Here is a 72089-nt window from a genome sequence, read left to right as displayed (position 1 = left end):
AATCTTAATTATGTCAGATAACACTTAAGCAAAACATGGTCAAGTCAAAGTGTCTGAATAATTTTTGGTTCCAAATTTCTATCAATTTTACTGGTAGTCCACTGTATGAAGAATTTTTGGGTATAATATTTCGCAGTTTACTTTATTTTGCTATCCTCACTTACATAAATGAACTATAGTGTCCTGCACCCACTAGTAAAAATATATCAAAAATATAAAAAATGTCTGAATAAATTTTGGTTTGACTGTATGGGCAACAAACTGCTGTACAGTGGAGGGCTTATCATGGTTTGCTGCCTTAAAGGGATACTTCTGTCATTAATTAAAAACATTAACCCCAATATTATAAATGCATAATTATTAGGTATGTTGTCTTTTACAGATAAAATGAGCCAAAAAAGAGATTTAACTCAAAAATTATTACATGCCCATGAGAAGGATGCAGCACTAGAAATTGCAGTTAAGGCATGACCATCGGACAGAGAAATGCTCATTGGGTCAGCAGGGTCAGACAAAAACAGGTGGAAAAGAAAAGACACATGTTAACTGCAAAAGAATTAAGTGTGAAACCATCAGGAACCCTTTAGTCTCTAGCGCCACCATTTTCCAGAACTGCAACCTACCTGGAGTCTCCAGAAGTGCAAGGTGTCAGAGACTTAGGTTTATGTAAAGAATCCTAAAAAATGACCCCAACTTAATAAGAATCACAAGCTGAAGTGTTGTAAAATACATGAAGACTGTTTTTTATAGGCTTTATAGACAGACAGATTGAGCATGACTCTTGAAGGACCAGCACATCCTTTTGTACCACTGTTTGAAGAATTTATATTTTCTGGAAGGTTTACCAATATTCTCCAAAATATACATATGTATTTATGTATGTGCATGCAACTATACAATGAAGGGAAATTGATTAATATCAATCACAAAAAGTACTGTGTACAGGTCATTGTATCACATAATACCACAGTACATAAAGCATGAGACTGGAATTCATGTATCATGACATTTACATTGATCACTGGTTCATGTGGAAAAAACACAATGGTAAAACCATGGTAGGCCTACTTTGTTGTATGTGACAATGTAAAGTGTGAAGAGTGTAGAGTTAGGGTTGGTTACGATCTAGGGCGCCCCCTGCTGCCCACCAAACAACCATACAGGCGTCAGGCGGTGCCCTACTTCCAGCTTCACGTGGTCACTTCTTGCACTAAGCCTCCCAGTACTGATCTAAATTTAAGTATATGGTCCCTCTATATAACTCCAGGATGTGCACGTAAAGCCAGGCATCCATGTAACCGGCGATCATGAAGAGACGCTCGGTATTTATAGCTAATCCAGTGACGTTATTCGTAACATAAGCTGTTGTAGTCCTTAGCGGTGGAATTCACTCTCGATCTCTGAATGCCTCTTCACTCCAGTGTTCCTCAGGTACAGGGCCGTATCCGCCATTGAGATAACCGAGGTCCGGACCTCAGTATTTTCCCGAGGTGTGTAGCCTATATAATAAAAGTTGTAAAATAATTGCCTAATATTAATATAGATATGAAAAATTGGAATGGTCATAAACACCAAAACTGTCAAATTACACCATCTGTGATTGAAACACAAGACCAGAGTAAAACTTTAAGATTGAAAATCACTTTCTCTTCGAGCTGCAGTACTTCCTTATCTTTCTTCTGTTTCCAAAAACTGTTTCTGACACAGTTTCTCATAGTCTTCCTTTATCTGACTCATGAGCTGCACCAGCTGTAACAGCCTGCAATTATGTTCAGTGTTAAAGTCTTGTAGGCTCTTTAATTAGCCAAAGTATACTTATTTGGATAGTTTTAAGTAAGCTCTGTTTTTAAAGGCCTATTAAAATGTTCAATGTAAAATCAATATTTGATTCTCAGTTAAAACAATAATTACAACATTACTGTAAATAATATAACCAAGGCAACATCTGTGGTATTACTTTATCTAAAAGTTAACAGTGACAGCCAACAGAGAGCTTGAATGATCGAGGTCGGGACTGGTATCGGCCATTCATGATGACAAGAAATCTAAAGTCGTATCGGCTGCACAAATTCTGATCGGAACATCCCTAGTAATTGTTGTTATAGTTTACTGACAAGGTTTGTAGAACTTTGAACTGTAAATATGCTCAACTATTAAAGGTGGGATTTTTTTTCTGTTGAAAGAGTGCATTTATCTTTGTGATTTTAAAATATTTGAAGAAAACTGTTTTATGGTTATTTATTGAATATTTCAAACAATTGAAATCAAACCACACATTGCTAGAAATGAAAACATCTTATGGAAAAAAGTCTCATTTCAGTTTTAATGTAAAAACACAATTTTCTTAAAAAAAAAAAATTTTTTTGAATTTTGTTCCAAAAATAAATGACAAATGAGCTGGACGTCAAACCAAACAGTTTTTTCCTAAGTTAAGTACCTTGACTCTGCTGGCGACACCCTCCGCTCCACAGTTCTGAACGTCTTTACGCTTCTCTGGAACTTCTCTTCTAATGTGCTCCTTTCAGATGCTTGTTATCTGCAGAAGCAGCCTGTGGATGAACATTACTTTTTTTTTTTTACTATACTGTATAGGGGATAGGGCTGTACAATATTAGAAAAAACTGACATTGCGATATTTTGTTTTTCTGCGATGTATATTGCAGTATGAAAACAATTTCACCAGATTATTTGAATAATTCTATTTGTAAAGAATTAATCAATCTATGATGATTGAGGTGATTTTGTAGGGGAGTGAATTTGCTTAGAAATAATAAACAAATTACAAGCTTAGATAAATACAACAGAACAAAGATAAATACAATAGAATAAACATTGGTGAAACAAACAGCTGCGGAAATATTAGGCTGCTGTCACTTTAAGACAAATGCACATTATAATGATACTCATCTGTTTTCTTTCTCAATTGTTTACAACACATAACAGAGGATGCTCTTCGAGACAGGCATTTTGACTTAATTTTGCGTGCACATGTCTGTTCAAGCTCAAAAAGAAGAGAAAGAGAAACTTTGAATTTGGTGTTCATGTGCATGCACAGAAAACACGATTTATGTTTAAACTGACAGGACTTAGGATTAGTTCACTTTCAAATGAAAATCACCCCAAGCTTTACTCACCCTCAAGCCATCCTAGGTGTATATGACTTTCTTCTTTCTGATGAACACAATCTGAGAAATATTAATACATATCCTGACGCATCTGAGCTTTATAATGGCAGTAAGTGTTACCAAACGAGTATGAGCTGAAGAAAGTGTCTCCATCCACATCCATCCATCATAAATATATTCCACACGGCTCCAGGGGGATTAATAAAGGCCTTCTGAAGCGAAGCAATGCGTTTGTGTAAAAAAAAAAGAGAAAAAAAAGCCATATTTAACAAGTTATGAAGTAAAATATCTAGCTTCCTCCAGACCGCCTTCCATATTCTACTTATGAAGAAAGTGTAAAACTCTTGCAGTTCAAAAAGCTTACGCTACGTCCTACACCTTTCCTATTCAACTTACAGAAAAAGTGTAACTGACACAACACCAGTTTACACTTTCTTCATAACTTGAATACGGAAGGCATTCTGGTGGAAGCTAGATATTTTACTTGATATCTTGTTAAATATGGATATTTTTTTTAAACAAACGCATTGCTTCGCTTCGGAAGGCCTTTATTAAGTAGTTTCCTTCCCAGGTCCACCCCCATCTCCCACAATTGTGCCGCCTGCAGGAGGCTCTTCTTGGAGGAGGGTGGCTTCTCCCCCTCCCTGATGAATTGGAAGGATGGGGCTGGTCCCACGTGGGTCTGATGCTTTTTCTGTCTCTCTTGCTCCAAGATGTAAGCCAGTGCTTTGAGGACCTTGTCATGATGCCATCTGTATATGGATGAGATCTTCCTTCTCTTTCTGCAGAGACCCAACCGTAGCCTGCAGACTTTGAACATTCTCCTGGAGAGGTGAAACAAACATCAACATGTCAGTGACCTGCTCAAGCAGATTAAGATTTCTCAAGCTTCTAAAACTCAGGCTTAAGCATCTCTGGCAGGTTCTTGTTTAGGAAAGCAAGTATTTCTGCTCTCTTGGTTGTCAGTCTGTTTCGCTTCTCATCCAGGATGAAGGAGACTGTACTGAACAGCCTTTCACTTTCTACACTAGTGCAGGGGGTGCAGAGGTATTTCAAGGCAGTGCCAGAAAGGCCAGGAAACCCTGGTGCTTGACTCCACAGTATTTGTATGGTTGTGTGGCAGGAATTGTTTCCTCTGTAAAAAATCCATGCAATTAGATAGCAGTGCTCGAGCTGCTTGTTGCACCAGGATCTTCCTCACGCTCCTCCCGAATTTTGTCAAATTCTTTCATGATGCTGCTGCTCTTGCTTCTGCTTGGTGCTGCTGCTGCTTCCATCTGGGGGGCCTTATCTGGTGGCTCTAAAGTCTCTGATGTTCCATCAGCTTTTGGTGGTCCTTAAGTCTTCCTCCAGTTCCTTGGCCAGTGCATCTTTCCCACGCTTGGCAGAGTCTACACTGGTAAAGAATCTGGGAAAAAAAGAAAGAAAAAAAATATATGTTCAATTATAGACTCGTCAGAGTAGTACATATTACGTTAACCAGGTGGTTGCACATTTATCCTTACTTTAAATCTCAAATACTAGTTAGTAATGTATGTAAGATCTATAATGTGTATGTTATTTAATATTTATCTTTTCTAAGTTCTGTTAAATGTAAATTTACATCATGGCATCTTATCACATTTAAATTTGCAGTGTACTACTGTTTCAGAGCAAGAGAGACAGATTACACTGCAACCAGGATATAAGGAACGTCCCATTCCGAATCAGCAAATTAAACATATGAGGTTTTGTAAACACAAACCTGAATCTCTTGGTTGCGTTTAGCTACATTGCACTCAGATGACTCTTGCACTCAGATGAAGCTTGGATTGATCTTTCTTCTGATTTGTCTTTTCTGCTCCTGAAATCTATTTCTGCTCTGTTCATTCAGTCTAGAGTAAAACAAGACATGCAAATAATAAACTATCAAAGTGTCATGTTGCAGCATAAGAACTGGCAGTTTAAGTTTGGAGAGAAACTAGCACAGATATTAAGTTACGTCTTAGCAGACTGCAGACAGAGATGGGCATAAATACATCAATAACTCAATAACTCGCTCATCAAATGTATTTAAATAAAATACAAAATACTGCTGTGAAAAAAAATGTATTTAATTAAAATACAAGTAATTTGTAATTTGAAGATACAAAAATACAAACAAAATTTACACGCAATCATTTGAAGTGTAAGAGTACAGTGGAGTTAGACACAGAGAGTTAAAAGAGAGTTGTTTTCAGTTGTTATGTAATATCCAAAGCATTTTGAAAAGCACTAACAACTATTTAACAGTAGCATTCAAGTAAGAAATAATACAGAAATTGAATAATCAAATGTAAAAACACCGCACGGTCCTCACCGTACAAATTAAATACAGATTGATGATAATTATAAAGATACTATAAGATAGAAGTTATTCTGTCAGGAGCAGTGAGGGATTTTCTCTTTTTCTTTTGTTGCTTGATTAACATTACTGACAGACAGCAGCAGGTTTATTAGGCTGCTGTCACTTTAAGAATGAATGCATGGACCGAATGTACTGAAAACATGTCCAGTTTTCACCCAAACGGTTACATTAATTTAAGACAGGACTGACTGTGTTTTCAATTAATCTGAATGTTATTTTTTATTACTTGACCCACCCGTCCGCAAATATAACCACGATCCACACATCACTAGACAGCACACTTAGGGCAACTCAGGGGTTTCCACCACGAGCAATGCCCCCAAACAGTTCAGGGGCATAACTGAGCCATTTTTGCAGTAACAGCAAATACAAACTTTGAGGCCTCCTTTTTCTCAGCCTTCACTTGTTGTTGTAAGGCATCTAAAGAATAAAAAACCAGACAGGAAGTTAGAAAAGCACAATGTTTTAAAACATTTGATCGGTAGTAGTATATGACTGCCAGAAGGTGGGTCATAAATATTTGGAAATGTGACTGTTACAATTGTACTACAAAAATAAGTGCAACTTGAAATATGATTTAAAAAAATATATTAAAATTTAAGTTAAAACATGCAGAATTCAAATTTCCTATTTAATGATTTTTAATACAAACCTTTATAGGTTGATGATGTATATCATACCCAGAAGCAGGGCACAAGTTGATGTAACTGAAGTCTGTTGATTCAAAACTTTAACTCCCTCGATCACAAAGCCCATGTCAGCAGGTGGTTCATGAAATTCGCCCTCTCCTTTCGAATAATGAATACCGCCATGGTGAGCTGCTCAAGGTCACCCTCACTGTCTGGATATCTTAAAGTAGTGTACATAAAACAAACAAATAAGTTGCCTTTTGCCATCATAACTAGGGTTGGGCCATCGTCCATCGCCGATGGATGACAGACATAACGCATTGTGATTCATGTTCACAAACAACGTCAATTAACTCTAAAACACACATTCAAAAGTTGCATTATCGAGTTATATTAATTAAAACAAATTTCCAAGTTCAACATACCTTTCATCCTTGTCCGGGAAGAATATGGTGGTCGAGCAGAAAGTTCAAAACGCTTGTGCGTCGTGACGTCAGAAAAACGCTGGGTCCTTAAAGGGAAATTATACGTTGCTGCAAATGAGATATTTGAGTAGTAACGTTAGTGAATTTCTACGTGTTTAAGTTGAAAGAGTGTACAGTAGTGAGTTACAAACAAGTCGGAAAGCAGAGACACAAAGTAAATAGACTCAAATAGTTATAGTAATCGAACATACACTGTAGAAGGTTGGAGATGTTTTCACTGATGGGGGAGTTTTGAAAACATTAATTAAAACATTACTACTACTACTACTACTACTACTACTAATAATAATAGTAGTAACGTCCACACGCTCAGTTGGCAGGGTTTTTCTTTTTGGGTGGTATTAGTGGGAAGGGTCATGTGGAGCATGAAAGTGAATGTGAATAAAGTGTTCAGATGGATTGACATAGCCTAGCCCTAGTGAGGAAATGCTGACCAAAAATCAACATTGATTCAATGTTTGTCTTTTTCAACACTAAAAAGCATTAAAATATCAACATTGATCCAATATTATATAGCATTGAATTTTCATCCTCAATCAAAATGGTCATTCTGATGGAATTTTAACATTGAATCAATGTCACCTTGCTATCTGGGAAGGTACTTACAGTCCAGTATATCCCATAGTCAATGCTTCTGTCCAAAATGCGTGCAAAAAGTAAAGTCTAGATTAATTAAATTTGCCCTTTTCCACATATGCTACCATCAAGCCAATCAGCTTTCAGAATCACTAATGTGTCACCGAACAGGTTAGTATTAGAGCTGTGAGGAAATCCAAATTAATAAAGCCCATTCATGATTTTACTAATGAAGGAGTGGAGGATGACATTCATCATGTATTTTACAATCATCATAAGCACTATCTTTCTCAAACAACGTTTAAACGGATTATTTAAGTTATTAAAGGGTTAGTTCACCCAAAAATGAAAATAATGTCATTTATTACTCACCCTCATGTCGTTCCACACCCGTAAGACCTTCTTTAATCTTCGGAACACAAATTAAGATATTTTTGTTGAAATCCGATGGCTCAGTGAGGCCTCCATAGCCAGCAATGACATTTCCTCTCTCAAGATCCATTAATGTACTAAAAACATATTTAAATCAGTTCATGTGAGTACAGTGGTTCAATATTATTATTATAAAGCGACGAGAATATTTTTGGTGTGCCAAAAAAAACAAAATAACGACTTATATAGTGATGGCCGATTTCAAAATACTGCTTCGGAGCATTATGAAAGTCACGTGATTTCAGCAGTTTGGCGGTTTGACACACGATCCGAATCATGATTCGGTATGCTGATTCATAACACTCTGAAGCAGTGTTTTGAAATCGGCCATCACTATGTAAGTCGTTATTTTGTTTTTTGTTTTGGCACACCAAAAATATTCTCGTCACTTTTAATATTAATATTGAACCACTATACTCACATGAACTGATTTAAATATGTTTTTAGTACATTATTGGATCTTGAGAGAGGAAATGTCATTGCTGGCTATGAAGGCCTCACTGAGCCATCGGATTTCAACAAAAATATCTTAATTTGCGTTCCGAAGATTAACAAAGGTCTTACGGTTGTGGAACGCCATGAGGGTGAGTAATTAATGACAGAATTTTCATTTTTGGGTGAACTAACCCTTTAACAACAGTTTAAAAAAACTTAGGAAGGGAAGCACACAAAATCACTGGTTAAATCTGGCCCCATTCAGGTGTACCGTGACAACACTGGTGTACTGAAGAGGCGGCGAGTGATCAAATCAGACAGCATGTGGTTTTACCCACCAGAGCCTCCAGGCTACATCAGTGGTACTGTGCCATCGCCACATCACTTTTTTCGGAGTCGCATCTTCGTGTGGTGGCTCACTGAAGTGTCCTCGAGATGAAGAATGTGTGGGTCAAGGAAAGGATGTGTACTTCTACAAATCAGGCTACCACAACAGGGTTAACATTACAGCTGGAACGCAACAATCAAATAATTTGTTATTATGTAAATACACCTACAGATCAAATAAAACAATGAACTGATGTTTTTTTGATATTACAGGCTCATCACATTTTGGCCATATCCAGCTGGTATTGTATGCTGACAGAGGTCTTGTGCTGTGGACTGTGCACCAAAGTAGGCAGGGGTGGCGGCAGTGGAAGGTGGGCCGCTGGTTGGCATGAGATTCTGCCATCCTGTGTCAACTCAGTGAGGCTCATCAAGTCATGTTCCCCACTATCCTCACATACAACATGTATTGAATTAGTTGCACTAGCCACTGTTGACATATTAATTATTACACTTTACAAATGTGGTGCAGCTTCTGCGTGACTGGACTGAGGGGAACACCATGGTGAAGGTGTGGCGACAAATTCCACCGTAAAGACCTGTACATCACACTCCTCATGACTCTTATGAAGCCTGGGGGGATTGTGCCAGCGTTAGAACACAAGTTTGATTAACTGAGGTATTGTTAATTACCTGTAACATGAACACTGAAAAAAGAGTGACCAGAAAGTCAAGTTTAAAGTAATATTAGGTTTAGTAAATAATGACAGAACTTAAACTATACCTTTAAACCTGTTGCATACTATTTTGAATATTCATTTATTGACATGGCCATCCACAGTCTCAGTCTGGAAATATCTGAGTCTCTCACATCTCACAGATTTGTTGCATTTTGCAGGTGGAGAGGAAGTTGTCTGGTGAGGGTAAAGCCACAGAAAAGTCATTTGCCAGTATAGGCAATAAGCATTCCCAGATTGTCTCATTTGTTCTTATGTGTGAGGGGTTCACTGAGTGTCTGGAGCCCATGGACCGATTCCAGCAGGCCAGTCAGTCTGTGCTGAAGATCTTCTATCTCGACTGCGGGTGTTGCCGAGCTGCCGTAGAGACATTGTTCCAGGGATGGGTAGATAATGGTATGGTCGTGCACCTGGACATATTTCATTGGATCCATCGTTTTGATGCGGCCATTCGCACTGACAGTATGCTGTGTTCAAGTCTGTCCTATCAGGAGCGGTGCTAGCATACAATCACGTAGACTTGAAGCTGCTTATCAAAGCTATCAGAGCAAAGCATCCAGGAATTTTAACTCTGTCACCAATGAAGACATGGCCAGCTCCTGCGTCAACATCACACGCATGCATCATGGTGCTCACGTGAACAGCATCAGCCAATACTGAGCTGGCGTTCTGACTTAGACCCGGAAGCGCTGCACTGTGTTTACTACGTGAACAGCATAGGAGACTGACATGGAAGAGAAGAAATTGTTGAATAAAGTCGTTATTTTTGTTTGTTTTTTGCGCACAAAAAGTATTCTTGACTATTTTAACGCTGTCTTTACTACCTTTCTGGGCCTTGAAAGTGGAAATTACGTTGCAGTCTATCGGAGGCCAGAAAGCTCACGGATTTCATCAAAAATATCTTAATTTGTTTTCCAAAGACGAACGAAGATCTTATGGGTTTGGAACGACATGAGGGTGAGTACTATTTTTGGGTGAACTAACCCTTGAACTATACAGTATTCCTCAGGTACAAGGCCGTACCCACCACTGAGATCTCTGAGGTCCGGACCTCTGTAATTCTCTGTCGAGCTCTACGTGCAAGTGTTGGGTTGGTTATACGACCAAAAAAAAAAAAAAAAAACCCTTTGTTTAGAAAACACGAAACTGTTCCTTTCACACGTGGAAATAAAATCTGAAGTCAGTAATATTCCAACATCTGTCTTATTTGAAATATTTTAAATAATCATATCATTATCCTACTCAAATGCATCAATCACCATCTTAGCTTTATTATAACTGAACTATGTTTAAAACAGAATGTCATTAAAGCCTTTGTTTCGTTCACAGTATAGGGCAAGGTTTACTAAATTCATATTTGAGTAACAAAGGCATCAACATGTGATATTATTGTTTCCGTTTATTTTATTTACTTAGAATGTTAATATTACGAAACAAAAATTTAATATTTGCTTGGACTTGGGCTGTTTAATAAAGCACATTTAAGTTTTATTGGAAAAAATAATTTGCACTGAAAGTGAAAAAACAGTATGTTGTATTATTGAAGAAACTGTATTATTTCTTTTTTTATTATAAGCACTGTCCATTTATTGTTTGTTTAATACAGTGTCTGTCTAAAGATTGGCATCATTTAAAAGCAAACTAAAATCATTTTGACGGAGTAAATATGGAGCAAGGTTGTTTTTTTTAGTGTCCCTAGAAAAAAAAATCATCTGTGTACATAAGTTGGTGAATAATTGCTTATTAAGAGAAAAAGGTATCAAATCAGAAGCGTTGCTATTGAAGTTTTCAGTGTTTAAGTTGGGATCTCACCTGTGGGTGACCTGTTGTGATATAGGGGGTTTTGTTTGTCATTGCCAAAAAGGGAACGTTTTAAATGTGTTATTGACTCGTAAATGAGTTATATCTTCACATGGTAATGCATTATAACATATTTCTCAGTAGCTCTAAAGTAAAAAGTGAGATAACATTAATATTTAACTTGTTGGTGGGGTAAAATACATACACAATGTCACATTTCAGTCTGAAAGCCCTGCAGTTGTCCATGTCAGTTAAACAACATTTTGCTGTCCTCCACCAAAAGAAAACAGCATTTTCAAGTGATTTTTTTTTTTTTTACTTATTTGCCAAAAAATAAGCTGCAACCCCATAGTCCATAGTCATAAATCACCTCAGGTTCAGTAGATATCGGGTCACATGAACATTCTGTTTGGCTCATCTGCACAGTTTCCTCTCTGACCCTGCAGTCAAACCTTTCAGCTCGTTCTTGTTCTTTAGTAGAGGAAGTCTTCTCCAGTGGCTGAGGGTTCCTCTTGTTTCTTAGTCTGTATTTTAGGCAGATGTATTTTACTGGCGGCTACTACAAGAATGTTAGCTCCATGTGTCACAGCGCTGGCAACGCACAACCAGAAGGAGAAACCAAGATTCTCCTCAAGGATCACAAGGGTAAAGAGGCTCTCACGGTAGTTAGCCACATGTTCCGTGAGCCGATGGCACTGAATTGCTGCAAGGAAACATGCAAAGCCCATTGCACTGAACAGAGCTGAGAGAAGAGATTAAAAAAGAAAGTATATGATTAGAAATTTAAAAAAAAAGTAGTGAATCACAATTTTTTGATATTGTTGATTTAGGGTTGATTATCTAGAGGTGTAGACAGAACATTGTACTTTAGATTTTGTGTAATGTTGACTTACCTGCAATGAAATTCCAGATGTAGAGGCCAAAAGGTCCTTTGATAGATTGATAAGGAACTTTTCTGGCATTATATATACAGAAAGCTAAACTGACCACTGCAAAGCCAATAGCAATGAAAAGAAAGAAGATAATGATCATGTGAAGACCACTGTTGATTTTTTTGATGAGCTTTGGGAAAACTGCAGAATTTGTGAGAAAGAGAGAGACAAAGATCAGGATTCACAAAATTATATTTATACTTGAAGTTATACTTGATCTATATATCTATTATCTAATTATCTATCTGTCTGTCTATCAATCTTTAGATGAGATAGATAAATATTATATATATATATCATGCTTGAACAGACTGCATTTATTCAATCAAAAGAACAATAAAAACTGTAATATTGTGAAATATTATTACAATTTTAAATAACTTTTCATTTTCAGCAGCCATTACAGTGTTCAGTGTCACACGATCCTTAAGAAATCATCCTAATATGCTGATTTCCTATTATTATCAATGTTGACAACAGTTGTGTGGCTTAATATTTTTGTGGAAATTGTAATATATATATTTTCCCAAGATCCTTACAAAGTTCAAAAGAACAGCATTTGTTTGAAATAAAAATAGTTTGTATAAATGTCTTTACTATTTTTTCTTTTATCAATTTAATGTGTCCTTGCAGGCTATTAAAAGTTTAATACCTAAATAACTTGTAATAAAAGCTTGTAATAAATAGTAATAATTTCTTCTGGCAAACCAATGAACTTCACACATTGGCTTCTTTCCCACATACATAAATGAATTCATACAAGTACTTTATAAAGAAATTAAAGGTTAAATGTATAACGACAAGGCAATAACATCAACAAAACAACTAGAGATAAAAACAAAATTCAAAGATCTGTTCTATTAATAAGCTATACAACAAATAAATGTGATTCATTATAATATGGGCACAGAACTTGTATGTTTTATTAGAAAGGAATATAACGTTAATCAATCAACGCGTTAGTGCTCTTACTGTATATTTTTGATCGGCGGAGGCCGAGCCCGCATCTCCGTGTTTTCCCGCCCTGAAAGAGGCCGTAGTAAATGTGTCCCGTGAACTGCTCGAGCTCTGGACTAGACGCGTTCACCAGATCTACTCCTGTCTGACACAGTGTGGTTCCGGTGACCCAGCGCTCGGTGGACAGTGCCACAACCAGAAGTACCACAGAACCGATGCTGAGTATAGAAGCGAAGGAGAACACGATCTGTTTCCAGAGAGTTGGCATTTCACTAACCCCATTCCTCCAATAAAAAGCAAGACGCAAGGTAACACGACTCCGCGAGGCGTCCGCCTCTCTCCGCTGCTGCGCGAGCCAACTCTGCTGTAACGTACGAAGTTTAAAACTTCACGCAAATAGCCTACCGATTTGCAGCATGTTTGCTGTAAGTTTGCACCTGTAAAAACTAAAACACCATGGTACTAAACTGAAGGAACGCGAGATAGATAGCGATAGGGAAAGAGCAGGAAACCAGATATAAAGCGGTCAGCTGGATCTCCTTTACCACCTAACGAAACCTTATACAGTTTACTTGCCTTCGCTTGGCTTGGTTGCCAGAGGTGCTCGCGCACGCGCGCGCGCACACAGAGTGTGGGAATTATTACGGGTTATAATTTTAGCGGCGAAATTTGGTGAAGTTCAACTAATGCAAGCGAACTGTCAAATCTTGTGCTCACACATGTTAATCAACCTGCTGTAACAAGGATTTTTATTGGATGTCCTTTTCTATAGGCTAACAATTAATCAAATTGCGATGGCTCCCTTATATTAAAATCTAATAGGTCATAGAAATACTCGGTCACTGAGCATTGCAATGAATAAAGAAAGGGGAGGGTTTCATAGGAAAGTCACTGCAATTGGACAGCAATAAATGGGCTAATGACTTGACATATTAACCTCCGTCGATATTTCTTTTATTTAGTGCAGAATTCGGGATCCCATAAAAGAACCAAGCCTTTACTTTGTCAGTTGCAACAGTTTTAAACAGATTTCAGCACCATGGACAGCAGTCTTGCCAGCCGTCTTTGGTTCAGAACCATGGACAGCTCAACTCGTTCAAGCGTTCTATGGTGCCCTGTAAACAGTGCTGATCTCCGCCACTAGATGGAGATCTCTTACCGTTTCACTGAGCTGAGCTCTGTGCCATTCAGGCCTATACTGGTGACAATTACACAAAACATAAATAAAACACAAACAGCACTTCTTAAAATTTGATATAAATGCACTGTAACTATTACTACATATAAAACACAATATTTACAACTAGTATGATATAAAGTTGATTATACACCATTTAGTTCTGGTCCTCAAATTTGACTGGCCAAGTGGCATTTAAAGATGATTGATAGTTACTTTAACCCTTGTGTGACCTTATGAACATTTTTGTCTTTTTTCAGTTACGTTTTTTTTATCATTTTGCCTGTGTTAATGGATGGCACAGGTGTGTATTTTTTATTGGAATTTTACTATTTCACCCCCATTTCCTTTAACAAAAATCTTTCGCACTAGGTACACAAAATAGTTCCTCTCAGGACCTTTTGGACAAAAATGTCCCCATTGAAAACCATTGAAACTGCAATTTTTAATCCCAGGGCCATTTAACTATAAAATTATGCAGTTTTTGTCATTAGGCTTTCATTTTGTTGGCAAAGCTTACTATATTTTACCAGATGGTGCCATTTTCTCAGGTTTGGCCTATAAAGCAAATAATCGCTTTATTCCTGTATTCTGCTTCTGCGTATTATAGAGCCGATTGGATAAATTACGCAGCTACAATTGTGTGGTTTGTATGTATGTAATAAAAAATTGTGTGTGTGTGTGTGTGCTTGTAATATTTGAGATTGGTACAACTTCACTGTGTGTACCAGTGAAGTTTTGCTGGCATCTAATGGGGAAAATTTGGTACTGCGCCCAAACAAAATCTTACTGAAAGCTCATTTTTTGAGATATTAACCACAAATTTGTAACACAACTTGTTTAGATTTATGGCTTTGATTTTCTAGCAGTTTTAGAGTTCAACATGTTTCATAAAATATATATTTTATATAAAATTATGTTCATAAATAATTTTTATAAACTAATAATTTTTTTTGGTTTCACTTTTTAAACTTTTTTTACTTAAACAATAATCTGCCAAGGGTCTTCTTCAAAATGAGACCAAACTTAAGTCTGTGCTCCCAAGCTTCAAATCTTTATGACAGTTTTTTTGACACAGACATTTTTGTCCTCTATAGACCTACAGTATGTGTAACTTTTTTAATTGACACACATGGGTTAAAAGCACAGGGATGTTTCACTGTTTTGATCACTCCACTTGTCAGTGTTCATGTCACAACAATACACCCAAGTAATCCTAAATATGAGAAATAAAGTTGCAAATTTGCAAAAGACACAATATACTGTGAACTAGTATGCATATCCATCTTCCAATTAAATCTTGTGTGACTATTGATTTCAGTATTTCTAATATTCATGCAATTTTATCTGCTCATCCATCTTTTTTTTTTGATCTTTTACATGAATTAAAAAAAAAATACTCGCTTAAAAAAACCTGAGTGAACATGCTTGATTTGTTTTGTTGATAAGTCTCTCACATTTTAAAGATGTTAACATTTATATGATGTTATTACTTGTATTTCTATTCAATATGACTGATGCTGAGAGAAAGAAAGGTTACAGGGTTCTTGAGGCATGTTTCAAAACATATCTTCAATCCATACTGAAATGTATTGATGAAAACTGCTTGTGAAGAACACCAATTGGCAATAAACAAAACAAAATGTTAGCTTTAGTGTCAGGCGCATATACAATATATGTTCCCTGTGGTCAAAGAGTCTTGTCATATTGATTGAAAAATGGAAGCATATTGACCAGCTAAACTGCAGCGATGCTCATTGAGGCAACTGTGAATATCAAATGACTACTGTTGTGGTTTTGGACAGGCTTATAGACTTAATGCATTCTGGAATGTTTTAAATGTTTATAATGCAGTTATGACTGGACATGAGTTATGACAGCTGCCATAGTGTAAACATCTTTTTCTGTGTAATCTTGATCACTCTTTCTACTCTTAATATATAATGTTCCACCCATTTTTATTTATCATTTTCTGCTCAGTCTAACTTCATTAATATCAATCTAACTCTGCTTACTGTTTTACTAAATCTACTCTTTCTTACCAGTTCTCAACTTCAAAATTATGCTCTTTCTTCTTTCTCCTTTTATTTTTGCCTTCTTTCCAACACCAATAAGCTTAATAAGATTCAAAGTGCTCTGTAACCCAGTTAATCAGATTCATTGTTTTGATTGCACCCTTAGTTTAGCATCTTAACTTTTCTTAATCTCTTTGTTTTTCTGCAAAACAGTCAGACGTATTGCATACATTTCAGATTGACTCTGTTGCTGTCCACATCAGAATTCTCACAGATCAATTAAAAATGCATTTCCTGTCATGTCTGACTATAGCATGAAATTGCCCTCTAAAAGATACCATGAGAGTTTACTATGCATCACAAGACATTAAGATGTTCAACTGATTAACAGATTTTGAACATAGTGTTTTGGAAGAGATGCTGTGAATCTGTGAACACTACAGTATACATCAGGGATGGGCAAGTTTTAAGGATGGAGCTGAATTCTAATGTTTCCTCCAGGACTGGAGTTGCCCATCCCTGGTGTACATTGACAGTATCTGTAACTTACATTGGGCTTTTCACACTTGAAATAGTTAACCCTGGGTCATTCTAAACCTCGGGTAAACGGAATCCTCGGTTATCTTGCTTCACATTTAACACTGCTCATAATTTACCCGGGGTTAACAATTAATCCTGGGTATTCATAAACTGTCGTTTCACATTGTACATTCCTAAACCCCGGGTTAACGTTCTTATTTGCATATTTGCGGTGTCAGTGTCATTAGTTGGATAAACGCAACACGCGACCTGTTTACATAGCATTGCCATCCTCGTATTGCTGACTGTAGCCTACTATCGAGTTTATACTGAATAGACATTTCGGAATATAAAGGTAAGAATGAAACGGTCTCTTCTTCACTCAAACTGTCGCGTTTTCTGTCAGCATTTGACATTTTTCCTCTCAAACGCTGAATTTACTGTTTATACAGTGCGCAGTGTTTCCGTGACTGTCCAAAGCGCGCAAATATGAGTACGCGATTGGTTGTTTGTTGCTAGCGTATGCTGTAACATTCACACTGTACAAGTTTAGCAGCGCAATGCGGGGTTAACACCGCAAAAGCGGTGCTAACTCTGCTTCGAAACTCTGTTTCGTAACCCCAGGTAAAAAGCGGTGCTAACTCCGCTTCTAAATTACATGTGTGAAACGTTCCTTTACCCAGGGTTAGAACGACGATAACCAGGGGTTAAGCGCAGTATGTAAAGGTCATTAGATTTTCTATTGGAAAAGAAATAAAGAGAAATTAGATTTTTTTTCTTTGTTTAATAAACATAAATACAAGTTTCCTGGGTATAAATTGCACATGAACGCCCTCCCCTCCCGAAACTTGAATGTGATAAGCTTGTAATCACGACTTCAGAAGTGGGAATTACCAAATTTCCGATAGCACGTGAAGGCAGCATAATTCAAACCATACATAATTCAAACCAACATAATTCATAATGCTTCTCAAACCTGTGGGGACCCCCCACCCCTGCACATTTTGTATGTCTCCATCATTTAACACACCTGATTCAACTCATTAGCCCATTAGTAGAGACTGCAAGACTTGAACTAGGTGTGTCTGATGAAGGACACATTCAAAATGTGCAGTTCTGGGGGGTTGACAGTTTTGAGAAGCACTTGCTCTAATAAACCTACTGCATTTGGATCCAACCCTTGTATCTGAGTTCGCCTGCATGACAGCTTTAATATTTGTTTCGCATATGAGGGCTTCTCTGAAACACTCCTTTAGTCTGATTAGTTAACCCTTCCCTTCCTCTGTACTGCAACACACAGACAAAACAAAAGCAAAACAAATCCACTACTCTGTGGACAAAACATCAAAACAAAACAAACAAATCCACTAATCTGTGGACAAACAACAAAACAAAACAAACAAATCCACTACTCTGTGGACAAAACAACAAAACAAACAAATCCACTATTCTGTGGACAAAACAACAAAACAAAACTAACAAATCCACTACTCTGTGGACAAAACAACAAAACAAAACAAAACAAACAAATCCACTACTCTGTGGGCAAAACAAAACAAACAAATCTACTACTCTGTGGACAAAACATCAAAACAAAACAAACAAATCCACTAATCTGTGGACAAACAACAAAACAAAACAAACAAATCCACTACTCTGTGGACAAAACAACAAAACAAACAAATCCACTATTCTGTGGACAAAACAACAAAACAAAACTAACAAATCCACTACTCTGTGGACAAAACAACAAAACAAAACAAACAAATCCACTACTCTGTGAACAAAACAAAACAAACAAATCCACTACTCTGTGGACAAAACAAAACAAACAAATCTACTACTCTGTGGACAAAACAACAAAACAAAACTAACAAATCCACTAATCTGTGGACAAACAACAAAACAAAACAAACAAATCCACTACTCTGTGGACAAAACAACAAAACAAACAAATCCACTATTCTGTGGACAAAACAACAAAACAAAACTAACAAATCCACTACTCTGTGGACAAAACAACAAAACAAAACAAACAAATCCACTACTCTGTGGACAAAACAAAACAAACAAATCCACTACTCTGTGGACAAAACAAAACAAACAAATCTACTACTCTGTGGACAAAACAACAAAACAAAACAAACAAATCCACTACTCTGTGGACAAAACAAAACAAACAAATCCACTACTCTGTGGACAAAACAAAACAAACAAATCCACTACTCTGTGGACAAAACAACAAAACAAAACTAACAAATCCACTACTCTGTGGATAAAACAAAACCAAAAAATGCACTGTACTCTGTAAAAAAAAAAAAAAAAAAAAAAAAAAAAAAAATCCAGTAGAGCAGCTAAAAAATTTAAACTTGTTTGCTTAGTTCACCTTTCATACACAAAAGAAAGTCATATATGGGCTTAGAACAACATGAGGGTGGGTAAATTATGACAGAACTTTAATTTTTGACTGACCTATTCCTTTATGTCAGGCTCATATCGGTTTAGGGTATGCACTTATACAATATTAAAATGGACAAAGTTAAAATGGTCCACAAAAGCAAAGTACTCTCAATGTGTAGGCATACAGAAACACTTAAAAAGCACCACAAAACCCACCCCACCACACAACGATCATACTATTATGGATTGAAGACCCTAATGGTCACTTGGTTGAGTAGATGAGGTTGTCTGCATGGTCAGCAAAAATCCAGTGGACAAACTTCATTAGGTTGGCATCTTAGTCCATTAGACTACTCTCGATTTCAGTCTGCGTTGTTCTAAAAGGCGTTTTTAATACTGATAAATCTTATTCTAGAATGGTGCAGTAAAGCAGTTGAGCTTAAAACTATGTCTGTCTATCTATAGATAGATAAATAGATAGACAGTTCTATCTATCTATCTATCTATCTATCTATCTATCTAGCTAGCTAGCTAGCTAGCTAGCTATCTGTCTATCAAAAGGACACTGTTTCTCTTTAAAATGGCAAAGTGATCATATGTCCATAAAAGAAGGAATGACTCACTTCTGAAAAGAAAGACCAGTGAGTCAGCATCTCTATCTCTCACAAACAGCCTGCAGATGATGAGTAAGGACCTATCGGTATCAAAAACCTGCTCTGATTCATGAATAATTAATCAAACACTCACACAACATACATACCCACTGCATAACAAACATCAGGTGTCGTATGGAAGTTTCTCACAATAAAATGAGAAAGCAAAAGTACTTGAAGGTTTGAAAAACCAACATATCCACCAGGTTGTCATAATCGTGTTAGAAGAAAAACATTATCAGAAACAGAGTATGTGTGTGTCTGTCTATGATGAAGACACATGCGCACATACACTCCTGTCCTGTTAAGATTTCTGATGCAGCAGACAGCACGTCATCATTGAAGAGCTGCAATATTTTAAACTCTATTGATTAGCATGTGCATGAGAGGGCAGGCAGAGCAATAAGTTTTAAATTCATGTCAGTGATCTTTGGCAACATAGAGATGACTGAGCTGCTGAACTGCTGCAAGAGACGTGATATCGTCCAAAATCCTCCACTTAGGATAATGAATATTGCAATTTGTCCTCTTAACAAGGACAGTTCTAATTCAAAGTCTATTTGGATTTCCTGTAAGCACACGTCAGCTAGACTGGGTTATGTCCAGCACCAGTATACCAAAAACCTTTGGACAAAACAACCTTCATATTTGCAGCTGGAAAACATAGACAGAGAGACACATAGTATGGCAAGCCACTTTAATGTTATCTTTTTTTTTTTTGCCTTTAACTTCTATGGGTTCTGATCAGATATAATTTATTCACTTCTGAAAAGTGTGTATTACAACTGTTACTGGCACCTATTCCAGGTTTACTAAGTATTCAGTCATTATTATTATTAGGATTTTAATTTAACTATGAAGTAGCAAATCTGACTAATCATTATGACAAATAAAAAGTGTTTGCAACTGGTGATATAAGAAGTACTACTTGTAAGAATGATAGATGTATAATAAGGAATGGATTAGCACTTAATGAATAGTTAAGAGTAAAATTGGAATAAATAACAACAACAATTTGAATAAAGTTTTAAGGCCATGTACACACTTAAGTTAAATTCATTTGTCATGTTATAAGCCCTGTTAGCACAGTTATTAACAGCAATATTTTGGCTAAGTCCTTCATTGCACAGACTCGCCCCATGTAAATAGCACAATCTGATGTCAAAGCAGATAACGGTGCGCACTCCGATGTCACTGGCCAAAATCTCCAGTTTCACAGACTACACAACAACGCTGTAATCGGAGTTTCTAAAAAGCTTCACCCTGGCCGGAGTTTTCAAAAAAGTTTGGTTTCAGTTACCGGATACTGCGTTTGTGCGTGGACGAACGGCCAAACTGTAGAGAATAAGCTGCGGTTTTGAAAACACCTGTGTTTGTGTAGACATGGCCTTAATATCCCCATAAACTTGATCGCTTTATGAACCAAACCCAAACAACAAGCCCAAAAGCGCTTATAATAAGTGGACATGGCAACACTTCATGAGCGCGCTCTGCGAAGCAGCCTTACAAAGGGAACCAGAACATGATGCCTTTGTAAATAGCGGTTTAGTTAAAATTGCAGAAAATAACGAGTCTTTAGTCACTGTAATATTACTTTAGTCAAAAATAGCTACCAAACACACGAGATGCCAGAACTTTGCTATCCTTACCATGCTGTCAATTATGCAATTTCGGGAGTGAGTCCCGTATACACACGGAATAATAATTTAGGTTTCACTCCAGTATTTAAATTGTGGTTGGCACTCCTGAAACTTTAAAGTGTGTACGTGGCCTAAGTGAAGTTAGAACATTCCTGATTACTACCTTTGACAGCAGTAAATAGTTAATAGTGAAACTAAATAATAAACTAATCCCTATTGGATTAAGTACAAGTAATTAAAAATAAGTAGCTACTAGTAACAAAAATAGATACTAGTAATTTAAAGGATTAAATGTTAAAATGGCTTGCCATACAGAGTGAGGAGAGAGAGACAGACACAGAGAGAGAGAGAGAGGCACTTGAAGACGCACAGTCAGTTGTGGATCAGTCATACTAATGTACGGACAGTATGGGTCACGCTTGGTTTCTACGTACAGTTCTACTTTTATTCGCCTTACCTGGAGGTAAGAACTTACATTTTCAGTTAAGATAAAAAAAATGTATTATTATTACTATTACTCAAAATATGTTGCATTTTTCCCAATGCCTATTTGTATGAGTTAATTATGAGCTGATGATTAGGCTAACATCCAAGGAATTATCCAATTGTTTCGACAACAGATGCAGATGATGACCGTTAAGAGTTATGTTTTTGTCCATCTGTTAATGTACTCTCGACAGTAGTTATAGTTGCGCGCTATCAATTAAATTATTGATTTAGACTGTTTATAGGCCTACACTTATTGAGCTAAATATCTATTGATTAATTTGAGTTATTAAGGCAAGTTAACTCGCACACCGTGTGAATCTCATGTGTTGTGCACAGTGTCAATAATTAATTAGCGTGTAATTAGAGTCGCGTATACGTCAAATAAATACAGCTCAAAACTAGCAATCGGCTACTAATAATAGGCTACTTTCAACATAATGACCAAAACAACTACTGAAATCCATCAATAAGTTACAGGCCTCGTCACAAACTCTTCTCAACTAACGGTCGGTTTGCTTTCTTTTCCGGTCGAGCTTATCGGATAGATTGTAGCTGCAAGCAACAGATGCCGTCCGAGAAGAAGGTTCACGTAGGCTACAGGTGTCTTGTGTTTTTACAAAGGTTATTGAGTCCGCGAGTTGTTTCAACGTCTGTAACTGTATTTTTCATTTTAATTACTTTTAACTCAACCCCTATTTCAGTAATAGCCTAATTTTCTCAGGCTGACAATCTAATAGCCTAACCCATGTGAACAGTAACATAATTGTCATTAGAACACTTTGTAAACCAAGTCATTGTGTTTTAAAGTGTTATAGGCCTATTACTCAGAAAACATCCCAGACAGTTAAAGAATCCTCAAATCCTGCCGTGTATGCTACGTTGCTTTGATAAATTATGCGCTCTTTGTCTGCTGGTTTGTTTATTGTCGCGCCTGTATGTGTGTGTGTGTGTGCGTGCGCGGCAGTCGCGCGAGTGATTGAATGTTCTAATCTAGCGGGAAAGCTCCGTACGGGACGGTTAGGCAAATTAGATCCAATCTTCGGCTATCCTGAGAAAATTGCCTGCCCTACTCACTAATGCACCCCGTACTTATTTCGTAACGTTTGATTCATTTGGATGGATCATGGTGAAGTAACAGATTAGTCATCATGGTGCGGATAATGGGGAGAAAGGCAGCACTTAGTGATTGTTTAAATGTGAGGGCATCAAAAAATGTGATGGACTATATAGGCTATAAAATTGAATAAGATTTAATTAATTAAATCGATGAAATATTTTAAATATTTTTTTAAGGTTTCAGTTATTGCTTGCGTAAAGAAAACTGTGCCTATTTTTAAACCCATAATGATTTAAGCAAAAATCATTCTCACTGAAATTCAAAATATTACTTACAATGTAGGTTTAAGTATTTAAAGATCATATTAGTTTGCTTTTAATTAATGTTGTTGACATACATTACCATTTAAAGTTTGGGGTCAGTAAGATTGTTTTTGAAGGAAATTAATACTTTCATTATTTTTTCAACAAGGATGCAATAAATTGTTCAGAAGTGTCAGTAAATACATTTGTAATTTTTCAAAAAAAAAAAAAAAAAAAATACTGTTTTTTTTTTTTTCTCCCCAGAATTTTGCACTTTGCACTTTTTTGGTAACTTTGCACAAACTTAGTTTTGGAATAAAGGAATAAGTTAAAATATATTTAAAATATATTAAAATAGAAAACAGTTATTTCACAATATTACTGTTACTATATTTTGATCCAATAAATGCAGCCATTGTAAGCATGAGGCTCTTTCATTACAAAAATGTTACCATTCCCAAACTTTTGAACCGTATATAGTAAAAACAATGAATTATAATGTGATAAAGTTATTGCACAGTAAAAATGTATGTTCATAATTGACATACAAACATGTATTTAAATGTTAATCATCCAAACATTTACTTAATGCTAAATATAATTTATTCTTTCTTTGTTTCATGACACTTGTTGAAATCCAGCAGTTAATTTTTTATTCTGTTTGTCATAATTAAAATGTTCAGAGCAGATACTCTGATAACATCAGCTGAGGGTTTAAGCTTTTAAAGAATTATCACAGTCACCGTGTCTACCATAAAGACCTTCTCACCTTCCTAACATTTGTTGACTGTCAACAGAGTGATGCATTAACTGATTGCAGGAGGTTGCCGTTGATTAAACCTGACTTTGTATGCACAGTGAACAGATTGGTGTGTGTTTGTATTCCAGGATGGTTTAAACCTGCTATCACTCCCGATGCCCCTCATCTGGTGATACTTAAAGGTGGACAACTGGAACTGCGTTGTCATGACGATGCAGAGGCGAGCATGGGCAGTGTGCAATGGCTGCGGGAAAAAGGTCGGAAAATCGATGGCGAGCTAAAGGAAGACGGAGCCGTTGTCATTCTCCTCACCTCCACACAGAACCAGCATATGGGCCGTTACACCTGTGAGAACACAAAAACGGGAGAGAGGAGCTCTATCTATGTCTATGTGAAAGGTTTGTATGTTTACACAGCTCTTTTTGAGGAGTTTATTTGTTCTTTTGGCCTCAATTCCCACACTTCACTCCTGAAGGAGTATTAAACTTGAATAGGTCTTTTGTAAAAGCACAAATGCATGTCCATAAACTGTGTACTCAAACCACACCTTAGTGTGGATGTGGTTTAATTTCTTTTAATGGTGTTATTGTTAACTGTCATTGAATAATGTTGGTATTTGAACAGCTGAATTGTGTGATAAACCTCTTGCACACACTTTTTTTTTTTTTACTACTTCCTTATAGACAAGTCCTTCCAGTGTTTAATGTAACAGCCCTTTTTTTGCATTCACATTTTTTCCTCCTTTTCTTTCTTATGTTCTCTTTTGATTTGCATGTCTTTTGTTCCCTTTCTCATCACTCATATGTTTTCGCTTTTTCTGGCAGATTTGGAGAACGCTTTTGTGCGCTCCATGGTGAATGGCCTTCTGGTGAGGGAAGGAGAGAATTGCACTATTCCTTGTTTAGTAACAGACCCAGCTGTCAATCACCTGTCCCTGTTGACCTGTACTGGCACTGCCTTACCAGCTGGCCTCACCTACATCACGAACACTGAAAGAGGGATCACTATCAGAAACGTCTCCAAAGCCTTTGATGGCTGCTACGTTTGTGCAGGGCAGATGGATGAAAAACCTGTGAAATCAAATCAGTATACCTTGGATGTGCGGCTAGGTGTGTGTGTGTGTGTGTGTTAGAATAGTGGTTCTTAAAGGGATAGTTCATTATTTAATCTGCCAAGTCATTTTAAATCTGTATTCATTCTCTTTTTTTCTTGTGGAACACTAAAGAATATATAATTTTGAAGAAGTCTATCTTTTTTTTGTCCATACAATGAAAGTAAATGGAGACCAGTGTTATTGTAGACCCCATCAGACAAAAACATTCATCAAAATATCTTCTTTTGTGTTCCACAGATGAAGGAAAGTCAAACATGTTTGAAATGATGTGGGGGTGAGCAAATGATGATAGAATTTTTATTTTTGGGTGAACTATCCCTTTAACTAGTTTTGTTCTTAGATTTTACATTGGACATCAAAAAACGATCATCAAAGTCCTAAAATTGTTTAAACAAGAATTTATTGTACAAAAGTGAACAAAAATGTGGGAAATATGGGAAGTGTCTCTTCTATATTATGCTAATCTAATTAGGCGTGATAATATGATTATGTGGCTTTTTTCTTTTGCATTACAACTCAGTATTTAAGAACCACTTTGTTAGATGGAAATAGTTTGAGAGAGTTGATAAAGAGATACCATAAGCAAATTTACTTTCGGTAGTGGACACACATAAATGTGAATGTTGGAATAATGAAGATATTTTAATGTTTTTGAAAGAAGCAGGCTACATTTGTTTGATCAAAAATAAATAATATTATTAAATATTGAAACAGTTTTAAAAAAAATATATATATTTTATATATATATACATATATATATATATATATATATACATATATACACTCCTGTGAGTTTTCAGATGCCATTATTTCAGTTTTCAGTGTCACATGATCCTTCATAAATCATGCAGATTTGTGACCCTGGACTACAAAACCAGTCAAAATTGAGATTGAGATTTATACATCATACAAAGCTGAATAAATAAGCTTTCCATTGATGTATGGTTTGTTAGGATAGGACAATATTTGGCCGAGATACAACAATTTGAAAATCTGGAATCTGAGGGTGCAAAAAAATCTAAATAAATATACTCACAAAAATACATTTTTTATATATTTACGGTAGGAAATTTACAAAATATCTTTATGGAACATGATCTTTACTTAATATCCTAATGATTTTTGGCATAAAAGAAAAATCGATAATTTTGTCCCCATACAATGTATTGTTGGCTATTGCTACAAATATACCCGTGCGACTTATGAGTGGTTTTGTGGTCCAGGGTCACATTTGGTGTTAAAGAAAGATTTGTTTTTTCATCAATGATTTTTCAAGATTTCTGAAAAAAGAAATAAATGCTTTTATTCAGCAAGGACACATAAAATGGATCAAAAGTGACAGTAAAGACATTTATAATATTACAAAAGGTTTCTATTTAAAATAAATGCTGTTTATTGAACTTTCTATCCATCAAAGAATCCTGAAAAATGTATTAAAATATAACTAAATATACTAAAATAAAAACAGTTATTTTAAATTGTAATAATATTTCACAGTATTAGTTTTACTGTATTTTTGATCAAATACATGTAGCCTTAGTAAGCATAAAAGATGTCTTTCAAAAACATAAAACGTCTGACAGTAGTGTATCATTGTCATATCATTACATATATCTCAATATATCTTAGACTATATGCTTTATTGCATGTTTATTGTTTTTCCGATACAGTCCCAGAGACAGTGCCAGCGATCAGCCTATCCATAATGGAAAATGTGATTCTGATCCAGGATCAGGACTTTGAGCTCACCTGTAGCGCCATCAACATCAACCATGATTTCCTCCTGAGCTGGAGTATCCCATCAGAAGCGGTTAGATCCACACACCTGTTGAATAATCTGAGATTGCTTTCTGTAAGTACAGTACCTAACCTGAACTAATGTTGTCAATAATGATTTAGATAGCAACGGAAGTACCTAACTCTAACATCGTGCCTGGTTCTCGAGGATATCAGCGCTCAGTAACACTGAAGTTCAGTTCTGTGAAGATGAGTGACTCAGGAGTCTATCAATGTAGTGCAAAGAATGAGAAGGGTGTCTCCATGGCAAGTGTCAATCTGGAGGTTTACGGTAAGAAATGTGAGATTAAGTTGTACCTTCTAAATACTATTGACTTTAACCAGAGAGCAAGAAGAGCAAGACTTGTAGGAAAATTAATGGGCTAAATTGTAACACTGAATATGACAATTGTTGAAATGTTGAAATAGAAGTCTCGCCTTTAAGCTGGTAGATAGATACATGGGTTTCACTTTAACCTTGCATCTTTAAACTTTGGTGTTTTCAGCAAAAGACACATCCCTGGCTAAACACCAGGACATCTGTTTATATGTGTTTATATTTGTGGCAGAGCAAGGTTTCATTAACCTTACGGAGGGAGAGGACAGTGTGGTGCAGGTGCGAGAGGGAGAGAGTCTGACCCTCAGTGTGAAGATGATTTCATACCCCAAACCCTCTCAAATCTACTGGACCTATAACAACAAACAGCTTCAAAACACATCCGAGCACGTCATTACACTACACGACCAGCAGTACAGGTACACACACCTGCACATACACACACAAACAGTCAATTCTGGGGCAACTCCACCAGTGTTTTTATATCCAAAACTTTGATGTTATCTTATTGCTATACTGTTTCTTTAAAGCTGGTGTATTAAAAGCCAAAACCAGTAAATAAGAAGTTCACAAGACATGTATTTTTAACTAATGTTTAACTAATGAACCTTATTGTAAAGTGTTACCATAAATATACACAGTACACACACATATATTATGTAAACACAAACTTTCATTTTGGATGCAATTAATCGCGATTAATCGTTTGACTGCACTAATTTTTATTTTTCCTTAAAGAAAACACAAATAAATTTTTCTCTAATATTTTGATAATTTGGATAAACAGCAAAGAACACAGATTTTGTCAATAAACATAAAATTATCTATTCATTGTAATTATATAGTGGTATTTAGGGGTGTAACAGTACACGTATATACACGTATTTTGGTTCGATACACGTGTACCGACGAATACAGACTTGTAGCCCATTAATCACTTTTAACCACCATTAACCACCAATAATAGCAATAAGCTCTGTGTTTTGTTACTTTCGATAAGTCTCATCCCTCAAATTCTGCCCGTTTTATCACGAAATTCAAACAATAAATGCTGTGGCGTAACAGACGCTGTAAAGGCGCCTCAGTTCAAACTGCAGCAGGAGGCGGAGCGCAAGTGAACGCGATCATCTCTTCCTTTTTAATACCAGTTACAGAATAAACATGAATGAACATCTGAAGGTATGTTGAAATATACAGTACAACTTACTGAAACGTATCTTGTGTAATTGCTCAATCAGTGTTTCAACCGCGGAAAGACATCAATGAAACAGCTTTAGCTAATATGTCATGTAGCATTTACCTCAGAAATGCCATTCAGTGTCCACAGCTTGTTAGTTCGCTAGAGAACTCTTTCGCGTCATATATGCACTATATTAGCCTATATATTCATTATATTTTACTTAACCTGTCTTGATTATTTAATGTATATGTTTAATGTATGTTTAAATAAATCTATCATGAAGTTATGACGGCCACTGTGTAAATGAATAGCCTATATTTTAACATCGAATTGGAGTAGAAACAGATTTTTAATGCAAAAACTGACTTATATGCAATTTACATGTTTGCATACAATTTTTATGTGAGTGTTGATTATTATATTAATTTAAGAATTTGGGCTCTGTTGTTAATTGTAACCTTTAATATTATAGTAATGTGCAAGAAAGTGCTTCCTGTATCGTTTACAGCATTAGCAGAGATAAATTTTTTTATCCTTAAGAAAATTTTAATTATAATTGAATTTATTTTAAGATGGAGACACAATTTGTTTAGTAAACCACTGTTTAATAAAAAAGAAAAGAAAAAAAAGCAATTTTATGTTTAGTTTTCTCCCTCCTGCTGTACCAAATCCGTACCGAACCGTGACTTCAATACTGAGGTACGTACTGAACCGTCAGTTTTGTGTACCGTTACACCCCTAGTGGTATTATGTTATTATTACTATATATATTTTTTTTTTTATCAAATTCAAGTAAAATGTAGAAATTGTCCTACTAATTGTCCTACCTTAACATAAACTGTGAAATGATTGATACAAAAAATTATCAAAATGAATGCTGAAATTAGATCTTTTATGTTTGTAAGTTGAATGTTACCTCCAAATATTAATAAAATTAGTGTTATTTGTACTGTTGTAACTGTTTGTATTAACTATTAAATAAAACATTTTGTTTGAACTACTTCCATCTTTATTTATACAGCACCTAAAATATACACTTTCCCTTATACTAACTAACCACAATGTTAAAAAAGTTAATGCCTATTTGTTAACTACGCATGTCTATTAGTTTTACAATTAGCATTAGTGACCTAATTTCTAACATTTATATGTGAATCTTTAACAGACACTGAGAGTCATTTGTCTGAATGTTGCAGGTACACCAGTGAACTGAGGCTGGTTCGAATTCATGAATCAGAGGGCGGGATCTACACTTTCTCAGCCAATCACACATATGCGTCTGTCAATCAGTCATTCACTGTCCACGTTATATGTGAGTTCAGAGGACTGACAGGATTTTAGTTTTCAAATTTGCCAGATACTTACCTCAATTTCTCTATTACAGTCTTTATATAAATACAGTAAATCTCTCATTCAGGTAAACCAGTGATAGTTTCCCAGGAGGGGCCAGTTGATGGACAGGTGCGGTGTGTTGCTTCAGGATATCCTGTCCCCAAAATATCTTGGTATTACTGCGAGCCGCCACATACACGGTATGACTCACATACAGACTAATATAAGCCACTCACACTCAACAATCATACATATAATAGCACACATGCTAACACTTTATTTTGATGGTCCACTTTAAATATTCTACTAACTAGAAGTAATTTTGCAACTACGTGTCAACTTATTCTACTAAAACGAACCCTAACCTAACAGTCTGCCAGTACTATAATGAGAATTAGTTGACATGTAGTTGCAAATTTACTCATAGTTAGTAGAATGTCTACCGTTAAAATAAAGTGTAACCGCACACATCTCTAACTTATGTTATGTAAGTAGAAAACAAACTATTGAGTTTGCAGTGTCACAAAGCCATTTAGAATGGGAAGGTGTTTCTTAGATGATAAAATGTGGTAAAAAAATGTTATATGGTTTATAATTATAGCTGTTTGTCATTCTTTTGGCTCTTTACATTCTCTGACAGGTGCTCCCTCTTGTTGAATGCGACGCAGGCAGATGAGGATGTTGCCGTGGTAACAGTGTCAGGGTCAGAGTTTGGACGAAGTGAGGTGGAGAGTCGACTTAATATCAGCAAAGGAAAATTTCACACTCTTGAGTGTGTGGCAAAAACCCAGGACGAGCATGCCTACACCCTCTTTTCCATCAGCGGTGAGATTTATTTATGTTTATCTAAATGAGGACATACCTTAGACTTCTATTGTTTTTATAAAGCTTAATATAGCAGTTAACACCAGTTATCAGGGTCCAAAAAGAAAATACATGTTGTATAATGCAATACAGTTGTTACAGCAGTGTCAGTGTGGCATAGTTGTTCAATCTCAAGGCCAGAAAGAAGAAGCTTTCTACAGACTGTCTTTTAATGCTGCTTTCAGCTGCTCCCGGGAATCTGCTGTTTACAAGTTCAGAAGTCATAATTACTATGTGATGTGTGTTCAAGGGATTTTAGTAGGAAAAAATGGAGGCAATTTCATATTTATTTTCCTTTTTTTCACTTACTGATAAGACAGGAAGCTTTTTTCGCACTAATGCAACAAAATGAAAAGCAAAGAATGCACATTAGGTCTGTAATAGATGCTTTGTCTTGGTGTTTTATTATGAGAATGATGGGAAATGCAGTTTTGTCACACAACCCTGTGACCTCAAAACAAACAAACAAACAAACAAAAAACTAAAGAAATTGATACTTTTATTCAGCAAGGATGCATTAATTTAATCAAAAGTGGCTAATAATCATCTATAAGGTTACAAATGGTTTTAGTTTAAAATACATACTGTTTTTTTTTTTTTTTTTTACTTTTTATTCATCAAAGAATCCTGAAAATAATAGGAAATATTTTTTAAAGGGTTAGTTCATCCAAAAATGAAATTTCTGTCATTAATTACTCACCCTCATGTCGTTCCACAATTTACACTTTCAATGCCCAGAAAGCTACTAAAGACGCATTTAAAACAGTTCATGTGACTACAGTGGTTCAACCTTAATGTTATGAAGCGACGAGAATACTTTTTGTGCGCCAAAAAAAACAAAATAACGACTTTATTCAACGATATCTAGTAATGGGAGATTTCAAAACACTGCTTCATGAAGCTTCGAAGCTTTACGAATCTTTTGTTTCGAATCAGTGGTGTGCAGGGTGTATCAAACTGCCAAAGTCACGTGATTTCAGTAAACAAGGCTTCGTTACATAAGAAATGTTTCGAAATTTCAATGGTTCACCACTGGGGGGGGTGACTTTGGCAGTTTGATACACTGATTCGAAACCACTGATTCGAAACAAAAGATTCATAAAGCTTCGAAGCCTCATGAAGCAGTGTTTTGAAATCTGAATTTGAAATTTACAGTCAACATTTACAATTAAACTTTATTTAATTAATTAATGTTCAATGTTTTATGTTCAAGGATATCCCCAAATGGAGGTTTAGTCAGATTAAACTTCATTTAATGCATTGCTTTGCTAATTATTAGCTAATTTCCCAATACACACACCCAAAACAAACATTGTTTTGTTGATGTGGGACATTGATCACAATTAAGATACTTTATTTAGCTAACTTGTGAATCTTTTTTGACCTTCAAGGACATCCCCAAATCGAGATTTTGTCAGATTAAACTAATTTATAGTTTATAGCTAATAGCTAATTATTAGCTAATTTCCCAATACACACCCAAAATGAACATTATATTTTGTTGATGTTGGACATTCATTAGAATTAAGCTACAATTCAACTTTATTTACCTAACTTATGAATCTTTTTTTACCTTCAAGGACATCCCCAAATTGAGATGCTGTCAGATTAAACTAATTTATAGCTAATAGCTAATTTTCCCAGACACACCAAAAAACAAACATTCTGTTTTGTTGAGGTGGGCCATTCATGCCATATAGTGTTACTGAGAGCGGTAGATAGACACAAACCCGTTCACACCCAAACACACACACAGCTGTTAACAGATAATCCCTGAATGTTCTCAGACACACACTGAGCTTGTTGACAGATATGAGGGATTATCATTTTGTGCAGCGTGTGCACATTAGGATTTGATACTGACACTAAGCTCTTAAAATCCTCTGAACAACAGATTTAAAACACTCACCTTATTAATATGGTACTGTGAATTAAGAAGTATTACTGTTTTAAACACAGATGTGGTGTGTGATGTGAGTGTGTGTATATTCATGGATGTGTGGGCATGTGTTTCTCTCCCTAGAAAGAACTGTGCCCCATAAACTCTTCACACCTCTGTTGTCTAGTGTCGTGTCCACTGCTGTTCTGCTTAGCTTAATTGTGGTGGTTCTGCTCTTCAAATACATGCAGGTACTATACACAACGCTCACATTAAAACTATCATATAGCTTAAATTGTTAGCAATAAGTTCTGGTTCTGTTTATTTCACTTGTATTATCTCCTTGTCATTTTGTACACTGCCAAAGAAACCAAAATATGAGATCCACTGGAAGGTGATCGACAGTTTTGATGGCAACAATTATACCTACATAGACCCGACGCAGCTGCCTTATGACCCCAAATGGGAGTTTCCACGGGAAAGACTGCGCTTTGGTAAAGGCATTCACATTACACAATAGCTCATTATTTAATCTGACTAAAAGTGTACACATAGTGTATACTCTATACATATATGTTATATGTATATAGCATTCTTCGATGAATAGAAACACACACACACACACACACACATGCACATACATATATATATGTAAATATATAATGTTCTTTTGAACTTTGTATTCATCGAAGAATCCTGAAAAATTTATTTTCACAAAAATATTAAGCAGCACAGTTGTTTTCAACATTGATAATAAATATTTCTTAAGCACCAAATCAGCATATTAGAGAAAATTCAGCTTTTAATAAATTACATTTTACAATATATTAAAACAGACATCATTTATTTTAAATTGTAATAATATTTCACAATATTACTGTTTATACTGTATTTTTGATCAATTAAATGCAGCCTTTAAAAAAAAAAAACACCTACCCCAAACTTTTGAACAGTAATAATCAAAAATCCTATAATACTATGTAACTATGATAATCATCTAGTAGAATGCTTATAAAAATGGTGTGAATTTGAACATAATAATGGTAAATAAGGGCTAAATGTTTGTTGTTTGTCATAATAAAGGTAAAATCCTTGGCTCTGGAGCGTTTGGTAAAGTGGTGGCAGCTACTGCATATGGACTCCTGTCAGCTGACACAGTGACCACTGTTGCTGTAAAAATGCTAAAACGTGAGTATGTCTAGATGTATGGCTTAACATGGGTAAAGTATGTTCATAAAGACTACAATTATTACAGTTGGTTTTTAAAACATTTAATGCCCAACTAATGTATCTGTGTATGTTTGGGTGTGTGTGTGTATATGTGGATTTTTCCCAAAGCGAGCGCTCACTCCACTGAGAAAGAGGCTCTGATGTCAGAGTTAAAAGTTCTGAGCTACATTGGCAACCATATGAACATTGTCAACTTGCTTGGCGCCTGTACAGTAGGAGGTATGTGGTTAGTATTGATTCAATCACTTTAAAACAGTGGTGACAGATTCAAGAAAGATACACTGCCCGGCCAAAAAAAAAGTCGCTGTTTGGATTTAAATGGGCAAATACTTAAGAGTCTATGGATGGATCATTATTACAGTGATTATTATTTTTCTAGCATGTTATATGTTTGGCAACGGTTCTTTTAACCCTAAAAGACGGAGTGTGTAGCTTTTCATTTCTTAAACAACCATATATTAAGATATATCATGGCCATATTCCAGGATGACAATGTCAAGATTCATCAGGCTCAAATTGTGAAAGAATTGTTGGGAGGGAGCAGGAAGGATCATTTTCACACATGAATTGGCACTGACCTTAACCTCAGTGTAAGTTTTTGGGATGTGCTGGAGACTTTATAGAGCGCTCACCTCTTGCATTGTCAATACAAGATCTTGACCAAAGAATGATGCACCTCTCGATGGAAATAAAGGTTGTGATGTTATTTCCATCCAGAGGTGCATCAATATTTGGTCAAGATCTTGTATTGACAATGCAAGAGGTGAGCACTCTGTAAAGTCTCCTCCAGCACATCCCAAAGACTTTCAATGAAATTAAGGTCTGGACTCAGATGTGCAAAAATGATTCTTCATGCTCTCTGAACCATTCTTTCACAATTTTAACCCTGGTGAATCTTGACATTGTCATCCTGGAATATGTCCATGATGTGTCTTCCTACATGGTTGTTTAAGAAATGAAAAGCTACACACTCCATCTTTAAGGGTTAAAAGAACCGTTGCCAAACATATAAATGCTAGAAACATAATAATCACTGTAATAATGATCCAGTCAAGGATTTGCCTATTAAAATCCAAACAGAGACTTGGGCAAGTGTATATACGAGTTTATTATAAGATATATTGCTCCTCATGTCATTCCACTACCATATTATTTTCTTTCTTCTGGTTGAAACACAACAGGAGATGTTAGGAAAATGTCTGAGCTGGAATTTTTCCAAAAAAGGAAAGTGGAAGGGGATTTATACTGCACCAAAAAAGTAAAAAAAAGTAGTATTTTTGACTCTCGAAATTATGGTCTGTTAGGCTATTGTATGGCTTTTTATAGGCTTATACTATAGAGCTTTGTATATAGCTTATTGTATAGGCTTCATAAGACTTGAAATATAACAAACATGTTTTGGTGCCTTTTGTCATATTTATAGCTTACCAAATTATCAAAAATTAAATTATGGAAAAGAACAGTTTGGACATTCTGCCTAAACTATATGCTTTTATGTTTCACAGAATAAAGTCACACAATGATATGAGAATGAGATATTTTGGCAAAATGTTAATTTTTAGGAGAATTTTTCCTTGAGGAGAAATTTGATAATTATTAAAGTGACAACATTTTTCAACAGGCCCTACTCTGGTGATCACAGAATTCTGTTGCTATGGTGACATGTTGAACTTCCTGAGAAGAAAGCGGGATGCGTTTTTCAGTTCCAAAACAGGTGATGGATATTACAAAAATCTGCTCAGCCAAACACAGCCTTCAAGGTAAGACGTGTCTGAGAAACATGGTGCATCATTTATAAGAATATAAATGTCCTTTGTTAGGTTTTTGTAATGTAATACACCATCTATTATATGCATGTGTGCACACACAGAGAGGGCACTGATAATGGTTACATGCCCATGAGGTCGTATCAGAAGAGATCGAATCAGACAGGTAAAGCCCATCCCAAGAAAGTACAAGCAAAATACAGCCACTTTTACCACCAACTTTCATTATTTTATACTTTTCAATCTGTATCATCTCTCTCAGAATGGTGTGATGATAAAGATGATCTCTCTTTGGATACTGAGGATTTACTCAGCTTCTCATATCAAGTTGCTAAAGGCATGGACTTCCTCACATCCAAAAATGTGAGTGTCTATTACGTTTATTCACCTCTCAGGTTTCAAAGTGGGTTGAACATTCAGACCTTGTAATGTTATCACATTTTCATACAGAATTGACAGAGGTTATTGTTTCAATAGTGAATACATACGTTTTTGACTAATAAATGGCTATTGATGTGTGTTGCCATGTATTTTAAGTGTATCCACAGAGATCTGGCTGCTAGGAATGTTTTACTGACTCAGGGCCGGGTAGCAAAAATATGTGATTTCGGTCTGGCACGTGACATCACTAGAGATTCCAGCTACGTCCTGAGAGGAAATGTAAGGAAGTGTTGTATATCAGTTACCACACTCACACCTACTGTCAGGCTCTATATTAATATCCAACATATTCTGTATTTTGTTGAGATTTTATGTAGTAAAATCACCTTTGATTTTGAGGGATAGTTCACCCAAAATGAAAATTCTGTCATCATTTAGTCGCCCTCATGTCGTTTCAAACCTTCTGTGGAACACAAAAGAAGAAATTTTGGAGAATGTTTCAACTGTATTTGTCCATATAATGAAAGTCAGTGGAGTCCAAAACAACATTGGACCCCACTGACTTTAATTATATTGACCAAAAAAAACAAAAAAACAGAAAAAATCTATGTATTCTGAAGAAATCCACACAGGTTTGAAACAACATGAAGGTGAATAAATGATGACCAAATGTTTGTTTTTGAGTGAACTATCCTTTTTTAAAAGTATTTAAGCATTGTTCAGTTTCATGAATGCTGTGCTTTTTGTTTAGGCACGTCTGCCAGTGAAATGGATGTCCCCAGAGAGCTTGTTTGCTTGCGTGTACACTTTTGAGAGTGACGTCTGGTCCTATGGCATCTTACTGTGGGAGATCTTCTCTCTGGGTCTGTATGAGCTGGTATCAGACATATTAAATATCACACTTAACCCAAAATACACCTCCTAAACCAGGGCCTTTAAGTGACTCATTATGAAGGTCTTATGTGGTGAAAATCTGCCTGCAGGTAACACGCCTTATCCAGGTATTCCAGTTGGATCCACATTCTATAAGATGATACAAGATGGATACAGAATGAGTGAGCCTGAGTTTGCCCCAATTGAAATGTAAGAGAATTATATTTGTCTATAAACAAACTGAAGTCAATATTTTATATTTATGGCATGCACATTTCCGTTCAAAAGTTTAGGATGGTAAGATTTGTTTAAATGAGTCTCTTATGCTCACCAATAAATATAATTACAATTTAAATGAACTGTTTTCTTTGGAAGCTTGTCTCTGCCACTAAATAAAAAAATAAAAAAGGTAATTGCAAATTTTTATCTCACAATTCTGACTTTTTTTTTATCACAATTGCGAGTTTGCACCTCACAATTCTGACTTTTTTTCTTAGAATTCCGAGATTTAAACTCGCAATTGCGAGAAGTCAGAATTATATATAAATATAAAGTCAGAATTGCATGATATAAAGTTGCAATTCTGACTTTTTTTCTCGCAATTGTGAGTTTTTATCATGCAGGTCTGACTTTATATCTCACAATTCTGACTTTTTTTTCTCAGAATTGCGAGATATAAACTCACAATTGTGAGTTATAAAGTCAGAATTGCGAGATATAAAAATTCGCAATTCTGAGAAAAAATATCAGTGTTTATTCCCTCACATTTGGACGTTACAACATGCAATTGGGAGTTTATATCACGCAATTCTGCCTTTATAACTCGCAATTCTGACTTTATATCACGCAATTCTGACTTTATAATTCGCAATTGTGAGTTTATAACTCACAATTCTGACTTTATAACTCGCAATTGTGAGCTTATAACTCGCAATTCTGACTTTATAACTCGCAATTGTGACATTATAACTCGCAATTGTGAGTTTATATCACGCAATTCTGACTTAATATCACACAATTCTGACTTTATAACCTGCAATTCTGACTTTATAATTCGCAATTGTGAGTTTATAACTCGCAATTCTGACTTTATAACTCGCAATTGTGAGTTTATAACTTGCAATTCTGACTTTATAACTCGCAATTGTGAGCTGATAACTCGCATTTGTGAGCTTATAACTCGCAATTCTGACTTTATAACTCGCAATTGTGAGCTGATAACTCGCAATTGTGAGCTTATAACTCGCAATTCTGACTTTATATCATGCAATTCTGACTTTATAACTCGCAATTGTGAGCTGATAACTCGCAATTGTGAGCTTATAACTCGCAATTCTGACTTTATATCATGCAATTCTGACTATAACTTTTCTCGCAATTGTGAGAAAAAAAGTCAGAATTATAAGATAAAAAGTCGCAATTACCTTTTCTATTTTTATTTCATGGCGGAAACAAGCTTCCATAGTTTTCTATATTAATATATTTTAAAATGTAATTTATTCCTGTGATGGCAAAGCTTTTTCATTTGTCATTACTCCAGTCTTCAGTGTCACATGATTCTTCAGAAATCATTCTAATATGCTGATTTGGTGCTCAAGAAACATTTCTTATTATGAAGGTTGAAAACAGCTGTGCTACTTAATATTTTTTTGTGGAAACCATGATGCATTTTAAAGGATTCTTTGAGGAATAGAAAGAACAGCATTTATTTGAAGATGTAATCTTGAAGTTTGTCTGATGTGCATGATAATGAGGCATGTGTGTATGCGTTATCAGTTACGAGGTAATGAGATGGTGTTGGAGTGCTGACCCTCTGAAGAGACCAACCTTCAAAAAACTGGTGGAAAGGACTGAACTCCTGCTGTCGGAAACCACCAAACATGTAAGTTTTCACTCAGCTCAGCTCAAAAAATGCTGACATAGAGCCAGTTTCTTCAGTTAGGTTTGTAATTGTGTCTTGCAGGATTACTTGAATCTCAGCACTAGCGGCAGCTGTGAGGCGTTTGTACCTCCAGACCTGCAGAGGGCACAACGGCTGAGTTCTGTGGGCAGCTCGACAGCCTCAACTCAACCCCTGCTGCAGGCAACAAATGAAGTTTTTCTGGAACATCAGAGCATATAAATGACATCACATTCTTTGTTTTGCCTCAAAATCACCATTTTCTCAATGGGTTTTACCTAAAAGCCTTATCCTCCATTTGAATGCTGACTTTAATAGTGGCATTTAAGGGCATCTCCTAAGATTCCCTGCTCTCTGTTTGGCTCAATGCAACTCCATTAGCCTTGTCTTCCATTATATTTCAAATTACTCAAGACACAGCATGTCCAGCCATATAACTGTTAACGTATTTTTCTAAATGCAGCTGGGCTCCATTTTATTGTATTGATCATAGTATTTTGAGTGCATGAGCAGCCAGGCAAGCATTTAGATATAGAACCTAATGTTACCTCACCAGATAAATGACCAGCTCTACTGATGACATCATTGTGTAGTGAGTGTCTCTGTGATGATGTCGTGTTGTGTATTCTTTTGTCTTTGTCCGGGTGAACAACTGCAAGTACGTCTTAGTGCAAGTAACAGTAAGGTAGGTCAGTGGAAAAGATGTTAAACCCAAAGTGAGTCTTGTTTAATGTGGCACTATCTGAAGCACTTAACATCAAATGGAGGTTCTCGTTCATACATCGGTACTGTTTTCAGCATGTCATTACTCTCAGGTGAGTATTATAATGCATTATCGATTTGTAATGCTATATTGCATCCATGAGATCCCTCTCTTAACTAAAGTTGTACTTTAAAATTGTCATATTTATTAATGATGAATTTGTTTTTTTACATTCTTTTTTTTTGCCATTTTGGAATTGAACATTTGAGCTGTTGAATATGTATATATGAATACAATTTGTTGTGGTGTAAAACTGAGATAATCATATTTGGATTGTACATTGTTTGTAATAACTGACTGGGTTCTATTCTTCAAAAGTGGCTAACTTGGCTACAATAGCTGGAGTAAACCATAAGTTTTTGTTCTCAAAGCATGCTTAAAAGATAAGAAACACCAGACATCTGCTCGTTGTGAATTAAAAAGTTTATTATTCCAGTAGATCCAAGTTTTATGCTAAATTATTCAGCCGACTAAACCACGTTTGAAGGATTGGATGTTGGTTTCAAAAAGAATCAAATGTTTTTGAATGTTAACTGTGACAAATCACTTGAACTGCTATGAGATTTGACTTTGTAAATATCTGATGTGTCAGCTATTTTTTCAACTTGTAGAATGTTATGTCAGAAGAAAAAGGGCGGTATTGAATGATGTAACTGTTTTTATACAGAATAAATGAAAAGTGAAAAGGAGCTATTGTATGAATTGTGTATTTTTAAAATTAAAAAAAAAAAAAAAATGTGTGGAATTCCTTAAAGGGTTAGTTCACCCAAAAATGAAAATTCTGTCATTAATTACTCACCCTCATGTCGTTCCACACCCATAAGACCTTCGTTCATCTTCGGAACACAAATTATGATATTTTTGATTAAATCTGATGGCTCAGTGAGGCCTCTATTGCTAGCAAGACAATTAAGACCTCAGAAAGCTGCTAAATGCCCAGAAAGCTACTAAAGACATATTTAAAACAGTTCATGTGACTACAGTGGTTCAACCTTAATGTTATGAAGCGGCGAGAATACTTTTGTGCACCAAAAAAAAGACTTTGAAGCTTTACAAATCTTTTGTTTCGAATCAGTGGTTCGAGATTTGTAAAGCTTCGAAGCTTCATGAAGCAGTGTTTTGAAATCGTCCATCAGTAGATATTGTTGAATAAAGTCGTTATTTTGGCACACAAAAAGTATTCTCGTCGCTTCATAACATTAAGGTTCTTAATTTGTGTTCCAAAGATGAATGAAGGTCTTACGGGTGTGGAACGACATGAGGGTGAGTAATTAATGACACAACTTTTATTTTTGGGTGAACTAACCCTTTAAAAGTTATGTAATTTTTGATGTTTTTATGTTAAAATACATTGAGAATCGAAACCAGAAACACTAGCTAAACCAATGGGCGAGTTTGGGGTGGGACTATCGGTTTTTCTGCCCAATGACAGACAATGGGAGTGTTCAGAAAACCTGTTTGCAAAGTGTCATTATTTTGGCAATTCCATTTGGTACTGCAGTTGGCAATGTAAATGTCACTTTTTTTTAAAAAAAAAGCAAGCAAATCTTGAAGAGATTTCAGTAGACAATGTAAATAACATGGTTTGCTTTATTTCAAGATTGAACATTGTGGAGGGAAAATTATAATTTTTTGGTAAACCGACAGATGACAATTCCTACAAATTGAATGTAATATGACCTGATAACATGGTTTTGGTTACAGCAATTCAGTATGAACAAAATGAAAAAATGTTATGGTAACACCTTAAAACTTCTACATTTAGTTCTTTGATGATTTATTATTTTATCATTCACTCAACTCACTGATTTTCTAATCAGAAATCAGAAGCACTAATCAAATTTCTGGGGCTACAACCAATAACCATCATATTCTGAAAGCACACATACTTTTGGTTGCATACAGCAATACAAACAGTGTAAAAAATAAAAGGCAATTTTGGATACAGAAGGTTGAAATGTCCAGGAATGGCATCTAAAGTCCTAATCAATTATCTCTTCAACCTGTCAGTAGCTTTTTTGGGGGTAAATTTTAAGTAATAATTTATGATTGTACACACTATGAAACACATTGGTTCCAACATTAACAACTAACACACTTGGGGGTTTCAGTGCACAATGAAATGAAACACAACACTATGAAAGAGAATCGGACAATTTAGAGGAAGGCGGACATCTAATTAACGGGCATCTCCACTTTTGGAATTCCAGAAGTCAACAATATCAAAATCTGTTCAGTTTCCATATACCTTTCAGCTCTAACTCGTCTTTTAACAGTGTTACCGGTCTATACACAGCAATACTGATAACACGAACGTCTTTTGCCATACGAAAATAAAATTGCTTTGAATACTTTCTTATATAAATCCATTTCTGAGGTATATAGCCAACAAGCCAATGGGGAAACATCTAGAATACTGAGATACTGCAACGCAAGAACTGATTGGTCATCGCTGGGGTTAATACACACTGTAGCAAACCACACAGCGATACTGGAAGAGTCACAAACTGTTATTGATATAACAGCCTGCACTTTAAATTCTCTCCCTCTCCCTCTCTCTCTCTCTCTCTCTCTCTCTCTCTCTCTCTCACACACACGCAGTTAAAAGGAAGATAACTCTTAAATTTAAGACTCTACAGCTGCACAACAACCCTGCTTCGGTTTGAATTACAACTTTGGAAATAAAACTAGGAAGAGAAACAATATAATCATTATTATCCTGAAAATGGGATTTAAAAGGTCCACAGTATTCCGGACCATCCTCAGTCACACATATAGAAACACTCTGCCTTGGATGTGGCTTTTTGCATAGCTCCCAAAACCATGAGGGAGAACAAAGCATTTATGAAAGAGGATTTGAAAGCTTATTTATGGCGTGTCATTCTTCTCTGAAAAATACACGTACCGTCCATGCACACACAAACTAAACCATTAGGTCACAATTACTAGAAGGATGGACTATTTTAGTGTGTATAAACACAATAAGTGCTATATGTAATGGAGAAAAGGTGCACAAAAACTTTTTAGTAGACTACTATGACTCAGCTAAAAAGCAACATTCAAAAACTGGAAGTAGATTAACTAAATTTGGCACTTAAAAACTCAAATTTGATTATTCTGCATCTGTGATTAGAAGTAAACTGAAACGGGTAAATTTTTTGTATGTCAAAGACATGGGGTATAATTTCCTCCCCAAAAATGAAAAACTAAAACAAAAGTGCCTCTAAAAAAAACCTCAATGACAAAGTATAATGAACCCAAACTATACATGAAGAGACTATTGTCGGAAGGGTTAAAAGTAGAAAGCATCACTATATGCATAATATAAAAACATTCAAATTAACATAATACTTAAAAATCATAAAACTGGAAGTACAAATGAAAGTTTACACTTCATGCAGCATATAAAATATTCAATATCTTGCTTTGTTCCTTTACGGTTGTGTATTTACATTGTATGGAACACGAGACTGTACAGATAGACTCAGTTCTTTGGGCTGAGGACAGGGTTTGCTGTTTGGCAAAGACGATGCAAAGGCGAGAAATCCTATACTTTCTGTTGTTGAAATAAATAATGAGTTTGGCAACCACCTGTTGGTCCAGTGAAACATTCTGCACGGTTGCCACAGCGTCCATCTGGTGGTGTTGTGTTCCATGCAGCTGCCATGTTGAGGGAGTTCCTTGTCTGAAAAGCATTTAAGATCCTGCCAGGAAGAGCTGTTTAGTCATATAGTTTTCAAATGAGTACACCAATAAACATGAGCAGGCTGCTCCATCTGATTGGCTGTTGTGTTTATCCACGTTACTGAGAATGGGCATTAGTGCTGTCAGTCTGGTGAGTTGTTTTCTGCTGTTTTTGAGTCTGTGGTTTCAGTTGCTGTTGCTGCTGCTGCTGCTGCTGCTGCTGTTGTTGTTGTGATGGAGTAAATGTGCCTTGCTGCTGAATAGGGAAAGCCTGCAGGATCAGCTGTGTGGACTGGTTGCCATGGAGAAGGCGTGTGCTCTGACAAATACACAGCAAAAAAAAATTAGATATGTGTCAAACACTTTTGATTTAAAAATTAAAGTCGACTGAAATGTTTAACATTGGACTGGGGAGAGGAAAAAAAAAAAAAAAAAAAAAAAAAAGCATGGAAGTGGTTTCACATGGTTTCTAGATGGACAGCTTGTCCAGATCAGTGGTTCTCAATAATATAAATAATTAAACTAACACTCTCACTCTCTCTCTCTCATATATATATATATATATATATATATATATATATATATATATATATATATATATATATATATATATATATATATATATATATATAATTAAAGGTTTCTAAAGTTTCTTAAACCTATTTAAATGCAATTATTTTAATCTTAATTGAAATGCTAAAAAATGTTCAACAATAAATGAGATAAACATGTAAAACATTAAATTGAAACATGGAAACATGTACAACATTAAATTATATTTTTATATAATTTATATATTACATTATATTTTTTTGTTTATTTTTATTAGGGATGCACCGATACCATTTTTTTAAGGACCGAGTACCGATACTTTTTTCTAGTACTTGCCGATACCGGTGCTTATACATTTATTAATTTCTCTCTCTCTCTCTCTCTCTTTTTTTTTTTTGGGTGATGTTGCAGTTTTCCAAGCACGACACAGTGAGACTAATGAATGTAGGACAGCTTCTTTATTATTGCTCTAATGAAAAAAGTAATAATTTTTGTGCGCTTGTCACAAACTTAAAGAACAAATTTCACAGTGTCCAATAACCTTCAAAGAGCATAATTACCAATATATTTGTTGTTATATAAAAAGAAAATTACAAACAAATTACAAACAATACAACAAATACTATAGAGATACAAAATGAAAAAACTTGTTTTTCAGATACAGTAGGTTTATTTACCATGTATACATTTATTTAACATCTTTTGTTGTTTTATTAACATTAACAAATATAGGCTATAGTCCCTTTTAGACCGAATCCATGGATACTGACAAATATCCTGTTTTCACCCAAATGTTTACTTCCACTTAAGCCATAACCTACTGTATTTACATGAGATACTCCACACGATGGACATTTTGACAACTGTGTGTGCATTTGACCATTCAGGTGCAAGGAGAACTGATCGCGTGCTGTCTGAGAGAACTGGGATCGCGCGCCAGAAAGAGAGAGAGCGCGCACAAGAGGGAGAGAGCACTTCTGGATGTGTCATTCAGTGCGATTCCGCCTATCCCGGCTTCACTAATCGATAACGAATTGTGATTGAAAGCATGCAGTTCACAATGTGTGTGTTGTCAGTCACGTCACATGAGGTATCGGGGGTATTTTTACGAGTAGGAGTACATAAGCTTGGTATCGGTATTGGTAAACAAATCTGTTGCTATAATCTGTTAAGAATATGTGAAATGTCACAAGGGGAGTATTAAGTGTTGATGCACATGAATCACTGAATCACAGTTCTGAATAGATTCAAAATGAAACTATGTGCATGCTTTGTTACCTGTAAAAAGGGTTGCTGCTGTTTTGTTGGCTGCTGCGTCGCCCCCTGCTGTTGACTTGTTTGTAATGTGGTAGCTTGAGCTTGTTGTTCTGCAGGCACAGCTGACTGAGTTTGCAGTGCTATGGTCTGTGTCTGACCTTGTTGCTGTGGAAATGGGCTGTAAGCGGTCACCACTTGACCCATAAACATCGTAGTGGGTACCATGACAGCACTACACGCCATTGGAGCAGTCACAATCTTAGTGACCAACTGCTGCCCAGCAGGAAACCTGAGAGTGACAGGGTAAGGCAAAGAAAGAAAGAATTAATATTAGTAGTATTAATATTAATAATACTTGAATGTAATATTAATTATAGTGTTAAGAATAAGAATAATTTTAAGAATATAGTATAGAAGGTGTCCTGGAAAAGAAAGAGGAGGAAAAAGACATGTACTGTACCTGTTTATTGCATTGCCCTGATTGATTTTTGGTGCCAGACTGCTGGGTATCTGCACAACATTGGCATTTGCAGGCTGGCTTATCATCATGGTATTATACACAGGACCACGCTGAGAAAAAGAATGAGACAGAGAAAAATTATGTCATCCATTTAGATGATGTCACCATATAAAGTTGAAGACAAGAGATTATGTCATTGTTAATGGGCTTAAAAAAATAATCAACTTCTAGACAATACACAGCTAAAGATACTGCCTATAAAGTCAATTGAGGGGTGTTAACTGTAAATCAATTTTTCCCATATAACAAATTTATTTAAGTATTTATAGCTGTATTAAAAATAATAATTAATCTTATGTGTGTATACACTACCATTCATAAGTAGTCAGCAAGATTTTTTTTTGTTCACCAAAGATACATTAAACTGATCATAAGTGACAGTAAATACTTAAGGGAAGAAAAAAAAAAAAAAAAAAAAAAAAGATTTTTAATTTCAAATAAGTGCTGTTCTTTTGAACTTTCTATTCAAAGAATCCTGATATTAAACAGCAGCAGAATATAAAAAAATATTAAAGCAGCAAAACTATTTTTAACATTGATAAGACGAAATGATACTTGAGTACCAAATGAGCATATTAGAATGATTTCATGTGACATGTGACACTGAAGACTGGAGTAATGGCTACTGAAAATTTGGTTTTGCCAACGCAGGAATACATTACATTTTAAAATATATTAAACACAAAAAAGTTATTTTAAATTATAATAATATTTCACAGCATTACTGTTTTTACTATTTTTTTTTTTAAATCAAATAAATGCAGCTTTGCTGAGCATAAGAGACTTACTTTATAAAAAAACACAAAAAAAAAAAAAAAAAACAAAAAAAAACACACACACACACACAAAAAAGATTACCGACCCCAAACTTTTGAATGGTAGTGTACATATATAATATATATCAAAAAGATATGAACTGACTGAATCTGAAACAGTGAATTGCAGGCAAAAATCTAGATTTCATCATACATTGAATCTTTTTAATAAAGACTCAATTAAATCATTGTCAGAGCAACTGGAAAAAATAAAGACTGAAACTCACCTGTGTGACAGAAGAACCCTGTAGATTCTGCTGCAGGGGACGAGGAGCCTGTTGCTGTGGAAGTGCTTGCTGCTGTGGAACAGTCCCACTGTGTGCTGTACTCGTCACATTTTGGCCCTGTATAGCTACAACCCCAGTCTGTGCTCCAACCCCTAAAATGTTAGTCTGTGCTCCTCCAACTTGAGGCAACTGTACGAGTCCACCACCCGACTGCTGCAATATCATCTGAAAGACACAATTTGAATCACATGCTTTTCGTTACCATGACAACAAAACTGTCAATACGAACATTCACAAAATTATGCACGTGTACCTGAGTGCCAGGTCCCTGCACTCTCTGCAGCTGCTCATGAATCTGTCTCAGTTCCTCCTGCTGTTTCTGAATGTTCGCTTCTATCATGCGTGTCCTCTGCTCCAGTTGCTCCTTTAGGTGCTGCATCGCATTCAACTGCGCAGAGAACTACATTCAGAAAGCACAGAAAATTAAACATGGTATCATTGGGGGAAAAAAATGAAATTAAGTCATTTAAATGGCAGCTTATCTGATCTATTGGTCAAAACCAAAAAACAGAACAAAACACAAAGCAAAACAAAATTCTCACCAGTGCATTAGGTTGAACCTGCTGCTGTGGTTGAGGTTGTTGTTGTTGTTGTTGTGGTGGTTGATGTTGGCTGATCTGGACCGGAGAGCCAGTTTGATTGGTGTTCTGAGAACTCATGGACTATCAAAACAAATAAGACCAACATAATTACTCAGCTGCTATGAGCATAAGTTAGAAGTGTTTTGTAAGATAATTAAATATTAAGATGTTGATGAAGAGGCAAGTCTCACCTGAGTGCTGACAGAGGAACGACGTTGGGGTGTCATATCAATAGCGGGCCGGGGTGGAGTGCTCACATCAGTCTGTAGCTTGGAGGGAGTTGCTGAGGAAATCAAAGAGATATGAGTGTTTTCAAACAGGCACAGAATCAGGAAAACCCAATAGAAAAGCACAATTTTTGGTTTTAATCAGGGCTTGACGGTAACACCTGCCAAATGCTGGTGGATTTCAAAAGTGCCGTGTAACAGTCACTCAAAGTAGCCACTTTGGCAGGGTCTGTAGAGTGAATGGGGTTTGTATACAGTGGTCATTTACATTTAAAGGGTTGTAAATCTAGCTCAAGTAAATTTTAGCACACCACAGTCAACTTTAATCATATAAAATGTAATTTCCCAACAACAAAATTGTGGCCATTGAAAATGCTGAATGGCCAGGTAACTACTACAGAAAACTACTAGCCACAGCGGCTAGTGGTGAGCAAAAAAAAAGTTAAATGTCAAGCCCTGATTTTAATGCTTACAGGTGCAGGTGTTGTCAGAGACTGCGGTGTGTGAGGACTTGCGGGAGCTCCTTGAGGAGGTGGAGGGTGTGCGACTGTTACTGAAACGCTCCAGCACCTCCTTCAGACTGGAAGTGTTCAACTGCGATTTACAGCCAGAGATCTGAGACAGATGCAGAAAGGGAGAGATAGAGAGAAAAAATTAAGACTAAAATATCTGTAGTGGAGCTGATAAGTGTTTTTTTTTTTTGTTTGTTTGCAATGACTGATATATAGAGAGCAAATGTGATATTTATTCTTTACATAATTAAACATATAATAATATACATATATACACATACACAAATACATTTACACAATGTTTGGGGATTTTTTTTTATGGTTTTGAAAGTCTCTTGCTCACCCAGACTGCATTTATTTGAAAATACAGTAAAAACAGCAATACTGCAAAATATTATTCATTTTAAAAATGACTTTTCTATTTGTATATATACCCTCATGTTGTTCCAAACCTGTATGAATTTCTTTTGCTGAACACAAAATAAGACACTTTGAAGAATATGGGTAACCAAACAGTTGATGGGCCCCACTGACTCCCATAGTATTTTTTTTTTCCAAACTATGCAAGTCAGTAGTGTCCATCAGCTGTTTGGTTATCTATATTCTTCAAAATGTCTTATTTTGTGTTCAGCAAAAGAAAGAAATTCATAAAGGTTTGGAACAACATGAGGGCGAGTAAATTACAGAATTTTCATTTTTGGGTGAACTATTAATCAAATAATCCTGAAAAGTCCACAGAAATATAAAGCAGCACAACTGTTTTCAACACTGATACAATTCCTTTAACTTTTGATCAATTTAATGCCTGCTTGCTGAATAAAAGTATTAATTTCAACTTCAACTTAATTAATTTAAAGAGTTAGTTCACCCAAAAATTAAAACAATGTCATTTATTACTCATCCTCATGCCGTTCCACACCCGTAAGACCTTCGTTCATCTGCGGAACACAAATTAAGATATTTCTGTTGAAATCCGATGGCTCAGTGAGGCCTTCATAGCCAGCAATGACATTTCCTCTCTCAAGATCCACTAATGTACTAAAAACATATTTAAATCAGTTCATGTGAGTACAGTGGTTCAATAATATCATAAAGCGAAGAGAATATTTTTGGTACGCCAAAAAAACAAAACGACTTATATAGTGATGGATGATTTCAAAACACTGCTTCATTAAGCTTCGGAGCGTTATGAATCTTTTGTGTCGAATCATGATTCGGATCGCGTGTCAAACCGCCAAACTGCTGAAATCACGTGACTTTGGCGCTCCGAACCGCTGATTCGACTCACAAAAGATTCATAATGCTCCGAAGCTTCATGAAGCAGTGTTTTAAAATCGGCCATCACTATATAAGTCGTTATTTTGGTTTTTTTGGCGCACCAAAAATATTCTCGTCGCTTTATAATATTAATATTGAACCACCGTACTCACATGAACTGATTTAAATATGTTGTTAGTACATTAATGGATCTTGAGAGAGGAAATGTCATTGCTGGCTATGCAGGCCACACTGAGCCATCGGATTTCAACAAAAATATCTTAATTTGCGTTCCGAAGATGAACGAAGGTCTTACTGGTGTGGAATAGCATGAGGGTGAGTAATAAATGACATTATTTTCATTTTTGGGTGAACTAACCCTTTAAACAGCAGTGTATATAATAAAGATTTTTTTAATAATTTAATTCATTGCAAATTACACACACATGAATCTGTTAATCATTCAAGAAGCAGCCAGAGATAACCGCCAATGCAATAGCCTCAAAATTATTAATGACCTGGCCATTTTCACTTATGTCATGTAAAATACTTAATTGCTATCTGCCTTAGATAAGCTGTTTAACAGCATGTTCATTATACCACATTAGAGGACTATTTCAGAGAAGTTTCTGTCTCAAGCATCTCACCTTGTCTCCAGTCAGCTCAGGGGGAGACTCCTCTATACCCATCTCTCTCCTCCGCTCCGCTCGCACCTCGGCATAACTATAGACAAAAAGAATTGAAAATAAGAGCGGAACTGTAGAAAAAAGGGTTCTGGGTTCCGACCCTAAAAACTTGCTGATCTCGGACAGAGCCAGGGAGCGGAGAAACACTGTCGCTGTCTATGGCAGTCTTGTTGAGCAATGCAAAAAAGTTGCATGACATTGCTCTTTTTATATAAATATATAAAACCGAACACGCAAAAGAGACCCAGCGTGCGAGAGAGCTAGTGAATCAAGGGTTTCGGTTTCAATTTATCGACAAAAAGGACAGATGAGAGTTCCGGGAGTTTATGCGAGTGGCCAGTACGCTAGAATCACCATTTGATTTTAGACTGGTTATAGTCAGATAGGTTATAGAACACACAGCAGTGCTACGTCATTGTTTGTTCCAGAAGTCTGTGGAAACATGCGGCCGGTTTGCATCAAGCTCCAGTTCATCTGGCCGAGAACAGGCTCTGGCTCCAGAATGTGAACATTCTGGTGGAAAGGGGGTATGTGGGTCTCTTTGATTGTTGGTGTAGACATTTGTGTGCCTCTACGTACCTCACAACAGTGTGCGTGCACACAATGAACTCTGGTCGTGAATTCCACTGGTGATAGGTGATGTAGTAATTAGTCTGGAGCCAAATCCATTGCTGCCCTTTAGTTAAAAAGCGATAATAGCACGATTTCCCTTTTCCAAACTGCATTACTGCAAGCAGACAGATAAAGAGAAAGACATATGAAGGATATGGCACCTAATGAAGTCTCAAATATATTTTTGTGTTATACTCACAATGCTCATGGCATTTGGCCAGTGAATGCAGGTCGTCTACATGATAATAGTCATAGCCTGAAGTTCCCAACACCTCAAACGGCATATAGCCAATGATAGGAGGTGCTCTGTATCACAAGAACACACAGAGACCTCATTGAAGAAAAAACTGGATGATGAGTTACAAACATGGAGAAAGTGATATTGTGATTAAGAGTGAAAACCTGTGATCTAATAGGAGGAACTTCCACTCCAGACTGTGTCGAGATGTGAATTCCTCATAGGGCTCCTCCACCATGCACATCTCCTGTACGCAATCAATTGTGTCAATATTAGTGTGTTTACACCGGTAATACCTTATTATGATGCATGCCTATGTTTGTCTGCTCTCAGAGAGAGAATTTGTAATGCAGATCTACTTTTCCTCTGGATTTTCTGATTGATTATCAGCTTACTTTGATGAATTGGGGTTTGGCGAGCCTCACAGTCGCAATAAAACAGACTTGATCATCGAAGGCCGGCTGCAACGAACGCTGCAAAATTCCCTCAAGGCCATTCCGGGTTGCATTAGGCACTGAGAGAAGAGGAATAAAGTGGAGATTTGTGTTAAAGGAAATTTTCCAGTCAAAAAGTGTTTGTTGTGGGCAGTAACAAATGCAGTTAACATATGGTCTAGTCAGTCTAGATCAAGAGGAAAAACAAAAACTCACTGTTGGCAAGTGACTTAAAGTTGCCGATAAACTTGACATATTCATACACCGACGGTTTTTTGGGATCCACAGAACCTCTGAGCATGTGACAACAAAACTCCATCTGGTTCTTGGCTAAAAAAAACAAACAAACAAACAAACCAAACAACACATTAGGCGCATGACAATGTAAATTGAGCTCACTGAGTTACAGTGAAAATATGCTGAGGCAGCACACATTTTTGCACAGAGTAATATTTTACCATCTCAGTACGCAGTAGAACAGGACATTAGAGTTAAAAAAAAACCCCTCAATATTCATACTCTTTTACCTAATTGAAATAAATTAAGTTGGAGTACTAAAACTTTAAAATGAAAATGAAAACTAAAATATAAAAACAAAAACTAAATCAAATTATTAATAAATGCTATAATATATAATAGGGCTGTCAATTTAACGAGTTAACTTAATTAGTTATGGGAAAAAAACAACACGTTAAAATTACTTTTGAATTTAATGCACTTGCCCCTCCCTGACCTGCGTAGATCATATTACATTTCATAAAGAACATGAAACAGCGCAACAACTCACTGCATGATGGACCCTATCTTATGATATAGTCAAGCAATAACATGAGTAACGAGCGCAATTTCACACAAGTGTTTTTGTCCCGAATAGCACGAGTGCAAATGTGATATTGATTTTATACAACAGTTCAATAAATAAGAAGTTAATATTGTGTTATAGTTTAGACACATTATTGTCTGCTTTTGCTAAATTTTGCCAACAGAAACATTACCTGTAAAGCCAGAGCAGAACTGTTGCGCGTGAGCAACACATAGTGGTGTTTCTGAATGAATCCGCGTTTTGAGCGAATCAGTCGAGTGAACCAATAATTTAATAGCTCATTCAATAAGAGAGCCATTTAATTAATTCCTGAATGAATCAGCTGTTTGAACAAATCAAATGAATAAATGACTCATTTACGGCCACCTACTGACAGTTTTAGTTTCTTAATTAGAGTATAATTATTATTTAGAGTATTTCATATTTCTAAAAAAAAAAAAAAAAAAAAAAAAATTATATATATATATATATATATATATATATATATAAAAATATAGTTCACCCAAAAATGAAAATTCTGTTATCACTTACCCACCATAATGGCCACTGAAGCCTAAAATTGCGTAATAAATTATATGTTGAATCAAATAATATATTTTTTTCTAAAGCTAATTTTTGTCATGTCTATTTGATGCTTTTTTCATTTAACACAATAATGACTTTAAATGATCTTTTGGGGGTAATTTCTCAGCCAAATTTGATGTGCGATTAATTAATCGCCACATCGTGTAATTAATTAGATTAAAAATTTTAATCACTTGACAGCCCTAATATATAAATAATATTAAAAATACACTGACAACAATATAAATAGAGCTATATTTACCAAAATATAGCAAATATAACATGAAAAATGACGTAAAAGCATCTCTGAGTACGGAGTATAATCAAGTCCCTTTCAAGGAAAGTGTGTTCACTCGGCGACCATGTTTTCAATGTGTTAAAAAAGCTAAAGCTTGTTTTCCAGACTGGACCAGCCAATGCGCATATGCAGTCATATGCGCACATCTCAGTACACTGACTGTTTCTTTAGCAAACGGAGCTTCTAATGGCAGCTACAGTGATGTGATGACTTTACTAATCAGCAACTGCCTCTTATTTAGAAAGCGGGACTTATTTCACCATTTTGAGTGTTGTACTTTCTCCTATTCATAAGTATGAATGCACCGTCTTTGTATATCTAAGGTTTTTGGTTTGTTAAAACTGACTTTTTGAAATAATACACAACAATCCATTGACTTTACCAACTCCAATGCTATTTTTGTTACTTAAGTGTAGGTCAGAGATGCGATTAAAACATTTTTAATGCTCTCATACATGATCACAAGGTTAGTCTAATGACTATGAAAAATTAACCAACTAAAATTTAATGACCAAATAATCTTCGTTAGCATATTGTGAATATTTGGTATATTGTCCAGCCCTACTGAGCAGGTTAAAATACCACAGGGGAACAGATATCTGGAGGTGATTGAGGTTGGACACTCACACTTGAGGTAATCAGAGTTGAGGTTTTCAATGTCTGGGTGTGAGGACAGCGCTTTATACACTTCTCCATGCTCCCCCACTGGAAGAAAGTTCAAAAGGTTCTGATCCACCAGGTCCGACTGAAACAAATACGATTATATATGAACATGATACAAAAATGTAACAATTCCACGACAATATTTAAATGGAATTCACACAACAAACCACACACATACTCTCTCACTTACAGGCAGATGCTCAAGCAAAGAGGTTACGCCTTCCGAGATGTAAATGATGTTGCCATCTGTCAGCATCACTAGAAAGAACCCATCCAGCGCCTTAAAAACAAAAAATACATTAAGACAGCTCCAATCCTAAACTACAAATTTAATCTAGAAGTGATGGATGAAAAATTATAAACATTAAACATAAATGAGGATGCACTCATATTCTATTAGTGGAAACACAAACACACACACATACTGCCCAAAGCAGGGTCTCACCTCTAGCATCAGCTGTGTAAACTCCTCATTGCTAAGAAACGGGGGTTTCCAATCCTGCTTGATTTCACTCGACTCAGACTGTGCAGCAATTTCTGTATATGAACACAAACACTTCCTTGTAACCAGTTTTCCTAGCATCTGTATGTTTCAGTTGATTAGAGACTATGCTACCTTTAAAAAGTTTTGGGTTGAAAAGATTTTTTTTTTTTTCTTGAAAAATTTGTTCTCACCATTTATTCAATGAAAAATACAGTTAAACAGTAATATAGCAAAATATTATTACAATTTAAAATACGTTTTCTATGTTAATATACTTTAAAATGCAATTTATTGCTGTGATGGCAAAGCTGAATTTTCAGCATCATTACTCATTACAGTCTTCAGTGTCACATGATTCTTCAGAAATAATCTAAAAGGTGCTGATTTGCTGCTTTTTTTTCTTATCTCTGTTCTTGTGGAAACAGTGATTCTTTCTTTCAGGATGCTTTGTTTCAAAAGAACAGCATATATTTGGAATAGAAATAATCTTGTAAAATTATTCATGTATTTACTGTCACTTTTGATGAATTTAATGCACCCTTGCTGAATAAAAGTATTAATTTCTTTCAAAAAACAACAACAACAACAACAACAAATCTTACTGACCCCAAAATTTTAAAGGTAGTTTGTTATTACAGTTCCGAATGGAATACTAGTATAGCAAAATAGATTTAACTAACTAAATATTATACTACTTTTTTTTTTCTTCAAATTTGCATTAAATATAATTTCCTTGGTTTTTGCACTGTAGATTGAGCAGTGGTGCAGAAAATACTGCAGTAGTATGCAGCTTTGTTGTCACATGACCTCATTACACTGCGTATTTTATTCATGGGTCAAGTCCAGTTATCAAAGAAATTAAAAAGGATATTTAACTTATGTGTGGAAGATGGAATGGAAGGTTAAGCATATTGCATTATGGGATTCTGTGCAGTATGATCTGTTTTATAATGCACCCTTTTGGTATTTTTGTAGGTCATCCAGGTATTCCATGCATAAAGAAAATTTGCATTCAGCTCACAACACACATACTTTAGAAATAGCATGAGTAGTATAGTGGTAGAACTGAATAATTAATCAAGACCACAATTATGGGTGTGATAAATTGTGAAAAGTGATGATTACAGTGATGCATGTCGATTTTCTAGGGTTTTTTTTTGCAGCAGCAGTTGAGCACTATAACCAACCACACATACATCTGTTGTGTGCATGGCAAAACAATAACGCAGATCTGTAATTATTCCAGAGCACTGCAAACAACAAATCCACCAAAACTTTTTTTTTGCCTCACCTTTGTGCTTGCGCAGGTAGTCTATGCTTTTCTGCAATATTGTAGATTTGTCCATCTTGCGTGTGATTCCGGGCAACATGGTGCCGAGTTCTTTAATGAGGACATTGAACTGGTCCCTCCTTTTCTTCTCTGACTTATTTCTTGAAACTCTGTGATAATAGAAGATAATAAAGACATGAAAACAAAGCATAAGAAAAGGCTGCAAAATGCTTAATTAAGAAGAACACAACCCAGTAAAACATTATTCACTTCAGACTTACTGGAAGAAAACTACTACTGTAAACATTAAAGTTTAGTCCAAAAGTGGAATTAAAAACAATCATTTTAGTTTTGTGCTATTGTTTCTTTTTACAATGTGTGCATGTAAGACCTAACCAGTGTCATGCAGAGTGCAAGTGCAACCTGGAAAAATTGAGTTTTTAATCAAGTTAGCATGTTTTATGATGCATTCAGGCTCGTTCCAGTCTGAATCACTTGCTGTTATGCCATTTTCCATTTTCTTTTTATGGTTTATGAAATAAGTGAACACCATAAGCACCACATTAAGATGTTAAGATAAAAACTTACAAAAATACTTGGGCTTCAGTAGTGTCTGCATGAAATACTTTGCGATGTAAGAATACATGAAAATGTGGTTTTCACATACAAATGCTCACTGTTAAAAATTACCTGTAAATTTTATAGTAAAATACTGGCAGCAGGGTTGTCAGCTGATTACTGTAATTTTTACAGTTCAGTAGCATTACTGTATAGAATTTCCCTGTATTCTTTGATTACAGTAAATAACTTTTTTTTTTTTTTTTACAATTTGCTGTATTTTTTTATTTATTTATTTATTTTTTACAGTAAACTACTTATTTGCTATATTTGTTTATATTAATAAATGGCAGCTGAATTTTAAATTTAAACATTTTTTAACTGCATAAAATGTTGTATAATGCATAACTTAATTTACTTATTATATCACAAAACAAAAAAATAAAAATAAATGGACTCTTAAATCTTGAAAAACACCTCAAAATTTAATATATAACTTTCAAATTTGCATGAAAAACAAAAAAAAAAAAAAAAAAAAAAAAAAAAAACGGTGTATTTTCTAATAATATGAATTCAATGTATTCAACTCGTAGGGACCATTCCATCAGCGTGACACACACAACAATTTTTATACCCATTTCTATTATGATTTCATAAAGGTATAAAACAGAACAACAACCAAAATCAGCAATTTAACTCACCGTTTTGCCTTATCTTTCTCATCTTCCTCCAACAGCCCATCAAAAACACTGCCATCATCCCTAAACCAGGGGGGAAAAAAAACATTTATTCTCTGTATGATAGAAAATCATTTTTATTTTCTGTAAATCAATTACAATTACAACCAAGCCAAACATACTGTACTTTCTTTTAAATGTAAGTGCAGAACGTGGGACACTGAAAATGCAAGTGTGAATATAAGTGTTACTACATTTTAATAAGCTGGTTGTCAAACATATACACATGAATTTATACAAATAAAAATCCAACCATATTTTCTGATGTACTACTATACTGAAGTCTCAGAATTATTTCTGAAGATGTACACTACTGTTCAAAAGTTTGGGTTTGTAATAATATTTCATAACTTTACCATTTTACTGTGTTGTTGAGCATACAAATACAGCCTTGGTGAGCATAAGAGAATTAATTCAAAGCATAAAAAAAATAAAAATAAATCTCAGTCCAAACTTTTGAAATGTAGTGTATGTGAATATTGTTTCAGCTTTACCTGTCTCTGGAGCTCATGATAACACTGTCTCATGAATCAGTCTGGGGTGACGCATTGGGAAGGCATTGGAGAAAAGGACCCGCCAATGTGAAAGTCTGCAGACACAAAACAGAGGAGAACTGAATGAAAAAATGAACAGTGTAGTTTAATAGCCTACTGTTTCTTCTGTGAATCTGTTCGGTCACTCTTTTTACAGTCAGAGGTGAAAGGTTAATTGATGGACATATAGAGCTGGAGGCCACATGACTGCTTACTCAACAAAAATACAAGTTAGAGCAGATACATTCAAAATTATTAGTACATCTTCACTTGCTTATTTAAAAGTCACACAGTTCATCACAGAATTGAAATGCCTCTAATGAAATGCATTTCAAAGTATGCAGTTAGAAAGGCATCTCAACCATTATGTCTATCATTCCAGTTCAACCGAATAACAAGTAAATTGCAACCACAACAGCTGTTCCCGTAAACATTCCAATCATTCATTTACATCAGTCAAACCCTCATAACAAGGACACTGACGCTGAGAGAAAACATCCAAACGAAACCGCCCGTGCATGTTAAAAAATTGAAATGGCACGTCAGTGCATAAACAGTGACATCTAAACTTCAAGAGATAGTACTACTTTTTAATACTTTTTAACAAAATATTACACTATCTCTGGGTTTTTCCTTTCAGCAGCGTATGTATCACGGAACTACCGCCTTTATCAACACAAGCACATTTGGTACCTACCGAAAAACACACTCACACATCCACACAGGTGCCTGGTCAAATCTGAGCTCTTTCGGTCCCGTGATCACAATGCAGCACTGCGATGAACAATCACGGTACAATAATGTGAAATGCAATGCTGAATTTCATGCGCGCACTTCCTCGAGCGGTTTCGCGAATGTGGGTCAGCGGGCCTAGTGACACGCGAAGCGTAACGGAAGCTCCTCCTGATCGCCGCAAAATCCGCACACTTTCAAAATGCGAGATAAGTTCGAGCTCGTAACGTTATATGCATTCGCAGTTTCGATTTCTCGTATTCTTTTATCTTCGATGGGCGGCAGCAAGAGCGCGATATCGGTTGCAAACAGGATGAAAACATTTAGGCCAGGCCTACTTCACGCGAGCAGTCAAAGTCATGCGCAGTAGCCTACGCCATAAGCGCACACGGGCAACTTTAGTTCTCTTGCAAAATAATGTGCAAGGAATAAGCGCAGTACAGGGTCTTTACAAAAGTTAAATACTAGTGCAGGTGTATGCTTATTCTTTATGCACTGTTTGCATTATATTTACATTATTTTATTTCAGTGGTACTTTTGATACCTTTTTTTGTCAGCATTATTTTACAATTTCATGGCCTATGTGTTTAAAATGTACAATAAAGTGGAATAAAATGTAATGTTTGATCAGACTAATCAGTGTTTTCGCATTTTATTTTTACTGTTTTCTTTCAACACTTTAAATGTGCTGTTTGATAATTTATTATTAAAATGTGTATAAGTTACAATTAAACATGTTCTATCTATCTATCTATCTATCTATCTATCTATCTATCTATCTAAAGAGGGCAAAGCAGTCGCTTTAGGGCCACTTGGACTTTTATTTTGGAAAACAAAATGTCGTCTTTTGTTGACGTCAGAAGCTGCGACTATGTGCCTTTCTCAACCTTCTAATGTCACGTGTAAAGCTTTCTAAGAATTTTGTCTTGAATCACGGTTGAGTCTGTTTCTATCCATTAAAGACCATGTTGATACCATTCAGAAGGGTGTTGCTGACTGCAATCCGAGAACACAATTGTAGACTGTTTTCGCACTCTAATATCACTTCCAGTACAAGAAAAGTAAGTTTCATAACTTGGCTTAAGAGTTAAAGGTCTCTTTGTCTATGGAGGTCACTAACAAGCGATTTGTTTTGTTTTAATATTGTGTGTGAATTGTGTATTGTTGTTTATTTAGGGTTTAGTTCTAGGCGTGTATGAGAAACAATCAGACAATGATGGGATACATTTCACGGATGCTGCAGCGGCATTTGACAGGTCGCTCTCAGGAAAACTGTCAGAAATGCTGTCAATGTAAGTCACTCATTTCATTTTTTCATTCCTGCTGGACCGTCCCATTCGCGTCTCTGCAAGATCCATTCTTTTACATGTCCACTCCTTTCCTCCTCTCTGCTTTGTAGATCTGGACCTCCTCTGAAGAAAGGCAAGAGTCGGATTTTCTACGGTTTACATCAGGTGTGAATTGACTTCTACATGAGCTTGGCTGCCTTTTTAGATGCGTGATGTCAAGATTAATATATCAATCAAATCTTACACAAGTCTTTTTCTTTTAAAGGACTTCCCTAGTGTAGTTGTGGTTGGCCTTGGTAAAAGCGGCACAGGTGTGTGTGGGAAAGAAAACTGGGACAACTGCAAGGAAAACATTCGTGCAGCTGTGTCAGGTGAGTGCCACTGATGTTTTTGAGTGAATAGTCTCAGAACATGTCCTAGTAATATTTCCCCCCAAAATGGAGAATGAATAAATAAATAAATAAATAGATTTTGCTTAAAAAAAGAAGATGAATGAGTTTACTCATTTTGCTCTCCAAAAAAAAAAAAAAAAAAAAAAATTACAATTAAATGGTACATCATGGTTGTATTTGTTGTACTGCCTTTAATAAAATTGTAATTACAAGAAGCAATAAAATGTAAAATTTCAGGACACAGTGTGCTTAAAGGGTTAGTTCATCCAAAAATGAAATTTCTGTCATTAAGTACTCACCCTCGTGTCGTCTTAAACCCATAAGTCCTTACGTTATGAAGCGACAAGAATATTTTTGTGTGCATAAACGAAACTAAAATAACAACTTTATTTAACAATTTGAAGTGTTGTCATATGCAGTTGACGTAGTGATCTCAGTGCAATTTGACAGCTATTCAAATTGTTAAATAAAGTCATTATTTTTGTTTTGTTTTTGCGTTCAAAAAGTATTCTTGTCGCTTCATAGTATTAAACTTGAACCACTGTAGTCACGTTGACTATTTTAACAATGTTTTTACCACTTTATGGACCTCAAAAGGTGCAATGACGTTGCTGCCTATGTGTGGTTCTTCAGATACCCTTACATTTTGATCAAAAATCTTAATTTGTTTTCCGAAGTTGATCAAAGGTCTTACGGGTGTGAAATGACAGGAGGGTGAGTACTTAACGACAATTTCATTTTTGGGCTAACTAACACTTTAATTGTCATGGGGAAAAAAATATGCAAATATTTAAATGTTCCTAATATTGGCTTACTTTTCTTTCAAAATTATAATTTATTAATATTGGGACCACAGCATGTTTTGTGTTCAGATCTTCACAATACATGTTTTGGAAAGTGAGAACATGCTTTTGAATGCACTATTTAAAATGTTCCTAATATGTTTGCCTGTGTTTGTACAGCGGGATGCAGGCAGCTCCAGGATCTGGAGGTAGCTCATGTCGAGGTGGACACTTGTGGAGACGGGCAGTCAGCAGCAGAGGGCGCTGTGCTCGGGCTTTTTGAGTATGATGAGCTGAAGACCAAGAAGAAAGTTCGTGTCACGACCCAACCACATGGGAGGTATACAGAATAGATTTTTAACTATTCATGTATTCAGTTTCTTGGGAAATTTATTGCATGATTTGTAATAAAGCCACACACCCAGAGCACACCTTACACTCATACTAATAAATCTGGCACTTAATCTTCTTTCTTGTAAGTTCATTTCTGTCTTGTTCCTTAGCAGTGTGGATTCAGCATGGAAGAAAGGCATTCTGTATGGGGACGGGCAGAACCTGGCCAGACAGCTGATGGAAGCTCCAGCCAATCACATCACTCCCACAGTGTTTGCAAACACTATAGAGCAGAAACTGTCACCTTTTGCTCATAGAGTCACTATCCACAAGAGGTAGATGTCAAAGTTCATTAAAGGGGACCTATTATGCCCTTTTAGGACTTAGGTTTTTATGCTTCAATGTTTAAAAACACCTTTTTTTTTTTACATTTTTACATATTTATATTATTGCAGCACCTCTCTTCCCAGTCTGTCAGTAATGCTCTGTTTAGTTCCGTTCTCTGTGAAGCCCATCCCTCCAAAAAGTGCAATGTGCTCTGATGGGTTGGCTGGACCTGTGTGTTGTGACTGGCCAATTGCTTTGAGTGTGTTTCGGAAATGTCACACCCCTTACCATAACTGCGAGTTTCAATACACTATACGCAACTCAACCAGGTCTTGTCCATTTACTTTGCGTGTGCTTAGGCGGGAATTATTTAAATGAGGGATATTGTGATTTGTATGTTCCAGGAAGAAAACTCCCGACTACAATCGAGCCGTTTCGGGGATTTCAGAAACGGAGCTTACTGATATAGAGAATAACTCCCTTTGGAGTGACTTTGTACTTTGTAACTTTGCAGACCTTTTCATGCTTAAAGAATTCACTTTCAAATAAAAATTAGCCCAAGCTTTACTCACCCTCAAGCCATCCTAAACTATGGAAGCTTGTTTCCGCCACTAAATAAAAAATAAAAAATGTAATTGCGATGTTTTATCTCAAAATTCTGCCTTTTTTTTCTCACAATTGTGAGTTTACATTTCACAATTCTGACAACTTTTCTCAGAATTGTGAGATATAAACTCGCAATTGCAAGAAATAATGTCAGAATTGCGAATATAAACTCACTATTGCTAGAAATAGACTTTTTCTCGCAATTGCGAGTTTATATCTCGCAATATTGACTTATTTTCTCAGAATTGTGAGATATAAACTTGCAATTCTGACTTTTTTTCTCACAATTCTGACTTTTTCTCGCAGTTGCGAGTTTATATCTCGGAAATCTGACTTATTTTCTCAGAATTGTGAGATATAAACTCGCAAATGCAAGTTATAAAGTCCAATTCTGAGGAAAAAAGACTGACTTTTTTATATCTCGCAACTGTGACTATAATTCGCAATTGTGAGTTTATATCTGGCAATTCTGACTTTATGACACTCAATTGCGACTTTATGTCACACAATTCTGAGTCAGAATTCGGAGATGTAAACTCACAATTCTGAGTTTTTGTGAAATAAAAAGTCACAATTACCTTTTTTTATTATTAAAATTACCTTTTATTTTATTCAGTGGCGGAAACAAGCTTCCATATTAAACAGCAACATGACACACTAAAGAAAGTTGAAAATATAAAAAAGCATAATAGGTCCACTTTAAAGTCAATCACCCTATTCACTAATGGTGACTCAACACATTACTTTTCTGTGTTTATTTCTCTCTCATTCTTTAAGGCCTCAGTCTTGGATTGAGAGTGAGCAAATGGGGGCTTTTCTCAGTGTGTCTAAAGGCTCAGAGGAGCCCCCCATCTTTCTTGAGCTGCATTACAAAGGCAGTTTAGATTCTGCACAGCCTCCTCTTGTGCTGGTGGGAAAAGGAATCACCTTTGACAGGTAAATACATCTGGACAGAACCTAAAAACTACATCAGTAGCTTCTGTCTAAACACTCACTCGATTTGTGTGTCCGTTTCATTCCAGCGGTGGAATCTCTCTGAAGCCCTCATCAGGCATGGATGCCATGAGAGCAGATATGGGCGGAGCAGCCACTGTGTGTTCTGCTATTGTGACAGCAGCTGCTCTGAACCTCCCCATCAATATCATCGGTCTGTCCACTGCACGAGACACTGTGCTTTAGCATCTGCTGTTTCATAACTGTTCACACACAAACTAATCTCATGTTCCCTTTTTTCAGGTTTGGCACCTCTCTGTGAAAACATGCCTAGTGGAAAAGCAAACAAACCAGGTGACGTTGTCCGTGCCAAAAATGGCAAAACCATTCAGGTATTCTTCACTCACTCATACACTTCAACAGTGTGTCTGACAAATATTTTCAATCAAATTAAAACAAAAATATACATTAAACAAAAATATATTATTGAGATTATGATAAAAATTAAGAAAGATTTAAATGTAATATTCAAACGTATATGAGTATGTAAAGTTTCATACACTACCGTTCAAATATTTTGGGTGTGTAAGAATTTTTAAAATGTTTTTGAAATCTCTTATGCTCACCAAGGCTGCATTTATTGGATAAAAAAACCAAACAAACAAATTATTACAGTTTAAAATAACTGTTTTCTATTTTAATATATTTATTTTAAAATGTAATTTATTCCTGTAATGGCAAAGCTAAATTTTTGAAGTAGAATTTGAAATTATCCTACAGAAATCAATCTAATATGCTGATTTGGTGCTCAAGAAACATTTTTTTTTATTATTATCGATGTTGGAAACAGTTTGTAGAGAAAATAGGGGTGTGCACGAATAGTCAAATATTCGATGTGTAATTATTATTCGAAAAATAAAAATACTATTCGAACGCACTGATAATTCCCAAGCACAAAACTCAAAGTTATAGCTAAATGCACTGGGTGGCGCTGTGGAGCGTGTTAACAAGTTGATTGAGTTTGATCACAAAACGTTGTCGTCTGCCTCGCGAACGTTGGAATTACTTAGATCAAAATGACCTTATTAAATAATCTTATGGAATTACTTAGATCAAATGAATCAATTAAACTGAGTTATAATATCACCACCAAAATGAGAAATCACACGGAATCCAAACACCAGTTGAATGAGGAAAGACCGCTGTCCATCACTGCATTCACGACTGCAGGTAAGCGCAGCTGAGCTACACCCCGCCGCGAAAATAACTTGTCTGATAGCAAAATGATCTCGAGACATATGCTTCCCTTAAGTTTCGTCGATGAAGACGGGTTTAAGAACAGAAAAAACAAAGCGCTGTCCGTTAAGTGTCCCTGGCCTGCAACGTCTGTGTAAGCGGAGCGCGTTTTCTCTGCAACTTTCACCCGAGCATGTGGATGGATATTATTGTTTTTCTCAAAATGGACATGAATCAATATAAACACGATAACCATATGCCGACTCTCGAGTGTATATGTAACGTTACGTTTTGTACGATAATTGGCGCAGTCTGCTTTAGCGTTTTTTTCCGTTTGCTCTGCTGTTGTTCTTTATATTTTTTTGTTTGCACATATTGTTTTTTTTTTCTGCTAAAAGAAAACCTCAATATGCCCATATATAGCGTAAGCTTGTTGCCCAATCGTAAGCTTGATCAGAAATGGTGACGACAACTTGATGATTAAAAAATAACGTCTTTCTCGTTAAACGTTTTTTAAATAAACAAATATTCGATTTTTCGTTTTTTATGAGCATAAATATTTTTTTGAAAAATGCCCATCCCTACATGATATATTTTTTATGAATAGCAAGTTCAAAAGAACAGTATTTTATTAGAAATATTTTTTTTTGTAACAATGTAAGTGTTTACTGTCACTTTTGATCAATTTAATGCATCCTTGCTGAATAAAAGTTTGTTTCTTTTAAAAAAAAAACCTGACATTTATTATGTAGAAAACAAAGATTTATATTAAATAACAATAATCTTGGCATAGTTAGCCTAAATATTTACAGTAAATAATGTGTATTAAACATTAGTTTATTAACTTTATAAAATTAAATTCCATCAAAGAGCAGTTGTACTAAATTGTAATAAATAACCTATTGAGAAATTGTAATAAATAGCCAAACTGTCCTATATTAGACTGTGTTTCTGTTGAAAACTGCTCATTTCCAAAGAAATGCTGAGCAAGACTAAAACTTAGAGAGAACATTGTTTTTCTTTGGTAGGTTGACAACACTGATGCAGAGGGCAGACTGATTTTGGCTGATGCTCTGTGCTATGCTCATAGTTTCAAGCCCAAGGCAATCATCAATGCTGCTACACTTACAGGTACAGACATGTACACTGTACTCACATATGTGCTATCAAGTACTCATGTAATCGTATTAATGGTTTCCCTCTGTCTTTGTTCCTCTGGCAGGTGCTATGGATGTGGCCTTAGGTTCTGCTGCTACAGGAGTGTTTACCAACTCTGATTGGCTGTGGGAGCAGCTGCATAAGGTAATGAGCGACGTCACCTGCATGTGATTGTCAAATTGACTTTAAATAACACTTCAATAATCACTGTCATAATTTTTTCAATTTGTAAGGCTTTGGGTGAGCTGATGTCTTCATACTATTATGTGATCTGTGTATCCTCCCAGGCGAGCATTGTTACTGGTGACAGGGTGTGGAGGATGCCACTGTTTCAGCACTACACCAAACAAATAACAGACAGCGCACTGGCAGATCTGAACAACGTTGGAAAATACAGCCGGTACATATATGCACTCATGCACACTCAATCATGCTAATTCACATGCTGTTTAAGTCTAAGTTCCTTCCCTCTAATTCCACCGGCCATTGACTAGCAATAGCAAGAGGAAGATCATGGTTTTGCTGGGGTGTTATGTGAACTAAAGATAGTTTTGGATATTAAAAAATAAGTCCAAACATTCAGATGTTTACCAACATGATAAATAAAGCATGTCCAAATTGTATTCATATTACCGACACATACTTTATAGCATGTATAATTAATTTATAATGGTTAAAAAATTCTTATCTAAGTACACTTACTGACGCACTGAAACCCTTCCTGTTTCAATAGGAAAAATGTATACACTACATTTACCCATTAAATGGTCTATGTTATTATATGCGTCATTAATAAATTCATAGTTTTATTCAGCAAGGATGCATTAATTGATCAAAAAAAAAGTCATTAAAGACTTCTAAAAAATATTTCAAATAATTGCTATTCTTTTGAGCTATAAAAAATCCTGAAAAATCACAGGTTCCACAAAAATATTAAGCAGCACAACCATTTTCAACTGTGATAATATAAAAATATTATTGAGCACCAAATCAGCATATTAGAATGATTTCTGAAGGATCATGTGACACTAAAGACTGGAGTGATGATGCTGAAAGTTCCGCTTTGCCATCACAAGAATAAATTAAAAATACATCTACACAATAAAATTTTAATATTTCACAATATCACTGTATTTACTGTATTTTGATCAAATAAATGCACTCTTGGTAAGCAAAAGAGACTTCTTTCAAAGTCTATGGAACTATGGAAGCTTGTTTCCGCCACTAAATAAAAAAATAAAAAAGGTAGTTCTGACTTTTTATCTAAAAAATCTGACTGTTTTTCTCACAATTGTGAGTTTACATCTCTCAATTCTGACTTCTTTTTTCAGAATTGCGAGAAATAATGTCAGAATTGCGGGATATAAACTCACAACTGTGAGAAATAATGTCAGAATTGCGAGTAATGGAGTAATGATGCTGAAAATTCCACTTTGCCATCACAAGAATAACTTAAAAATACATCTATACAATAAAATTGTAATAATATTTCATTTCATTATTTTGATCAAATGAGTGCACCCTTGGTAAGCATAAGAGACTTCTTTCAAAACATTATAAAATACTGAAAAATCCCTAAATTTATGAATGACAGTGTATTTGTTATCTGTAATCTGTAGTGTTTACTGTGCTTGTTTGTGGTTGCCATGACACTGAACTGGTCTGTGACCTCACAGTTCAGGTGGCGCCTGCACCGCTGCTGCCTTTCTGAGAGAGTTTGTGACAGCTGATCATTGGGCTCATCTCGACATTGCTGGGGTCATGACCAATAAGGATGAAGTCCCATACCTGAGAAAAGGAATGTCTGGAAGACCTACACGTACTTTGGTGGAGTTCGCTGCTGGTTTGGCCTCTGAACCATAGTGTGACCTTTGTGACCTTTGACTTCTGAAGTGTATCCATGATGATCAGTGTTCAGAACGATAGCCTGCGGTTACAAATACTTTTGCTGCTGAAATTAGCAAACACTTATCAACAAGTGATCAACAAGGGAAAGAATCGAAAAAATCATTGCAAAGCATTTTAAGGCACAGAAGGAACTTTAGTGCCAAGAACAGAAGGTAATATTTAATGGAAACTGCTGACAAGAACTGCTAGAAGCTGCCATACTGTAGCTAAAGTCTAGTTACATTGTAACTAGCAACAAATGAAATTACAAAATGAAAGACCAGTTTGGTGGACTGCCTTTTAAAAGGGGATTGTATTAAGAAGTGGCACAAGGTTCAGTGAACTTTTCAGATTTTCATATTTGTGTAATAAGATTACATGGTACCAGTATTATGCCGTGTATAAATGCACAAAATACAAGGTCAATAAAGTCATTTGGCAATGAATAGTGTGATAAATGTCACAGTGGAAAGTGTGTTGGCATTGCGTCACGATGGACTGTCCAGATTATTTTTGTCTTAAAAAACAACATTTGAATTATCTAAACAAATGAAAAATATATCTTTCATTTAAAAATAAATTAGTTTGGCACCTTGTGTTGCCATATTAATTTAAAAATGTGATAGTTGAAAATGAAAATGAAAATGAAAATTTTGTCATTATTTACACACCCTCATGTCGTTCCAAACCTGTATGAGTTTCTGCTGCGGAACATAAAATATTTTGAAAGAATGTTGGTAACCAAACAGTTTTGGTTATCATTGACATCCATTACATGGATTATAAAAAATTCTCAAAATATCTTCTTGTAGAAGAAAGTCAGATTTAAAGAATTTAAATGTTTGAGTAAACTATCTCTTTAAATGGTGCTAATTAGTATATTGCCAACCTATGTTTAAAGATTAATTGACTGTATGTGCCCTATGCAGAGGTAATTTCTGAGGGGGGAAAAAAAACATTCTGTACAAAGACTATTCATGTGATTTGGGTCATTATGGAGAAACTTTTGAACTCAATAACTTTGTATGAAAAGTATGAAAAGTGAGTAGCTCTTTACACCACTAGATGGCTTTGTGAAAGTGAATGGAGGAAGAAGAGAAGGCTTGTGTTATCTCAGAAAGTTGAGTGTTGTGTCAGCTGGGCCTGCGCACTCATTTACACACAAAACAGAGGACAATTTACTGGAATGAAACCCTCTCACACCATGCCTGTGTGTGTGTGTGTTTCTAACTTGAAGAACATTCTAACTATCCTCTGGGGACATAGTTGCTAAAAGATGTCTGTAGATGTTTGCAAAATCTTATTAGAACTAATTTTATCACATCCTCAACGATAAAAGTGCATCATAAATAAATGTAAAATGGTGTTTATATTCTTGAAATGAAAATGTTTTTCTTTTAGATCTTTGGTTAGGATTTGTCAGTAGTAATTCTGATTTATTACTAGGTTAAACGGGAGTGTTTTAAGAAGATGCTAAATCGGACGTTGTGCTGTAAGCTGATGTGGAATTTGTGCAATAAACTGGTAATCTGAAAAGCGGGTCGAGATGGAGAGGAGAACGATTGTTCTAACAGCGTAGAGGTTTAAGCACGCGCGCCCTGCTTCATCCCACAATCCCCCTACACACGCACAACCCAAATATCCACTTTACACACACAGACCATCCTGATAGAATTTTGATAAAGTAAGCTTACTTTTTAAACGCAGTATTGCTAATAGTTCACGCAAGTCTGTGTTTGTGCTTTCTAGAGACATCTTTATGCTAGTATAGTGATAAGTGATTGTATTTTTGTGCATTGTGAGTAATTGAGTCAATCATGCAAGGGAAACTGATTTAAACAGATTGTTTCAGGAATTAAACACGACATTTTTATTGCTCTGTGACAAGCCATGGTTGCTTTATCTTAATTTGGAGCTATTTTTGCTGGCAGAGTAAAATAGATAACCTAATTAGCAATACTGTGTCTAAAACATTTATTTACTTACATTTTAGTCAAAGTATTGCCAATTATGTTATGTTTATTTTGCTACAAATTTACTTAGTAAGTTTACTTTTTAGACACAGTATTGTTGAATGTTAATGCAAGTGATTTGTTCAGAACTTCATTTTTTTCAGGAATTAGACAACATGTTTGTTACTGCTTTAGCTTCATTTGGAAATATTTTCTTTGACATTTTCAGTGTCATTAACATAATCACCAATACTGTGTTTAAAAAATAAACTTACACAAGAGACATAACGTAATAGACAATACTTTCTAAAAACTTTCAAGTAAACTTGTAGACGTTACGTATTTGTCATTTGACACGTATCCGTCTAAAATGTAAACTATTAGACGTAACGTAATCGTCAGTACTGTCTAAAAAATGTAAACATGTAGACAACGTAATCGGCAGTACAGTCTTAAAAGTCAACTTAAAAGTAAACTTGAAGACACAATGTAACTGGCTTTACGATCTAAAAATAAACTTACAAGTAAACTTGTAGACGTAACGTAATCAGCAGTACTGTCTAAAGTAAATTTACAAGTAAATTTGTAGATGTAATCGGCAGTACTGTCTAAAAATGTAAACTTGTAGACAACATAACCAGCAGTACTATCTAAAAAAGTAAACTTACAAGTAAATTTGTAGACGTAACGTAATCGGCAGTACTGTCTAAAAAATATAAACTTGTAGACAACGTAATCGGCAGTACTTTCTAAAAAGTCAACTTACAAGTAAACTTGTAGACAACGTAATTGGCAGTACTGTCTAAAATGTAAACTTACAAGTAAACTTGTAGACGTAACATAATTGGCAGTACTGTCTAAATTTACAAGTAAACTTGTAGACGTAATCGGCAGTACTGTCTAAAAAGTAAATTTACAAGTAAACTTGTAGATGTAACGTAATCGGCAGTACTGTCTAAAAAATGTAAACTTGTAGACAACATAATCAGCAGTACTTTCTAAAAAGTTAACTTACAAGTAAACTTGTAGACACAACATAATTGGCAGTACTGTCTAAAAAGTAAACTTACAAGTAAACTTGTAGACGTAATATAATTAACAGTACTGTCTGAAGTAAATTTACAAGTAAACTTGTAGACGTAATCGGCAGTACTGTCTAAAAAGTAAGTTTACATTTTTTAATCAGCATTTCTCTCTAAAAAGTAAATTTACAAGTGAACTTGTAGACGTAACATAATCGGCAGTAATGTCTAAAAAATGTAAACCTGTAGACGAAATATAATCGGCAGTAATGTCTAAAAAATTTAAACTTGTAGACGTAACGTAATCGCCAGTACTGTCTAAAAATAAATGTACAAGTAAACTTGTATATATAAACGTAATTAGTACTGCCCTAAAAGTAAAACAGATGTAATGTAATCTGCAAGTCTGTGTCTAAAAAGTAACTTTACTTTTTAAGCACAGTATTGTTTTTAGCTTTAATTTACTCCACCAATAAAAATAGTTCCTAATGAAACAATACTTTGACTTTGAATAAAGCTACCACGTGTCACAGAGCAACAAACAAGTCGTTAATTCCTGAATAAATCACTGTTTTGAACGAATCACTTGCACGAATGATTCTTTTACTCACAATGCATAAAATTCAATCGCTTACTGCTATACTGGCATAAAAAGTCTCCGGAATTGTCAAACATACAAACGGAGTGATCCAAACAATTAAAGTCCCAATAGTGCTGTTGGCTCACGCTCGGTTAATCAAATTCAAGAACCAAAACTAACTGTTGTATATTTTGTTTAATATAGCCAATAGCTGTGAATGACTTAAAAATGTAACTGTGTGTATTTAAATAATAGGTCTAGTGGACAAAATCAAAATATATGTTGTCGTAGAGCTGTGAGAATTTTAGTTTGTAGATGGGGATGAATCTTTATTATGTGAGTTTCTTGTTTAAGAATTAAGGCTCGCTGTGATACACCCATCTCAGGTGATTCAGTGTGTAAGATTTGAGTATAGAGTTATATGTATGAGATTTTTGTGAGGCTGAGACAAAGAGGGAACAGCTTTGATAACAGTATTTTTCAGAAGTGCAGCCAGAGGACAAGGTCACCCTCATACAGTCAAAATATACTTTTTTACCACTTTGTGTCTTTTGTTAAAGTGGGAAAGTTTGTGGTAAACTTAGAGCTGATATCCACATCACATCAATAAATCGTTGGCAACATGTTAATTTGTTTTAATAATTAATTTTTGAGAACTACGCAATGATGAGGACTAAAAAATGAGTTATGAGTTACATTTATTCATTTAGCAGACGGTATTTATCCAAAATATCTCAAATTTTGTAATTTAGAATTTTTTTAGATAGTATCTCAATTGTTATTTTTAAAAAGCAATGTTATTAAATGAAAAGAAAATTGAGACTTTTGTTAAAGTCTCCTGTTTTTTAGATTTGTCACTGGAGAAAAATACCCTTGTAATCTCACATAAGATTTCAACAATGTCATAAACTTGCTCAGTCAGACCAAGATAAAAATTTCTGCAATCAAAAGTCAGAGAATTAAGTGTGAACTCTTGATTTTAGTACAAACATTGCTCATCAAATTCATCCAAAAAAAAAATATATATATATAATAACGTAACAGATGTCTCATTTAAAAAAAAATTTATTAATTGAATGCAGCCTTGGTGAGAACTTCTTTCAGAAACATTCAAACATTTTACCAACCTCAAACTTTTGAATGGTAGTGTAAATGAAACTTAAACGAAAGCTTCATAGAGATTGAGTAATACATTTTTCCTCTGGGTGTGTGTATGTGTTTTGGATTGAGGGGGTGGTGTATGTATGTTTTGGGCCTGCAAATGACCTATTGTGTGTATGTTTTTGAGATGCATGTTAATGAGTGTGTGTGTGGGAGAAAGTGTGTGATTGTACCCCCCCCTTCTCTTCAGGCAGGAGTGTGATTGGTTTTAAAAAGATTAACATTCTAACGGTCAGAGTCTCAAATCCACCCAGTAACACAGAACAAAACTGCTCATTAAAACATACTGACCCTACCACATGGTTTCATTTACCTTTTAATTAAAAGCTCAGCTATTTATGTCACTATAGTGCCACCTAAAAAATAAATACAATTTAAAAAAAAAAAAAATGACTCCCCTGGTCTAGTTCATGTTGAATTTGCTGTGTCACCATAGTGCACAGTGACTCTGCAACCAGAGATGAGGAATGTAATTTTGTCCACTCCTACTGCTTTTGCTTATGTGTAATTCACCTGCAAACCTTTGTCATATCCAACATTGAGGAAGTGTTTCCGATCTTTCTCTCTCTCTCTCTTGTTTTCTCTCTGCATTGTCTGTCTATTGAGAAAGAAGAAGGTGTGTTGAAAGCATTGATTGTATGAAAGGCGTTTTCTGTGTGTGAGAATAAATAGAACTCTTCTCAGAGACTTGTATTTCACACATGGGGGTTGGTTCATTCATTTTCGTTTCCAGCCAAGTCAAGGAATCAGTGATTTAGTGAAACCTTCCAATCAGTGACTAGTTATTAGATGAACCATTTGTTTGCCTAGGAAGACAATTAATGACACACTTTAATGAATGACATTAAAGGGTTAGTTCTCCCAAAAATGAATTAATTT

General features: G+C 35.5%; 4 protein-coding genes across 8 annotated transcripts; 2 read left to right on the top strand and 2 right to left on the bottom strand.

The window, feature by feature from the left end:
• Positions 1-10682: 10682 nt before the first annotated feature.
• clrn2 (clarin 2) lies at positions 10683-13456 on the bottom strand. Its single transcript, XM_051897682.1, has 3 exons — positions 12837-13456; positions 11826-12005; positions 10683-11674 (listed from the first exon to the last, which is right to left on the bottom strand). The coding sequence occupies exons 1-3, from the start codon at positions 13087-13089 to the stop codon at positions 11406-11408; spliced, it is 702 nt and encodes a 233-aa protein (XP_051753642.1). The 5' UTR covers positions 13090-13456; the 3' UTR covers positions 10683-11405.
• An 8114-nt stretch (positions 13457-21570) lies between these two features.
• kitb (KIT proto-oncogene, receptor tyrosine kinase b) lies at positions 21571-39917 on the top strand. 2 transcript variants are annotated; one of them, XM_051909213.1, is made up of 21 exons: positions 21571-21688; positions 23962-24231; positions 24658-24942; positions 26618-26757; positions 26847-27015; positions 27293-27479; positions 29437-29552; positions 29658-29772; positions 30213-30397; positions 32460-32566; positions 32683-32809; positions 33399-33503; positions 33654-33764; positions 35167-35305; positions 35416-35477; positions 35574-35674; positions 35849-35971; positions 36444-36555; positions 36676-36775; positions 38342-38447; positions 38529-39917. In XM_051909213.1, the coding sequence occupies exons 1-21, from the start codon at positions 21634-21636 to the stop codon at positions 38685-38687; spliced, it is 2874 nt and encodes a 957-aa protein (XP_051765173.1). In that variant the 5' UTR covers positions 21571-21633; the 3' UTR covers positions 38688-39917. The 2 variants fall into 2 exon arrangements, with proteins under 2 accessions (XP_051765173.1, XP_051765163.1); XM_051909203.1 differs by having other exon boundaries at positions 35416-35674.
• An 883-nt stretch (positions 39918-40800) lies between these two features.
• clockb (clock circadian regulator b) lies at positions 40801-58063 on the bottom strand. 3 transcript variants are annotated; one of them, XM_051890735.1, is made up of 21 exons: positions 57518-58063; positions 56782-56876; positions 56252-56311; positions 55014-55162; positions 53684-53775; positions 53429-53518; positions 53203-53320; positions 51107-51220; positions 50852-50970; positions 50621-50703; positions 50418-50524; positions 50186-50333; positions 49568-49643; positions 47625-47766; positions 47116-47207; positions 46886-47005; positions 46597-46731; positions 46284-46508; positions 45182-45291; positions 44743-45010; positions 40801-43231 (listed from the first exon to the last, which is right to left on the bottom strand). In XM_051890735.1, the coding sequence occupies exons 2-21, from the start codon at positions 56796-56798 to the stop codon at positions 43031-43033; spliced, it is 2466 nt and encodes an 821-aa protein (XP_051746695.1). In that variant the 5' UTR covers positions 56799-56876; positions 57518-58063; the 3' UTR covers positions 40801-43030. The 3 variants fall into 3 exon arrangements, with proteins under 3 accessions (XP_051746695.1, XP_051746684.1, XP_051746703.1); XM_051890724.1 differs by having other exon boundaries at positions 46597-46743; positions 57518-58031; XM_051890743.1 differs by lacking the exon at positions 57518-58063 and adding an exon at positions 56410-56447 and having other exon boundaries at positions 46597-46743; positions 56782-56857.
• A 334-nt stretch (positions 58064-58397) lies between these two features.
• On the top strand, positions 58398-66941 carry lap3 (leucine aminopeptidase 3). 2 transcript variants are annotated; one of them, XM_051890758.1, is made up of 13 exons: positions 58398-58613; positions 58729-58844; positions 58952-59006; positions 59107-59212; positions 60196-60355; positions 60522-60683; positions 62059-62217; positions 62304-62428; positions 62518-62606; positions 64479-64581; positions 64673-64752; positions 64896-65008; positions 66285-66941. In XM_051890758.1, the coding sequence occupies exons 1-13, from the start codon at positions 58518-58520 to the stop codon at positions 66469-66471; spliced, it is 1551 nt and encodes a 516-aa protein (XP_051746718.1). In that variant the 5' UTR covers positions 58398-58517; the 3' UTR covers positions 66472-66941. The 2 variants fall into 2 exon arrangements, with proteins under 2 accessions (XP_051746718.1, XP_051746714.1); XM_051890754.1 differs by having other exon boundaries at positions 60519-60683.
• The last annotated feature ends 5148 nt before the right edge of the window (positions 66942-72089 follow it).

This window comes from Ctenopharyngodon idella, chromosome 1 (assembly GCF_019924925.1).
Source record: "Ctenopharyngodon idella isolate HZGC_01 chromosome 1, HZGC01, whole genome shotgun sequence".
In the NCBI taxonomy this organism is placed as follows: domain Eukaryota; kingdom Metazoa; phylum Chordata; class Actinopteri; order Cypriniformes; family Xenocyprididae; genus Ctenopharyngodon; species Ctenopharyngodon idella.
The sequence above is the reverse complement of the archived record's forward strand: the minus strand, read 5'-3'. Positions and strand labels throughout refer to the sequence as shown.

Coding starts and splice junctions, on each gene's coding strand:
- lap3 (XM_051890754.1), top strand. CDS start 58,518: ATGTTGATACCATTCAGAAGGGTGTTGCTGACTGCAATCCGAGAACAC. Junction 59,213..60,195: donor CATTCGTGCAGCTGTGTCAG/GTGAGTGCCACT, acceptor GTGTTTGTACAG/CGGGATGCAGGCAGCTCCAG. Junction 60,356..60,518: donor ACGACCCAACCACATGGGAG/GTATACAGAATA, acceptor CTTGTTCCTTAG/CAGTGTGGATTCAGCATGGA.
- clrn2 (XM_051897682.1), bottom strand. CDS start 13,089: ATGCCAACTCTCTGGAAACAGATCGTGTTCTCCTTCGCTTCTATACTC. Junction 12,006..12,836: donor CCGCCGATCAAAAATATACA/GTAAGAGCACTA, acceptor CAAATTCTGCAG/TTTTCCCAAAGCTCATCAAA. Junction 11,675..11,825: donor CATCTGGAATTTCATTGCAG/GTAAGTCAACAT, acceptor CTCTTCTCTCAG/CTCTGTTCAGTGCAATGGGC.
- kitb (XM_051909203.1), top strand. CDS start 21,634: ATGGGTCACGCTTGGTTTCTACGTACAGTTCTACTTTTATTCGCCTTA. Junction 24,232..24,657: donor TATCTATGTCTATGTGAAAG/GTTTGTATGTTT, acceptor TTTTTCTGGCAG/ATTTGGAGAACGCTTTTGTG. Junction 29,773..30,212: donor TGCGAGCCGCCACATACACG/GTATGACTCACA, acceptor ATTCTCTGACAG/GTGCTCCCTCTTGTTGAATG.
- clockb (XM_051890724.1), bottom strand. Junction 49,644..50,185: donor TGCACGCACACTGTTGTGAG/GTACGTAGAGGC, acceptor TTTTGTCTATAG/TTATGCCGAGGTGCGAGCGG. Junction 47,767..49,567: donor CTGAGCTGACTGGAGACAAG/GTGAGATGCTTG, acceptor CATCTGTCTCAG/ATCTCTGGCTGTAAATCGCA.